Below are 72,089 nucleotides of genomic sequence, written 5' to 3' on the forward strand. Positions count from 1 at the left end.
AACGAAATGTTGTATCCAATAAAGTTTTGCTTCTGGGAGTACAAAGTTCCTGAGAGTGCCTACTTTTTTTGGATTTGCTAGTTGGACTGTTGACATGTAGTTGAAGTTTTTTTAAATTTTTAAATTTCTCCAAATTTTAGTTTAGGTTATTTTTGTTTTTTAAGTTTCCGAAGATTTTAGCTCTGGTTACTTTTGGATTTGGATTGGACACCCTCAACCTCTGAAGGGAACCATAGTCCACTAGTTAGTTTTTTTTTTGCTGTTAGGAATTTCCTCCTTAGTTCTAGGTTGGATCTCTCCTTGGTTAGTTTCCACCCATTGCTTCTTGTTCTGCCTTCGGGTCCTTTGGAGAATAAATTGACACCTTCTTCTTTGTGGCAGCCCCTGAGATACACTTCTAATGTGTCTCCCCTGGTCCTTTTCTCCTCTCAACGAGTCATACCCGATGAATAACCATGGGTGTCAACGCTGAGGCCATCTTGGAGCATCTTCAGGATCTAGTGACAGCATGGGGTAAAGTATAATCAAAGCATCTCCTCAGGGTGGCCATAAACCTATTATAGTCTCTCAGTAGGGGGGAGTCATCATTATGCTTGGCAACCATCCAAGTTGCTGCCTTGTTCTCCAGCGCCATGGTCCTCTCCGAACTGTTGCATGAAATTCCAGACTTGGACCAGGAAAAATCCTAGGTCCTTTGATTCCCCACCAAATTTCACACCAACTGGAGGAACTTTTGCCATCCGGTATCTGTGGGGGGCCCCTCCCCCTCTTGGAAGGGGTCTCACAGCCATTGCTGCTGGCACAAGGGCTTCTCCACCCTGATAAGCTCCACTGTCTGCCCCCAAGGCCCCCCTTGGGCAGAACAGGGTCTCTGCAGTTCTCTCCTCTGGTTCTGGGAGATCAGCTTCTCTTTCGGGACCGCTCTCACGTAAGCGTCGCCTCTCCCAAGCCTCTTCAAAGAGTTTGATAGCCTGGGACATCATAAGGTTCTCCTCAATATCCTGCTAAGCAGCTGCCGGCCGCCAATATCACCTTGTGGTAACTCCAGGCGGAATTTCCTCAGGGTCATACTTCTGTCTCACTCCCAACAACCACCTGGAGAGGATGGATCATTCCTCCAAATTCAGTTCAGCCATCCACTCCGTCTGCAAGGGACATGAAGATACAGCTACCCCCCATGTAATCCTTCTGGTCGCTGCCTGGGTAGGACATTCTTTTGAAGGTTTCGGTTTTATTTACACTCCCCTCGGAAGGTGTTAGCTCCGGGATGAGTGCGAAAGTGAGATCTTGCTTAATGTCAAGCCTGCCTCCCTCATCAACTAATTAACTCCATTTCGCAGAATTAAGAGTACTTTTACTGGTTATGAAAAGATAGCAGCTAAGCAAAGCAAGATCTGAGGCAAAAGTGTGCAAAATCATAGATATCAATATGTCACCCAACTCCCTCCCCCTGGTAACCCCATCCAGAGTCCAATCTGCAAAACCCTCAGGTGTCATGAGAGTTCCATCTTCAAAAAGCATCATCAGGATGGAATGCAGGACAGTTGGCCTTGGCCACCTCAATCGCTATCTCCAGTATGTGCAGTAGATGGTGAGAACAAAACTCCCTTTTCACAATCACTCCTGTACTTAAAACATCCCTTCCCAAATACCATGCCTCTCCCCCCTCCAGGTTCAATGGCAGCCGAAAGCAAGTAGTGAGACAGAGGCTGACAGCAAGATTGGTTGGAGCTGTGAGAATGGGAAGGGGAGTAGAGTCTCGCCTGGACTACTGTAACGCTCTCTACATGAGGCTGGCCTTGAAGAGCACTTGGAGGGTTTAACTGGTCCAGAATGCGACTGTGCAGGTTATCATGGGGGCACCCAGGTGCTGCCATGTTGCACCCCTTTTAAGCGGTCTGCACTGGTTGCCGGTTGTCTTCCGGGTGCAATTCAAGGTACTAATTATGACCTTTAAAGCGCTCCATGGCTTAGGCCCAGGATACCTGCGAGACCGCCTACTGCCACCAGTAACCTCCCACTGTCCAGTGCGATCCCACAGAGTTGGCCTCCTCAGGGTGCCATCGGCCAGACAGTGACGGCTAGTGACCCCCCAGGGGGAGAGCCTTCTCTGTGGGACCGCCTTCCCTCTGGAATGAGCTGCCCCCGGAGCTTCGTATAATCCCCGACTTCCAGTCCTTCCGACGCGCCCTAAAAAGTTGGCTTTTCCAGCAAACCGGCTTGGCGTGAACAAAACAAAATAAATTATTGATCATTGTTAATTTTAATTCGAATTTTTTAAAAAATGTTATTGTTAATTCTAATTGGGTTTGTTTGGGATATTCTATTTAAATTTTTTAACTTTTGTATTATGTGTTTCTTTTAATGTTGTATGCTGCCCTGAGTCCTTGGGAGACAGGCGGCATATAAATCCAATAAACCTAAACCTAAACCATAGCGGGGGACCTGTAGCCAAAATAAAAATAATTTCTCCTAGGAACCAAGGACATTCCCACCAGGTGCTGGGAGGGGGTGCTGAACCCAACTGGAATGGGGGTTGTGACCTGGTTGGACCATGTGATGGACATGTGGACTGAGGGGAAGGGCCTGTGAACTTAATTTGGGTGGGGACCTTCCCAAATTAAGGACCTTCAGACTCGGATTTTCACCAGATGTGCCAATATGACGTGCCTAATAAATGTGGACTTTGAGGAACATCTTGGCCTCGGAGTGTTGATTGCATTGAGGCTGTTACTTGGAATCCTGACAATTGGTCTAAAATGGTATAGATTCTCTGACTTGAGCAGGGAGTTGGAGTACTAGAAGATCACCAAGGTCCCTTCGTGATCTCTTGTTCTGTTATTCATACTATCTGAACAACCTGTGGCACAGGCCAAAGGCCACCTGTCTGCCTCATGAGGTTCCATGTCCAACTCCACCATGATTCTCAAGTCCATCTGCTCTGTGGATGAACAGAAGGAGACAGAAACCTGTTTTTCCCTCCCTGACATATGAAGAAAAGCTACTGCTAAGTAGATAAGACAATTGCTTCTTCTTTCAATTATCAGGAGAAGAGTAATTCTTAATGTATCCCCTGTGGATTTCCTCCTCCTCCTCCTCCTCCTCCTCCTCCTCCTCCTCCTCCTCCTCCTCCTCTTCCTCCTGGTGTTTTCCCCACATGTGCAGGGCCTGCTATTCCAGGATAAAACATGTTATAAAGATGTGCTCTTAGTTCTCCCAGTGGAGTCAGGACATCTCACCTTCCCCTGTCTTGCGAATAGCAAACTCCTGGCTTTGGTGAGCCTCAGCTGGTCTTAGATTTCTCTCTGGTCACAGCCCAGACACAACTAAGAGCAAGCACAGTTGATTCCAGGCAGCACAGCCTATTTCTATTGGGCTAAAGTTCTGGTGAGATTTCAAGGGCTGCCTGCCATTCTACCTCTGCAGGAACCTTGATTTCTGATCTAGGAGGGGAGGTGAGAAGAAGAAGAATGGCTGGGCTGCCTCTCCTCCTCCTGCTCTTCTGCCCCCTGCCTCCAACTCCTGCTAAGAGGATGCAAACTGTGTGTGTGTTGACAAACCCTTTCCAGACTCCAGAACAATGGGACTATTACAGGTCTGGTGACTTCATCATTGGTGGGAATTTTAACCTGGAAACCTTTAAGGCCATCAATATTGAAGACAGTCCAATAAACCTGATCTCACATATTTTCCTAAAAGAGTAAGTTTCACCTGGAGGGAAAATATGTAGATGATTATTTAACCTTGTTTTGGATTCAGGTATACTTTTAGGAAATCTTTCTTCTGGGGAGGTTTGCAATGTCCAAGCATATTTCAAATCTTTCTGCTATGCATAGAAGAGGCTAAAATCCTCAGTGTTTTAGAGCTCATCATCAGGAAGATGATAAATATAAAAAGTGAAAAGAGGGAGAACAGAATCTGTGCTTAACCAGGGGAGAAGTTGAGTTAAAAGATTAATTTGGGCAGGGGGTCATGGTGGGACACTGAAATAAAAGCTCAAGTGTTTTCCTGTATGGGACACTGGAAAAAAAACAAGATTCAGCTTTTGGGGCCAAAACTAGGCCCCTTGGGGCCCCTTTGGGGGTCGAATGACCCTTTCACAGGGGTTGCCTAAGACCATCGGAAAACACATATTTTTGAAACAATAGAGAAAACATAAAACAATTTTATGGTTGGGGGTCACCACAACATGAGGAACTGTATTAAAGGGTCGCGGCATTAGGAAGATTGAGAACGACTGGGCTAGAGAAAGGGAACTAGAAAAGAAAGTAAGGAGAAGATATATAACTCAGCCAATGCACGGATAAATGGAAAGGGAGGGGAAGAAGGGAAAAACAGAAAAGAAAATATCAAATATACAAGTATATATCCAAGAGCGAGACATAAAGGGGGAGAGGGAAATATAGTTAGGATAGATTAGTGAAGGTAAGGGAATAAGAAATGATATCAAATTATATTTGGGTTTGTGGAAATACCATTCCAAGGAAACATAAACTGAGATTTGAAAGAGACACCAACAACAATAGAAAAAGAAAGGGAGAGAGGAGGAGAGAATGAAAGGAAGATGGGGAAAAGAAGAAAGAGGCAAGGAGAGGATGGAGGGGAGAGGAAGGGAAGGAGAGGGGGTAGGAAGAGGAAGAGTAGGAGGAGGAGAAAAGGAAGGGAAGAAGGAAGGGAAAGGAGAAGAGGAAGGAAGGAAGGAAGTAAAGAAGAGAAGGAGGGAGAAAAAGGGAAAATAAAGTAGTGTTACAACAGGAGGAAGGGATGGTAAACAAAGCAACCCAAACTGCATGTTATAAACTATTAAATGAAATAATAAATATATAAGAACGATAATTGTAAAGAAGAATAACAATTATGTGAATGTATACTTAAAATGGCATGTAAGAGAATAAAAAATGAAAACATTTTCTGATAAAAAAATATTCAGCTTTGGGATCAGCAGGGCTTATTATTAATGGTCATCAGTTAATCTGTGCTGTGACACCCCCCCCCATAGTCCGGTTCTCTGCAATGGTCACCAGACCTGAAGTAGCTGCTCAACCAAATTGAGGCTGCTAGAGGAGCAATTTGGAAGCAAAGTGGAGCAAAGTGAAGAAGGAAGGGATGAGACCAAATGGTCTGTGATATGGACAGAGTAGCTTTTCTCCTCTCTTACTACTAAGCCCTCAAAGATTAACCAAGGAACATCCTTAGAAACCTAATGAAACCAGGGTCTTTCTGCTCCACAGGATGCCAGGAAGGCAAGTCAAGCTTCAAACTTTCTTCTAATGTTCCCCAATGTTTTTCTCACTATAGACTCCTATCCAAGAACTACCAGCAGTTCCTGGCCTTGATGTTTGCAGTCAGGGAGATCAATAAGAATCTGGTTCTTCTCCCTAACATCACCCTTGGCTTCCACATCTATGACAATCACAAGTTGGAGAGGAGGATTTTCTTATTCAGCCTCTTCCTGCTCTCCACACGAGGCCGAATGGTTCCAGGCTACAAATGTGACAGGCAGGACCCTCTGCTCTCCGTCATTGGGGGTCTCAACTCCAAATCCTCAAGGCAGATGGCCTCCATCTTCAGCCTCTTCAAGGTGCCACAGGTAAGGAGGCTCCCTCAACTAAGAAACAGAGATGATCACCTCCCCCTAGAGTTGGACACAATTGGACAGCTATAAGTTCCGGTGGGAATTCCATCCTAACTTTCCTAATTCTGCATATTTTACACAGAAGTGTAGCTACCTTTTCAGTGCAGTCTATTCCCTGTATGTCACCATTAAAATGTACTTTGTCTCTTAATGAGGATTCTTACTTTCTCCAGCTAGGTGTTGGCTTTGAGTTCTCTCAGGGAGACAGAAGCGGTTATCCCTCCTTCTTCCAGAATAATCCCAAGGAATTTCCTCAGTACGAAGGTCTAGTCCAGCTGCTCCTGTGTTTCCAGTGGAACTGGGTTGGCCTTGTGGCCCCTAAAGATGACAATGGAGAACGTTTCATCTCAGCTCTGCTGCCAATGCTGAAGGAGAAGGAGATCTGCCTGGCCTTCAGTAACCTGTTCATTTCTAATAATATTGCAAAGTTGGATTTCAACTCCATTCGCCAAACTTTATTTAAAAAAGATGTGGTTATTCTCTTTGGAGACTTTGAAAATGTTTCATTATTCTTGTTCCGTTTGTATGATGACACTAGAAAGCCACCAGTTTGGAAAGTTTGGATAATAACGTCCCATTGGACATTTGGTGCGATAGGATATCCATACACTTTGAGAAAGTTAAAGTTCTTGCATGGATCTCTGCATTTCAGGGACCACGCTGGGGATGTCCCTGGATTCAGCCGTTTCCTTCTGTCTTTAGACCCTTTGTACCCACAAGGAGACGTTTTCCTCCCTCTATGGTGGGAAAGGGTCTTTAACTGCAGGTTCCAAGAACCAGATAGGTATGAAAGACAATGTACAGGAAAGGAGAATTTACACAACGTGCCAACTTATGTGTTTGAAACAAGCATGACGGGTGAAAGTTACAACATCTACAATGCCATTTATGCCGTGGCACACGCATTGCATGAACTGCATGGATCAACCACAACGAAGCTTGGAAAGAGGATCTCCAATGTCCAGTCATGGCAGGTAATCTCTGGGAGTTTCCATGGAATCCAATGGAGAGGAAGGTTCCTTTATGCATTTGCTGTATCACTGATTAAATAACCCCATGCTAATATACCAGGAGTTTTTTTTAATACAAATTAAGCTTAATCTTTTGTCGAACGTGGCCTTTGGGGGCGGTGGGGGGAGAAGAGAAGTCAACCAAGACAGTTGTCCAAATGATCCTGATAGAAAAGACCTTTCTATAAAGTTCTGGGGGGCCTCCAGTGCTCCATGGAGTTTCCTGCAGTGGCCATTCCACGCAGGTGGTGCCAACTCAGAGCTAGATGACAATCTGGGTGATTTTGTGAGCAAGAAGCTTCAAGGGGTTAGTTACAGCCCTAGCACGGACATGCAGTCACTAGAGGCAAGGGAGGCGGGGTCTCACCAGTCTCCTCAGAGAAAAGAAAGGATATTAAATAATTTTCTTAAAATAATTAAAGCCAGGGTAGTTGCTACCTGATTTCAAGTCACAGTGGCTTGGTGTCTGCTCTCAGTGTTAACTAGTAGGAGGCCAGAGAACTAGGGGCCTCTTTTGCATAAGGAATTTTTCGCCTTTTAAGAGTTAAGCAAGGGTTAACAAGCAAAGAATTCCTTATGCAAATGAGGCACGTATTCTCTCGCCTCCTGTAGAGGGCATTTTTAGAGGCTCTAGAGTTCTCTGGGAGCAACTAGCTCAGTCTGACAGAGCTCTGGCTTTTCAAGAGGGGAGGGCAGGGCAGGGCAGGGAGAAGCAGTCTCGAAATCATCTCTGAAACAGCTGGAAAAGGTTCATGTGGGGCGTGGGGAGGAATTCAAAAAGTTTGATCGGAAGGCAGCAGGGGAAGGCGGGGTATTGCAGAGGAGCTGCTTTCAAGCCTTTGGAAAATATATCCAATCCAACTTCTGTGTTTGCGTTTGAGAGTGAGTGAATGAGAGAGGGATCGAAGTTCTCTGTGTGCGTGTGTCTGTTTGAGAGAGGGGGGAGAGAGAGACATTCATTCAGAGACATGGAGGAGGGAGGTTCTTTTGGTAGCTCAGGTATGGGAACGAACTCCATGCCACTGGTAATCTGGAACAGAGTTAAATCGGTACTGCTGTGGACCGCATTGTTGTATGCCACTTCAGCGAAGGGTAGTAAGTCTGACCAGTTGTCTTGCTGATAATCCACATAACACCGGAGGTATTGTTCCACCATTGCATTGGCCCTCTCTGCTGTGCCATTGGTGCTGGGATGAAATGCTGAGCTGAGCACCTGCATGGACCCAATTGATTTGAGGAACTCTCTCCAGAACTTAGCGGTGAACTGAACTCCGCGATCTGAAATGACCTTTTTTGGCACCCCATGCAGGCGATAAATGTTTTTCACAAACATTTTTGATAATTTCTTTGCAGATGGCAACCCCGAGCAAGCGATGAAATGCGCTTGCTTGGAAAACAAATCAATAACTGTCCAGATTACTCTATTATCGCCACTGTTTGGAAGCTCGACAATGAAATCCATGGTGATCTCTTCCCACCGTCTGCTGGGGCTGGCCACTCGTAGTAGTCCAGGGGGTTTTCCCAGCCGGGTTTTCATTGTGGCACAAGTAGCGCAGCTTTTGACATAATCTTCCACTTCTGATTTCATCTTTGGCCACCAAAATTGACGTCTGGTGAGGTGGAGCGTTTTTAGGAATCCGAAGTGGCCTCCTAGTTTCGCATCATGACTCCACTGTAGCACTTGCAGCCTCATCCCTGCAGGAACATATAGCTTGGACCCCTTCCAGGCTAAGCCCTCACTCACCGTTAGGATGTCCTTGTTGTTGTTGAACCACGGGTCTGTCTGGAGAGCTGCCTTCAGCTCAGTCGTCAACTTATCTTGGATCCGAGTGGTGACTTGAGCTGCTTTTTGGTGAGAGGGAGATATGATGGGGTGGACAACTTCTTCCTTCTTACTGTCATATAGCGGTTTTCCCGACAGAGCATCTGCTAACAAGTTCTTTCCTGCTGGGATGTGTTTAATTTCGAATTTGAACCTTTGGAAGTATTGTGCCCAGCGAACTTGCTTAGGGGATAACCTCCGATGAGCTAAAAGTGCTTCGAGGTTTTTAGGATCAGTCCAGACCTCGAATGGTATGTCACCCCCTTCTAGGAGATGTCTCCAGGTGAGCATGTTCCACCTGATTGCGAATGTCTTTTCTCCCAAATGGGCCACCTTCTTTCAGTAGGGGTGAGTTTCTTGGAGATATAAGCACAAGGCAAGAGGTGGCCTTCTTTGCTTTTTTATAGTAGTACTGCGGCTATTGCTACATCACTGGCATGCGTCTGGATTATAAAAGGTTGTTCTGGGTCGGGATGTTGCAAGATGGGCTCTTGGGCAAAGAGCCGTTTTAATTTCTCAAAGGCTTTTTGACAGTCCATCCTCCACCTTAGTGGTTGGTTAGCCTTTGGCTTTGTTGGGGAAGGACCCGTCTTTAATAACTCAGTTAATGGTAGGGCAATTTCAGTGAAAGTCGGGATGAACTGCCTATACAAATTCGCAAATCCAAGAAAGCTTTGCAGTTGTTTGCGAGTACTGGGAGGTTTCCAATCCAACACCGCTTTTACTTTTCCTGGATCCATTTCTACTCCTTCGTTGGAGATGCGATACCCCAGGTAATCTAGCGAGGTCTTGTGGAACTCACACTTTGACAACTTGGCGTACAGCTTGGCATCTAGAAGTTTTTTCAGAACTTGACGCACTAGTTTTACATGTTCTTCTAAGGTCTCAGAGAAAATCAAGATGTCATCCAAATAAATGAGTACTCCGCAGTACGGGTGGTCATGTAACACCTCATTTATGTACTGCATGAAGACTGCGGGTGCTCCTTGTAGTCCAAAAGGCATGACTTTGTACTGGAAGCTTCCCAGGGGAGTGTTAAATGCAGTTTTCCACTCATCCCCTTCCCGGATTTGTATGCAGTAATATGCCTCTCTCAAGTCCAGCTTGGTGAAGATTTTGCCTTTAGCCAAGTGGTTCAACGTATCCTTCATGAGGGGTTGGGGATAGGTGTTCTTTTCGCATACCGCATTCAAAGCTCGCAGATCTACACAGAGGCGAACTCCGCCATCTTTCTTTTCTCTGAAGAGCACTGGGGCCGCTACCTTCGACTTTGCTGGTTGTAGTAGTTGTAGTTGTAGTTGAGTTTATTTATAGGCCGCCCTTTTCCCTGAGGGGACTCAGGGCGGCTAACAACTTGTATGGGAGGGGGAAACATACGATGACATATAAACACAATATATAATTAAAATCGAGCAACATTCATTCAACATTCGGGTGGGGGCGGATTATACTCTTTACCCCCAGACCTGACAGGATAGCCAGATCCTGAGGGCTGTGCGGAAGGTCTGAAGAGTGGTGAGGGTATGAATCTCCATGGGGAGATCGTTCCAGAGGGTCGGAGCTGCTACTGAAAAGGCTCTCCTCCGCGTAGTTGCCAGCCGGCACTGGCTGGCAGATGGCACTCAGAGGAGGCCTAATCTGTGAGATCTAATGGGTCGAGAGGAGGTGATTGGCAGGAGGCGGTCTCTCAAGTACGCAGATCCACTACCATGAAGTTCAATAAAACCCCTTTTTAAATTGGTGTCGATGTACTTCCTCAATTCAGTCATCTCCTTAGGAGTCATAGAGTACATTTTTGGCTTTGGTAAGGTTACCCCTGGTTTGAAGTCTATCGCACAGTCTGTGGGGCGGTGAGGTGGAAGGTAGTCTCCGTCTTCCTCACTGAACACCCCCTCCAAGTCCCAGTAGACCTTTGGCACGCGTTGGATCCCCGGAGGTTTGGTGTCTGCTGCAGGGGCTGCAGGTTCTGGATGGTTTCGGCTGTTGGTTCTAATTGTTCCTGGGTGGCCTTTAGGCTCCACGGGTGGTAACGGCCCAAATTCAATGATCACTTTTCTAACACCGTCCTACCACTTGATAGTAGGTGCCCACTTGTCCAACCATGCAAGTCCCAATATAATTGCCTCCTGCATCTTTGGGGCTACAATGAATCTGATGAACTCATAGTGTCGGCCTATCTTCAGCTTCACTAATTCAGTGATCTTTGTGGCTGGGGCGCCCCCAATTAGGGTTCCATCTACTTGCTCGAACCGAATAGGGTGGCTTAGGGGTCTTGTGCGTATACCTAGCTGCTCCACTATTGACATGCTGATTAAGCATCTGGTGCAGCCGGTGTCTATGATCGCCACAACTTCCCCTTCTACCCCCGTTCTGGGCACTTGGAGTTGGGATTTTACGGTAAAGGAGGGAATAGGTGCACTCACCATTGGGTCGTCTTCAGCATTTTCATCCTCCTCCTCCGAGGCCCCAGGGGCTTCTTCAATAACAGGGTTCTCTACCTCCATTGGCTGCTGTAGTAAATGGCTGTTTTCGGGTGGCTTTGGGGTTTTTTACTTCATTGCGCTGGCAGATGGTTGGCGCTGTTGTGGAACAGGAGCTGGAGCCAGGCATTCTGTTGCTCTGTGGCCCATTTGACCGCATCGGTAGCACTTTATGAAGGCCCCACGGGGGGGGTTGGTAGAGGCCTCTCAGCTCTCTGCCTCTGCGTACGTTGGCCCAAAGGCTTTTTGGTAGGGGTTCCGGTACCAGGCTTTCGATAGCTGTTAATCTTGGGGGTCTAGTATGATTGCAGTGGTATACCAATCTTGGAGACGTTCCGGGATCCCCCTTACAGCACAAGCTTCTTTAAGTTTGGGATCTAAGGCTTTTTTGAATGTGTAGACCAAGAGTCTTTCTGGCCAATAGCGTAATCTCCCAGCTATTCTCCGGAATTCCTAAACTAATTCCTTCACGGGATGACCAGCTTGTTGCAATTCGTGGATCTGGTCTTCAGCATCCACATTTTGGGCCACATCACTAAACCTGGCGCGCATCGGTTGGATGAACCCATTTATATCATCCAGCTCAGGAGCCGCTTCCTTGTGGAGCTCCGCTATCCACTGCGCAGCCTCCTTTTCATTCATCCCCTCAGCTAAATCTTGGATCAACTCTCAATCAGACGGGTATTGTGGGCCTACTTGATCAACATACGCCCATACTCGATTCAGGAAATAAGCCAGCTTATCTGGGCACCCATCAAATGTTGCACAGAAGTGTGGGGGTGTGGGAGGAGGGGCCGCTGGTGGTTGAACAGGGGCAGCTTGTTGGTCTGCTGCTGGGGGTGGTAAGCCCCTCTGTTGACCCACACCCATCGGTTGGGCAAAAGCCTGGGGAGGCATTGCTGGGGGGGGGGCTGGACCTGGTGGTGGTCCCATTCTCTGGGTTTGCCCAGGAGCAGTTATCTGGGAAGGCGCCATCTGCTGGAAGAGGGCAGGCGTCCATTGACATTGATCCCATCCATGACCCGGGATGAATGCCCACCCTTGGTTTGCTCGATTCATGGGTTCGGAGTCACCCCTTTGCCGCTGTGGGGAGGTGCATGTGTTCCAGGCCTCTTTCTGCTGGCTGGATTGACCTCCCCTAATTGGAGGGGGTCTGGTTGCACTCCAGTAGGAGGGAGGGGTGCTGATGTGACTGCTCTAGAGTCGAAATGATGTAAGCGTTCCAAATACCATGTAAAATTAAATCAGAGTTGAAGCTATTACTATGCTTAAAGTTCCAATTTAATAAAGCAGGCATGTTGGCATAGTGCTATGCGATTTCGACTCTGGAAGTTACATCAGAATCCCACCCAGTTAAAAGTTCATGATCTTGCCCCCACACCCACAGTCCATCACATGGTCCAATCTTCTTCTTCCACACTGGCGTCCACGCCTAACTGCTTCCGTCCAGGTGTTCAGGTTTGGAAGACAAAAGATGACCTTGAGCTTCTAGGAGAGAATTTCTTATTTTGAAAGCAACACATTCTACCCTTTGCTAAATCCCCCCCCCCCCGCAATAAGAGTGTGACAGGCCAAAGATTCTTAAAGGAACCACTGCAGGCCTGACATCAACATCTTTTTCGTGGCTTGATTGGATCTGAAAATACGGCCACCAAGATAAGTCCATCCCCTGACTCTGCAATTGTTGTCTGGATTTAAGATCACCCCTTTAATCTAAAATATCTTTGTAACATACAATTTCCCCTCAATTTGGATATATTACTGCCTCCATTGGAGAGAGCCAGACGTACTTCCCTATAATGTTGCAGTTTAATTTTTTCCCAAATATTAAGTAACACGCCCCTCACATAATGCCTCTGGAAATATTGGTGCGCCATATTTCTGCCATACCAAAGGAAGGCATGCCAGCCTAGTTGCAATTCAAGCCCTTCTAGTAATAATAGTCTTCTGTTATTCAAATTTGCCCACTCGTTTAGCCAGGTGAGAGCTGTGGCCTGATACTATAATTCCCAGTCTGGGAGCCCAAAACCACCGTTATTCCTAGAGTCCTGTAATAATTTCAATTTTATTCTAAATTTTTTACCTTGTGAAATATACTTCAGAGACATTTTATTTAGTTCATCAAAAATTTCTTTTCTAATTTTACTGATATGGTTTGGAATAAAAAAAGTAGTTTTGGTAATATATTCATTTTCACCACCGCAATTCTCCCTATCATCGATAACTGTATATTCTTCCACCTTTCCAGATCTATTTTAATTTCTTGTATCAGCTTTGTATAATTATAATATTTGATTGTACCACACCTCGCTGTTAAGAAAATACCAAGGTATTTAACATTATTTTCTATCTGTAGGTCAATTTTCTCTGTCAATTCCTTTTTCTGTTTATTAGTGAGATTTTTGACTAATGCCTTAGTTTTACCTTTATTCATTTTCATCCCTGCCACTTCTCCATATTCTTCTATTTTCTTTATCCATTTAGGGCCAATTTCTATGGGTTCTTCTAATGTAAATATGAAATCATCAGCAAAACCTTGGAGCTTATATTTTTCATTTACTCCTGATTGTTCAGATTTCGATGGAGGGAACCCTTATCATCATGGTTCTGAGACATAGACCACCCTCTCCTAAGATGATGGCCATCCCAGAATGATAGAAGCCAGGATGTCTCACTTGTGGCTTTGGGCCGAGTAGTCCAATCCTGAATGTTTCTTTTCTTTCAGATTCTTCCCTATTTGAGGAAGGTCCACTTCAACAACAGTGCTGGAGAGGAAGTCTCCTTCTCAGAAAATGGACCAGGATCAACTCGATATGATCTTATCAACTGGGTTTTGTGCCCTAATCTATCTTTTGTGCCCATGAAGGTTGGGGAAATCAATCCCAGGTCTACCTCAAGAAAGGATTTAACCCTTACCCCCCGTGCAATCACCTGGGCCACAAAGGTGAGCTGGAAGGAAATGTAACTTCATGGATTCATTCAATCTTGAGGATACAGAATTCCCTTCTAACTCAACATAGGATGACTCAATCAGAAACTGTGGCAGCCATTGGTGGAAAGCCTGCCTTGCATGTAAGACAGTTGGTGATGATAGGTGCAAGAAGGGGTGGGATTGAAATCAGGCTTAATAGCAGTGACTATGAGAGAGACCTTGGAGTCTTAGTTGGACAACCAGCTAAATATGAACCAGCCAGTGTGTGGCAGCAGCCAAAAGGGCCAATGCAATCCTAAATTGCATGAACAGAGGTATGCAATAATCAAGATAGCAATAGCAATAGCAATAGCAGTAGACTTATATACCACTTCATAGGTCTTTCAGGCCTCTCTAAGCGGTTTACAGAGAGTCAGCATATTGCCCCCAACAATCTGGGTCCTCATTTTACCCACCTCGGAAGGATGGAAGGCTGAGTCAACCCTGAGCCGGTGAGATTTGAACCGCTGACCTGCTGATCTAGCAGTAGCCTGCAGTGCTGCATTTAACCACTGTGCCACCTTGGCTCCTCCAAGATCAAGTGAGGTCCTAATACCACTCTATAAAGCCTAAGTAAGACCTAGGGGTGGGTTCCTGCCAGTTCTAACCTCTTCTATAGAAGAGGTTCTTCAAATCAGCCATGCCGTTTAGCACCTGTTTCAGCTCCCTCCCCCCGTCCGTCCACACATCATCAATATGAAGAGTGAGAGGAGGAATTCTGGGAGTTGAAGTCCACAAGTCTTAAAGCTGTCAGGTTTGAACACCCCTGGGTTTTTTTTTCTAAAGGGCTAGGGGTGCAAGAGTCTTGCAACTTGACAACTTTAAGACTTGTGTGCTTCAAATGTCAGAGTTTCTGAGCCAACATTTTGGTTGTTAAGCAAATGAGTTGTTAAGTGAGTTTCACCGCATTTTACAAGTTGCCCACGCCTACCCAGTCACATGATCGGCAAGCCACTCCCACCCGGTCACATGACCAGCAAGACACTCCCACAAAACAGGCCACACCTCCAGAAGAGGTTCTAAAAAATTTTGAAACCCACCACTGGTAAGACCACACCTGGAATACTGCATCCAGTTTTGTTCACCACACTATAAGAAAAGATGTGGAGACTCTAGAAAGAGTGCAGAGAAGATCAACCAAGATGATTAGAGGACTGCAGGCTAAAGCACACGAAGAACGGTTGCAAGAACTCGGCTAGTCTAGTGAAGAGGAATATCAGGGGAGACATAATATAATGCTTCCAGTATTTGAGAGGCTGCCACAGAGAGGGGTGGTTGAAACTGTATTCCAAGGCATCAGAAAGCCAGATGAGGAATGATGGAATGGGAACAGAATAAGGAGAGATTCAGCCTGGAAATAAGGAGGAATTCTCTGACAGTGAGAACCATCAAATAATGGAACAGAAGTTCCCCTCAGAAGTTGTGGGAACTTCATCCCTGGAAGCTACACCAGAAATGGTGTAGGATCTCCTGCTTGGTTGGGGGATTGGACTATATAATGTAAAATGCCCATTCCAACTCTCTTAATCTGTTTGAGAAAAGGTGTAGCTCAATGTTCGAAGACAATGAAGTATGATTTCTAATCTCCAATACACATTGTGGGTGAAGAGTGGCCTGGACTGAATCCAACAGGAATTTTCTTGGCTTTTCTGATAGATGACAGTGAATCATTCCTTTGGGAGACATTCTGGAGGGAGAAACAGGAATACGGAAAAAGATAAATTAAGCACGTTATGTGCTTAGGTCATCTCAGCCATTTCTCTCTTCTCTGTTCAGAAGGTGCCCTTTGCCAGGTGTGGCAAGAAGAGGTGCCAGGCAGGAGAGAGGAGAAGAGTTCCAGAGGGCCAGCAGGTTTGCTGCTACCAATGTGCCCCTTGCCCAGAAGGAACCCTTTCTAATCAGACAGGTAAATCACACTTCAAATGCAGATCTTTGAGGATCAGGGGAGCCATTCAGTAGATCAAAATATAGATTTTTTTAAAAATACTTATGATTGGCATGTCTCACAGTTTTTCAACAAAACATCTTGAGTTTCAGGACGTTGCCTCTGGGGATGTGGACAAGGCCATACGAGCTGTGAGTGCCTCCACCTGTATACTGGACCCGTGTCCCTCCTGGCTGGTTGCCAACAGCAGTGAGGTGACACGAGGCTGGATCCAGGCGGTTGTAACCGCCTCCCTTCAGGAGGGGCACTTCCCCGCCGCACTTAAAGGGGCAGTGGTGAGACCCCTCCTGAAGAAACCATCTTTGGATCCAGCCGTTCTTAACAACTACCGTCCAGTCTCCAACCTCCCCTTTCTTGGGAAGGTTGTTGAGAAGGTGGTGGCCTTCCAGCTCCAATGGACCTTGGAGGAAGCAAGTTACCTTGACCCCTTCCAGTCCGGCTTCAGACCTGGTTACAGCACAGAAACCGCTTTGGTCGCATTGACCGATGATCTCTGGAGAGCCAGGGATGGAGGCCATGCATCCATCCTGGCTCTCCTTGACCTCTCGGCGGCTTTCGATACCATCGACCATGGTATCCTTCTGCGACGACTGCGGGAGGTGGGAGTGGGAGGCACTGTTCTGCGGTGGTTCTCCTCCTACCTCTCGGACAGGTCGCAGTCGGTGTTGGTTGGGGGGCAGAGATCGTCCCTGAGGCCCCTAACTTGTGGGGTGCTGCAGGGTTCGATCTTATCCCCCCTACTATTCAACATATACATGAAACCGCTGGGCGAGATCATTCGGAGTCACGGGATAAAATACCATCAATACGCGGACGATACGCAGTTGTATCTGTCCGCCCCGTGCCAACTCAATGAAGCGGTGGACGTGATGAACCAGGGTCTTGAGGCCGTTAAGGACTGGATGAGAGCTAACAAACTGGTACTCAACCCAGACAAGACCGAATGGCTGTTGTGTTTCCCTCCCAATAATTTGGCCAGTGTTCCATCGCTCAGGCTGGGGGGTCAAATTCTACACCCCTCAGACAGGGCTCGCAACTTGGGAGTCCTCCTGGACCCACAGCTGACCTTTGACCACCATCTGTCGGCTGTGACCAGGGGGGCATTTGCCCAGGTTCGCCTGGTACGCCAGTTGCGACCCTACCTGAACCGGGAGGCTCTCACAACAGTCACTCGAGCCCTTGTGATCTCCAGGCTGGAATACTGCAATGTGCTCTACATGGGGCTGCCCTTGAAGAGCATCCGGCGACTTCAGCTAGTCCAGAATGCGGCCACGCGAGTGATAGTGGGCGCACCGCGGTACGCCCACATAACACCCATCCTCCGCGAGCTGCGCTGGCTACCTGTTGATCTCCGGGTGCGCTTCAAGGTGTTACTTACCACCCATAAAGCCCTTCATGGTAGTGGATCTGAGTACTTGAGAGACCGCCTTCTGCCGATTACCTCCCTCCGTCCCATCAGATCGCACAGAGTGGGCCTCCTCCGAGTTCCATCTGCCAGTCAGTGCCGACTGGCGACTACGCAGAGGAGAGCCTTCTCAGTAGCAGCTCCGACCCTTTGGAACGATCTCCCCGTAGAGATTCACACCCTCACCACAGTCCAGAGCTTCCGCACAGCCCTTAAGATCTGGCTATCCCATCAGGCCTGGGGATAAGATTCGTACACACCCCACCCGAATGTTGAATGAATGTTGTGTTTTATTGCTATTATTATTTGTATTCACATATTATTTTACGTTTTGTCTTGCACCCCCTTCCCATGAGTTGTAAGCCGCCCTGAGTCCCCTCAGGGAAAAGGGCGGCCTATTAGTGACAATAAAATACTAAATACTAAATACTAAAAAATACTAAACATCTCAGTTTATGTGTCTAAAGTGGTCCTATCCCCCAGGCCCCCTTTCCCACTCCCGAGCAATGAAGGGGAGTTTCAGGGTACAGTTTACATATGAACTACCGTCCTTTCTGTTCTTGTATTCCTTTGGCAAAACTTTAACTTTAACTTTTAATAAATTTATATGCTGCCCAATCCCATAGGACTCTGGGGGGCTTACAGAAACAAGATTAAAATAAGGAGTTAAAAATAAAAAAAGAGAAACAATTTAAAAAGAGAAAAAGAGAAACAATTTAAAACAACGCACTATACACTCAATCTGAGTGGGGCTGGACCTCATTCATGAGGTCAACAGCCCCAGGCCTGCCAGAATAGCCAGGTTTTAGTGGCTTTTCGGAAGGCCAAGAGAGTGAGAAGGGTCCGGATCTCTACTGGTAGATCGTTCCACAGGGTCAGAGCAGCTACAGAGAAGGCCCTCCCCCGAGGGGCCGCCAGCCGGCATTGTCCGGCCAACGGGACCCGGAGGAGGCCCAGCCTGTGAGTTCTTATTGGCCGTTGGGAGGTATGTGGCAGGAGGCGGTCTCTCAGATATCCAGGTCCTAAGCCACGTAGGGCTTTAAAGGTAATGACCAACACCTTGAAGCGCATTCGGAGACCGAGTCTCCGAACACTTTTCAGGGGCAGCCCCATGTAAAGCGCATTACAGTAATCAAGCCTAGAGGTGACAAGGACATGAGTGACCATTCGAAGTGCCTCCCGGTCCAGATAGGGCCACAACTGGTGCACCAGGCGAACCTGGGCAAAAGCCCCCCTGGTCACAGCCGACAGATGGTGTTCTAACATCAGCTGCGAATCCAGAAGGACACCCAAGTTGGGGACCCTCTCTGAGGGGTGTAAGATTTCACCCCCCAGGCTAAGGGGTGGGATATCTGGACTATCTTTGGGAGGCAACATCAATAGCCACTCAGTCTTGTCTGGAGTGAGTGCAAGCTTGTTCGCTCCCATCCAGACCCTGACAGCCTCCAGGCACTGGCACATCACTTCCACCGCTTCGCTGAGTTGGCACGGGGCAGACAGATACAATTGAGTATCTGTCCAGCAATGTTTTCCTGAAGTTGTGGATATCCCACAACTTCAGGAAAACAAGGTTCAAGGTTCTGTTATTTGCAGTGTGTCCTGCTTCTTTCAGAACAATCAGTCTCCCTGGAAATTATTAGATCTGTGAGAGAGATGCACCTACAGATGTATGCTAGCTCTTTCCTGCAAAAGGAATGAACTGTTCTGTTCTGTTGCGTTTCATTCCATTCTCTCTCTGTTTCTCTCTCTCTCCCCCCCCCCTCTCTCTCTTTCAGGTGTGTATCAGAAAGAAAGTAGGAAAAACATTGGCAATCTGTTTGACAATGAAAGCCACAGTAGCCATGGAAGTGACCGGTGATTGGAGCATATCTCGTTTTTGTCAAAAGCAAACCGATACTTGTTTCTGACTGACCTATTCTCAGGGTCATCATAAATGAAAGTGATTTGCTGTTTTTAATGCACCCTAAAGTGCTGAGAAAGACTTTCATCTTCTCATTTTATCTTGATTCCAGATGCAGCTCGCTGTGATCCTTGCCCAGAAGACCAATATCCCAACAAGGACAAAGACCATTGCATTGTGAAGAAGATCCACTTCCTGTCCTATCAAGAGACCCTGGGATACACTTTGGCTTCTCTAGCGCTTTCTCTCTGTATGATGACATTGGCGATCCTGGTGATATTTCATATACATCATGACACACCAATTGTCAAGGCAAACAACCGAGATCTCACCTACATCCTCCTGGTCTCCCTCCTGCTCTGCTTCCTCTGCTCTTTCCTCTTCATTGGTCGACCTGGGAAGCTCACCTGTCTCTTCCGACAATCAGCCTTTGCCATTCACTTTTCCCTGGCAGTTTCCTCTGTCTTGGCAAAAACTGTCATGGTGGTTCTGGCCTTCATGGCCACCAAACCTGGGAACAGGGCAAGGAAATTCTTAGGAAAACCTCTGACCAACTCTATTGTCATAGCCTGTCCCCTGGTCCAAGCTGTTCTTTGTGTCACCTGGCTGGTAACTTCTCCTCCATTTCCCAACATGGACTTCCACTCCTTGGTAGGAGAAGCCATCTTGGAATGTAATGAAGGCTCAGATTTGATGTTTTATGCTGCCCTCGCCTACCTGGGAATTTTGGCCTTTGTCAGTTTCACAGTGGCCTTCCTGGCTAGGAAATTGCCTGACAGCTTTAACGAAGCCAAGTTCATTACTTTCAGCATGCTGGTCTTTTGCAGTGTTTGGATCAGCTTCTTCCCCACCTACCTGAGCACCAAAGGGAAGTCCATGGTGGCCGTGGAGATCTTCTCCATCTTGGTCTCTGGGGCTGGTCTCTTGGCTTGTATCTTTCTCCCCAAATGCTTCATTATCCTATTCAGACCTCATCTTAATTGTAAAGAAAATATGATTAGAAACAAGAATCTCTAACTAACACAGGGATATAAAACATTTATATTTATCTTTGAGACAAATTTAGAAGGGGATAACATTTCTAAAAAAATAGTGACATAACGCCTTATCAAGTACTTTGATTGGTCACAATGTATTTGTTGTCTGAAACAATCATTGTGTTTGTCATTGTGTTTGATTTTATATGTTTGCTTCCACAACTTCCTGAATCTTCGTAGATTTCCCTATTCAATTTCTTTTGATATGGTAGCGTTCAAATCCCCCAACCCACCCACTTCTGCTATGCTGCTTCTTCACCTTTGGGGGGATTTCCTGGGAGTTATGAACAAAAAATGTCAGTAGAGAATGCAATATTATAATCATTGTGTCCTATCATCTCTCAGACCGTTGGTAATCCATGGTGCTCCATGGTATCAGTCTGCATGGAGGTTTTCATGTGGTTTGATCTGGCCCCACATTGGAATTGTTGTAATATAACTCCTTGTGTAGGTGTGGGTCACCCATGGCCCAGTGCATAACAGGGCATGCGCAGCCACGCTGAACCACATAGGAAAAAACAAACTCCTAAAGAACATAACATCCTGATAGTTCGTAACATAACATCCTGATAGTTCACTCTAGATGTGCCTTACGCAACGACGCCCAGGATTTGACCATATATAGACAGAACTTCCCTGAGCAGTATATTAGCAATTGTATTTTGACAGGCTGTCTTAAATCACATGCTGATTGCTCCTCCTGCCTTTGTCCTATCTCAATAAAAGGGGCTCCCAGACCCCCAATCTGAGTCTCTCCATCCCGAAAAAGCTCGTGTCCGTGTCTTTTTCAAATTTTTCTTGGTGATTATATGTCCCCATCAAGGTCCTGCAAGGCATCGTGGGCATCCTAATGGGACACTTGCCAATGAAAAAGTCCAAACGGTGTCCTAAAATAACCACATTTGTTAGGTGGTAGATAGTTTATTGATTGATTTGTCTTCCAATCACATCACAAAAATGTAAGTCCAAGATAAAATAGATAAAAGCAAAATATATTTATAAAATGTATATGTGGTAAATACAAACAATCTGTCAGGTTTCTAATAAATGCCCTAATTGATTCATGAGTCCTGAGCCAAGTTTCAAAAGAAAACTAGTCATTTATTAGGAGCGTTTATTTTGGCAAGAGCCAAGGTGGCGCAGTGGTTAAATGCAGCACTGCAGGCTACTGCTAGATCAGCAGGTCAGCGGTTCAAATCTCACCGGCTCAGGGTTGACTCAGCCTTCCATCCTTCCGAGGTGGGTAAAATGAGGACCCAGATTGTTGGGGGCAATATGCTGACTCTCTGTAAACCGCTTAGAGAGGCCTGAAAGGCCTATGAAGCGGTATATAAGTCTACTGCTATTGCTATTACTGCTATTGCTATTTTGCAGCCAGATCTGAGCCTTATTTGAATTATAGCTGAACTTTACCCCTCTTCCTTCCCTCCCCTCAGTCTATGTCATAAATCACATTCCCCAATGAGGTGCACCCCTCCCAAGTCTGCTGCGGTAATCTGAGATCCGACTCTAGTGAAAGTATATGTGGAATGCACTCCCCCCACTTTCCTCATGATGGCAACTTTAGGAGTCGACACAATCAGCATTCAAGTATGTAGGTAGCCCTTACAGGATACCCCAATAGGATCAATATTATGGTTTCTAGGATCAATTGCTTAGCTATAAAGTTAACAGTTCTGCTCACTATTGATTAGAGTCCAGGAGGAAATAGAACAATCTGCAATTTGGATTCAAGTGAGCTGTTACTTCAAGTAGGTACACTATATTGCCAAAAGTATTCGCTCACAACTGAGTCTGATTATGTGGTATGTACCAAAACCTAAGAATGCATAGTTGGCCATCAAACAGAACATGAGCAACATATATGATACACATCCTCTCTTGGTGTGGCAGGTGGTAAAAGCACCCACTCTAGAATGGGCCCTTCTTGAGATATGGCTCAGACTCACTCACTGATGTGTAATTTTGAAATTGGAAAATAGTTTTGCTTTTAGTCAAACAAATAAAGTTATATTTGTTGACAATAGCAATAGCAATAGCAGTTAGACTTATATACTGCTTCATAGGGCTTTCAGCCCTCTCTAAGCGGTTTACAGAGTCAGCATATTGCCCCCAACAATCCGGGTCCTCATTTTACCCACCTCGGAAGGGTGGAAGGCTGAGTCAACCCTGAGCCGGTGAGATTTGAACCGCCGAACTGCCGAACTAGCAGTCAGCTGAAATGGCCTGCAGTACTGCACTCTACCCACTGTGCCACCTCGGCTCTTCCAGGACAATAACTCTGCATCTATCTGAGCACTGAGGGATGACAACGTCACTTCATTTGTTATTCTTTTTTTAACTTTTTTTTTGTTTTTAACATGTTGGAAGAAGTTTTTTTTTGTTATTTTTTACTTTTGTGGTAAGCCTTTCTTCATTGTGAGCCTTAGCTTTCCTCACTTCGTCTTTACATGCTCGGGCTATTTGCTGATATTCTGCCTTAGTTATGTCCCCCCCTTTCCACTTTTTATACATATCTTTTTTGTCTTTCAATTTGTCAGAGAGTTCTTTATGCAGCCATGCTGGTTTCTTTTGGGAGCTGTTACTTTTCTTCTTCATTGGTATTGTGCTAGACTGGGCTTTTGTAATCACATTTTTCAAAATTTCCTAAGCTTCTTGAGTTGTTTTCCCCTTGAGGATTCTCATCCATGGAATTTTTCCCAAGCTTTCTCTAAATTTATTGAAATTAGCTCTCTTAAGGTCCAAGACTCTAGTTTGACTTTGTTCTACTACTTGTGTTTGCATAATGTTGAATTCCAATATTGCATGGTCACTTGCCCCCAGGGTTCCTGTGGCTTCAACCCCTTCTATCATTTCCTCTCTGTTAGTGAGAATTAAGTTCAATATGGCCGATCCCCTTGTTCCCTTCTCTACTTTTTAGGAAACAAAGTTGTCTGCTAGGTTTGTTAGGAACCTTTTAATCAAACAAATAAAGGTATATTTGTTGACAATAACTCTGCATCTGTCTGAGCCCTGAGGGAAGACAACGTCGCTTCATTTGTTGTTCTTCTCTTCTTTGTCTGTTATGAAAGAACACCTACTCAGTTTCTTTTTTTTATTGGATGAGGGCCCAGTTGGGGTAGCCACAGGTTCTGAAGGCTTCCAGGACAGGTTTTATTCTTGTTCTTTTCCATCTTTGCTGGTAGGCATACTTTCAGCCCAGTGGTATAGGCTTCTGATCTCTCTTTTGAAAAAGCACCTTTTCCTGTATCAGATGAGATGTGGGTGGAGTGTAATGCAGCTTCAACAATCATCCTGGCCATACCGCAGAAAGAATGTGAGAATGACATTTTTGGCATGTGGGGAGGCTGAAGTTTTCCTTACAAAAAAAGCAAAAGTTATTCGGAACCACAACGTAAATAAAAGAGAAAGAAAAGAAGAAGAAGAAGAGCAGGGCATTAAAATAAAGCAGCTGGAAGAAGGAAGATTTGCCTACTATTCAAGAATGGACATTAAAAGTAACAAACCTAGCAGAGATGGCTAAAATATCAGCATATCTCAAGGACCACTCAAACGAGAGATATAAACTGGAGTGGAGAAGATGGATTGACTATATTCAAAATAAATATGGGACTAAGAAATTCCAGATAGTTTATGACTGAAGAAACAAGGAACGATATAATCCGTTTAGAGTTAGCCTAACAACAGAGGAGTTAAAGCTCAAATGAAAGATGATACTAACTTTTTTTTAAGTTTATCTTAGAATATCTTTGTTAAAGATTTACACCCTGCATTGGTTCTGGGAAGTTGCGGGGAGGAGGTTGGCGGGGGGTTGGGGGGGAAGGGTAGGGGGAGGAAGGTAAATATTTGTAAAAGTTTTTTTTTCGAAATTTTAAATAAAAAAAAGTAAAAAAAATAATAATAAAGCAGCACTCAACCATAAAACATGAATGCTTTAGAATATGAGCTGCCAAGGGGAACCATGGATAACCAGTGACTTTCCAACAGATGGTACCACTCAGCCGCCATCTTGGGGAGGAGTCCCCAAACACCTCGATTTTGATCATGTGACCATGGGAACGCTGCAATGGTCGTAAGGGTGAAAAATTGCTGCTGTAACTTTGAGCAGTCACTAAAAGGTTAGGTTAGGTTTATTAGATTTATAAAAGAATGCTTGTAAGTCTAGGACTAGCAAAATAAAAGAATTGACTTATTCAATAAGCTGCCCATTTATCTGCCAATTATACTGGGTGCCCCAGCTTACACCCAGACCTCTTCTGCACCGTGGCATGACATAACCGCGAACGTCAAAAGCACGCCGACAACACCGCGGCGCTAAAACCGCGATGTCAAAAGCGCGCCGACAACAGCGCGCCGACAGAAGCGCGATTTAACTTAAGGTAAGGTTTAGGGTTAGGTTTAGGGTTAGGTTTAGGGTTAGGTTTAGGGTTAGGTTTAGGGTTAGGGTTAGGGTTAGGGTTAGGGTTAGGGTTAGGGTTAGGGTTAGGGTTAGGGTTAGGGTTAGGGTTAGGGTTAGGGTTAGGGTTAGGGTTAGGGCTAGGGTTATTTTTAGGGTTATGTTACAGCGCGCTTTTGACGGTGCGGTTTTGTCACCACGCTTTAGTCACACGCACTTTTGTCGTACGCGCATTTGTGGTGGAACCCTTCTGCACAGTACAGCCCCGCCCAGTGAAGATGGTGAAATCCCAGATCCAGAGTAGCCTAAAACCCTTTCGTATTTCCAGAGTTGAGTTGTAGCCTGCTTTTCCCCATTTCCCTTCGTACTGAGATGGATGTCAACACCACGCTTAGTTTTCCAGGCCAGAGATGGAGAGCTGAGTGTGACCCATGGGCTGATGGCTCCTCACCCCATAGCAATCGATGATATTACCAAGTGGCTTCATGGGTAGCAGAATAACAGAGTCGGAGGGGACCTTGGAGGGTGTTATAATCTATGCCTCTGCTCAGGGAAGGAATCCTAGGCCATTTCAGACAAATGAAGTCCCCTTCGGGGAAAAGGGCGGCATATAAATGTAATAAATCCAATCCAATCTAAATCCAAATGGTTGTCCAATCTCTTCTTAAAAACCTCCGCCTCTGGAGGCATGCCTTCCCAGATAACACAGAATATTACAGATAATATTCTTTCCAGAGGTTTATCCTTAATTCCAACTTGCTTCTCTCCTTGATTAGTCTCCACCCATTGTTTCTTGTTCTGCCCTCAGCTGCCCTTTTGAGAATAGGTTTTTGTTGAAGAGGACTGGAGCAAATATTGAATCCTGTGCCCCCTGGCTAATTAGGAGCAAAGGGTGGGGGCTCTCATTTCCAGTCAGCCCAGACTGGTATCCACCCCATAGAAAGGAATCTGGATAATATAGTGCCACCCATTCCAACACCAGGCAGCTGCCCTTCAAAATATGGAGTTTGGGAAGCTGAGTGATGAAAATGGCTTAAGTCAGAAAGGTCACGCTGGTTCGAAATGTGGCATTGTAAGCCGTAACAGGAGGGTCTTCCTGTGTCCATCTGTCCTTGCTGCTAATTAGGGCATCCGGCGGAACCTGTTGTAATATAGTTCCTTGTGTAGGTCACCCATGGCCCAGTGGATAACGGGGCATGCAGAGCCACACTGAACCACACAGGAGAAAACAAACTCCTAAAACTCCATAACATCCTGATAGTGCATAACATAACATCCTGAGATGTGCCCTACCAATGACGCCCAGGATTTGACCATATATAGACAGAACTTCCCTGAGCAGATTAGAAATTGTACTTTTACAGGCTGTTTTTAACCACATGCTGATTGCTCCTCCTGCCTTTGTCCTAACTCAATAAAAGGGGCTCTCAGACCCCCAATCTGGGTCGTCGCTCCATCCCAAGAAAGATCGTGCCCTGTCTTTTCTCAACATTGGCCTCATGGACGAACCACGGGAACATCACAGGAACCCTGACAGCTGCCCTGAAAATTGCATTGACTACCTGTCCATTTCCTAGGAGAGAAAAATCCTCAGCTCCATAAATTTAGGCACAGGGACTTTTACTAGGAACGAATCGAAAGCAAGGAATTCCAGGCAAGCTCTGAGGCGAAGCTCACGAAAACAGCAACTTGAAACAAACTGTACAGCCCAAACCCCTTGTAGCCAGGTAACCAGATGGCTATAGAGCCGAGGTGGCGCAGTGGTTAGAGTGCAGCACTGCAGGCCACTTCAGCTGACTGTTATCTGCAGTTCAGCGGTTCTAATCTCACCGGCTCAAGGTTGACTCAGCCTTCCATCCTTCCGAGGTGGGTGAAATGAGGACCCAGACTGTGGGGGTGATATGCTGACTCTGTAAACCGCTTAGAGAGGGCTGAAAGCCCTATGAAGCGGTATATAAGTCTAACTGCTATTGCTATTGCTTTGCTACTGCATACCAAAGCTAGAAGAACTGACCTCAGAGAGATAAACAAAGTCCAGGCTGTAGTTGCAAAGCTGCAATGAAAAATTATCTACTGATCCTCCCCGCTTTCCTATGGCAGCAAGGCTTCCAGGCGCAATTGAAGGTGCTGATTGTTATCTACACAGCCCTTCATAGGGCCTGATGATTATTTGAGGGATCACTTGTCTCCAGATGTTTCTGCCCATTCAGTGCCTTTGGACAGAGAAGATGAGCCTCAATGCAATGAGTGGTCCCTTTAGTAAAATGCTGCCCTTTAGGGGAGGGATGACTTTCAGCCCTAAAAAGCAGGCTAGGAACCCAAAGCCACATGAGTCGGAGGCTACTTTTAATAGAGCACTTTGCAAAGTCTGAACGTGTTTCCCTCTTTCCTCAGTTTACCTTCCTGGGAATTAGGAAGGAGCCTGTTTGAAGCTTTCTCTCAAGTTAGCTTCCTGAACAAACTATAAATATCAAGTCAATAGAATATTTATTGCAAATCATTTGAGATCATAGACAACATATTCGTCATCTGTATATAAAAGTAACCTTAACCCAGTGGTGGGTTTCAAATTTGTTTTAGAACCTATTCTGTGGGGGTGGCCTATTTTGTGGGTGTGGCTTGGCAGTCATGTGACCGGGCGGGTATGGACAACTTGACATCACTCGTGCACACTCAGTCATATAACCACCACCTCCCAAGCCATGTGGCCAAAAAATTTGGGACTCCTATGAAGGGGGGGAAGAGAGGGGAAAACCTTCCAAAAATAGACAACTGGAGGATTAAGGGCCAAAATTAGGGAGATCGGAGAAGGCAGGACAGAGGGGAATCCAGTAGAAAGCTATTGCACACTGGGAAAAGAACTTTGGGAGATCAGAGGAGGCAGGACAGAGGGGAATCCAGTAGAAAGCTTTCACACGTTGGGGAAAGAACTTTGGGAGATCAGAGAAGGCAGGACAGAGGGGAATCCAGTAGAAAGCTATTGCACACTGGTGGGAAAAACTTTGGGAGATCGGAGGAGGCAGGACAGAGGGGAATCCAGTAGAAAGCTATCACATGTTGGGGAAAGAACTTTGGGAGATCGGAGGCTTCAAGACAGAGGGGAATCCAGTAGAAAGCTTTCACATGTTGGGGAAAGAACTTTGGAAGATCTGAAAAGGCAGGACAGAGGGGAATCCAGTAGAAAGCTATCACACTCTGGGGAAAGAACTTTGGGAGATCGGAGGCTTCAAGACAGAGGGGAATCCAGGAAAAAGCTATCTCATGCTGAGGAAAGAACTTTGGGAGATCAGAGCAATAGCAATAGCAGTAGACTTATATACCGCTTCATAGGCCTTTCAGGCCTCTCTAAGCGGTTTACAGAGAGTCAGCATATTGCCCCCAACAATCTGGGTCCTCATTTTACCCACCTCGGAAGGATGGAAGGCTGAGTCAACCCTGAGCCGGTGAGATTTGAACCGCTGACCTGCTGATCTAGCAGTAGCCTGCAGTGCTGCTTTTAACCACTGCGCCACCTTGGCTCATAGAGGAGGCAGGACAGAGAGGAATCCAGTAGAAAGTTATCACACGCTGGGGAAAGAACTTTGGGAGATCGGACGAGGCAGGACAGAGAGGAATCCAGGAGAACACTCCTGAGCTTGCCGCTGCTGTCTGTGGATTGTGCCGCTGGACCTCTCCATGCTTCTCTGTTCATCACCTCCCCTCCCAGATATGGTACTTGATACCGAATTCGGCTAGGATAATGCGGACAGGCGGGGGGAGCGAGCGATGGAGCTGCTTCCAGACAGACATGGGTGAGGGAGCGAGAGACAGGGCTGGGGCAGACATTCTGGAATGTCTTCCAGGTCCACCGGTCAAACCTCCTCTCACCGAATCGGTAAATTTCACCATCCGGTTCTCCCGAGCTGGTACGAACCGGCAGAAACCCACCACTGCCTTAACCCAACCCTTCCCAAATAACCAGTATTTAAACATTTCCTAGTACTCTTCTGCATAGGATCATAAAAGAAGCAAGAGTATATCATACAACCTCATCTGCCTCCAATAATGAATGACTCATTTATCAATCACTGATTTCTCACCCATCTGCCTTTGTTCCATCCAACCTTCTTCATAACAAATGAAAAAGGATAATAAAGTAGGAAGCATAATAACAGTAGGAAACTATGATTAATGTCTACTTTATATATTCTTGTTCATTAATAAAGTATATCTCACAATTAATTAATAGAGAGTAAAATAATGAGCCTCGTGTAAATCGTAGAAATTAGTTATGAAAAAAAATCCTCTAATACTTGATTGAAAGTAAAAGTTAGTAGGAATTCAACAAAGCTTCAGAGATCTATGGAAATGAGCATGCTTTAAAAAATTGACCTATTTTAAAATTTAAAAAAACTCAACATATTTTTAAAGCTTCATTTCATGATAATGAAGTGGGAAACTGCCGTGGTGGAAACAAATACCCACATTCTTTAAAAGTCTATGTTTATTTCCAAATTGATCACTGGGGCCTCAGGGAGGACAAAGGAATTAATTAAAAGTGTGAGGGAAGGTTGCCGATAAGAGATAGCTTGTGATTTGTAACTTCACTTGGTTTCCAATTATTTAATGGGCAAGCCCATCCTCCATTTCGTCAGTTTTTAGAAATAAGATCAAATACAAAAAAAATCAAAATCAAAGCTTCCAATTCCCATATAAATCACAGATTCTTGTTTCTTATCATATTCTCTCTACAATTCAGATTAGGCTTAAGTAGGATAATGTAGCATTTGGGGGAAAAGATGCAAGCCAAGAGACCAGCCCCAGAGGCCAAGATGGAGAAGATCTCCACGGCCACCATGGACTTCCCTTTGGTGCTCAGGTAGGTGGGGAGGAATGAGATCCAAACACTGCAAAAGACTAGCATGCTAAAAGTAATGAACTTGGCTTCGTTAAAGCTGTCAGGCAATTTCCTAGCCAGAAAGGCCACCGTGAAACTGACAAGGGCCAGGAAACCCAGGTAGGCAAGGACAGCATAAAACATCAAAGCCGAGCCTTCATTACATTCCAAGATGGCTTCTCCTACCAAGGAGTGGAAGTCCATGTTGGGAAATGGGGGAGAAGTTACCAGCCAGATGGCACAAAGAACTGCTTGGACTAGGGGACAGGTTACAATAATGGAGTTGGTGAGGGGTTTCCCCAAGAGTTTCCTTGTGTTGTTCCCTGGTTTTGTGGCCATGAAGGCCAGAACCACCATGACAGTTTTTGCCAACACAGAGGAAACTGCAAGGGAAAAGAGAATGGCAAAGGAAGTTTGTCGGAAGAGACAGGTGAGCTTCCCAGGTCGACCAATGAAGAGGAAGGAGCAGAGGAAGCAGAGCAGGAGGGAGACCAGGAGGATGTAGGTGAGATCTCGGTTGTTGGCCTTGACGATCGGTGTGTTGTGATGTTTATGGAAAATCACCAGAACTGAAGATGTGATGAGAGAAAGGAAAAATGATAGAGAAGCCAACGTGTATCCCAGGGTCTCTTGATAGGCGAGGAAGTGAATCTTCTTGGGAATGCAGTGGTCCTTGTCCTCATTGGGATATTGGTCTTCTGGGCAGGGGTCACAGCGAGCTGCATCTGAAATCAAGAGTCAAAGGATTAGACAAAGGATTTCAGGGGCATCTGCCATGAATATTATCATTCCCTGATGGGTAACCCGATTCTTCCCTTTCTATAGTGGACATCGCGCAAAGCTCTGGATGGAATTACTCACTGTGCACTTTATGGTGCATCCAGAAAATGGGAAATCATCCTTCATTTGCAAGGACCCTGGGGCTACCTAACCCAGAGATCAGGACCTGTTCAGCTCCAGCTGACCAGGTCAGTTTGCTGAGGAAAAAAGGCCTCTTACAACTGAATGGGACATTTAGGTTCTGACCCTTGGCTGCACCCCCTTCACCCCCGGCCACCAGCCCTTCATGGCACTGGACCTGGATATCTGAGAGACCATCTCCTGCTACACACCTCCCAACGTCCGATAAGAACCCACAGGCTAGGCCTCCTCTGGGTGCCGTCGACCGGACAATGCCGACTGGCGACCACTCGGGGGAGAGCCTTTTCTGTAGCTGCTCCGGCTCTGTGGAATGAACTACCAGCAGAGATCCGGACGCTTCCCACCCTCGTGGCCTTCCAAAAAGCCACCAAAACCTGGCTGTTCCGACAGGCCTGGGGTTGCTGATTTTTGTATCAGGTTCAACCCCCAATTAAATCGAATGTATGTTGTGTTTTTTTTAATTGTTTGTATTGTCCCCCTGTGTGTATTTTATTTTCATTTCGTATTTGTAAGCTGCCTGGAGTCCCCCAGGATTGGGCGGCATAGAAACCCATTAAATTGAGAATTGCCTCAGCCAATTTACAGTCAGCTTTCCTCCTCCACTGGCCCTCCCCTGCCATTCTCCACAGCCAATGGATCCATGGCCCTCCACCCCTTGTCCTTAATCCCTGTCGATTCCCCAGACCCAGTTTGACCTGGGCCTTTGGCTGTGTGGAACAAATAACCATCACCTTCCCCCCACACCCCACAATGCCAGCAGCTGTGTGACACCACAACTCTTGCCTTCTCCCCTGGCCTGCCATTGATTGTGGTACATGCTGGCTCCCCACAGCCCTCTCAGCCCTCCCCAGCACCCAATTGGCTGGGGGCTATTTATCCCGGGCAGCCAAAGACCCAGATCAAAGGGTGTCTGGGTGAATAGTTTATCTGTCCCCTCAGAGTCAGCTGAATCAGGGTGCAAATAGGTGCAGAATTTTCTTGGAACTGAAATAATAAATCCTTCTATTCTCCAACATTCAGAACTGAAGACAATGTCAGTGGTTTCACTCACTGATTGAATCAGGAAAGGAAACTCTCAGGGCATCTTCCTGCCAAGAGCATAGCTTTACTGAAAAAATAACATGGCTAGTGGAAAATCCAGGAGGAAGAGCCAACGTCGCAATGGTACGGACGTGCGGTCTCGATGCTCCGACTCTGCCGCCGCCGGGTGGTCCAATCGGACCTAAGAGACGGTGAACAGGAAGACTATATCTTGCTGATCTCAGGGACCCCGCAAAGTCCCTGATTGATCCAAGAGAAGGTTTTCAAGCTGGCGGCAAAAGGCAGCCTAGGCTGATGAAGTTGGGACAGCTCCGGAACAGAAGGAAACGGAAGGAAACGGAAAGAGAAACTGTGTCCATCTGGTGAGGAATCCTTTCTGTTTTGAAAAAGACTGCCCAAAAAAACCTTTTTATGCTAAATTAAATCCTCAGGCAGAAGAAGTAAGTGGCGAAATTGGTCTGCATTGGATGGTTTTGGTTAGTATGCTTTTTTTCCTTTTGTAATTACACTTTGTGGATTGAAGTGCTCGCAACTTTTTTTTCTCTCATCTTTTTAAAGTGAACGGATGAAGAAAGGGGAAAAAATGATGGTTTTAAGGAGAGAAACCTTACCAGAAGCACGATTGACAATCAAAGATAAATCAATTTATAAAGCAAATGGTGGGTGCCGAGATTACCTGACAAATACAGCAAGCAACAAGGTGCGGAGAGATGTCCATAAAAACTTTACCAAGGAAATAAACAGAAGATTAACTCCACAAATGGCAAAAGAAATAAGACTATATGCCTTCTGGAAGGATACAGGTTGATCTATGAAAGTTGATAATAAAAAACTAGCTAGGTTTGGTGATTAGTAAGTAGGAATTTAGTAATTTTTAGATTGCTTTGTTAAATAAATAGTTGATAATGGTAACAAGGTACATATTTATGTTGGCTGGAGGTGAGGAAGTTGGATATAAGTAGTAAATGATTTTGTTAACAAATATTAATGATAACAATAATAATGAAATGATAAGAGATATAGTTAACGACATATATATGTACTGGTTTAATATAAGGAATTTGGATATAAATTGCAACAATGATTTGGGAAAAAAGGTTTAGAAATTTTGTTAATTCTTATTTTGAATATGTTATAAAGGTGTAATGTTCTTGGATATATGAAAGTTGATAACAAAAAAATAACTAAATCTTATAATTAGTAAGTAGTAATTTAGTAACTTTTAGATTGTTATGTTAAATAAATAATTGATAATGGCAATAAGGTACACATATGTGTTGGTTTGATGAGAAGAAAATGGATATAAACAGTAAAGGATCTTCTGTTAACTAATATTAATTATAACAACTAATAATGGAATGATAATGATAAGGGATACAGTTAAAGATAGATAGATGATAGATAGATAGATAGATAGATAGATAGATAGATAGATAGATAGATAGATAGATAGATATAGAGATACAGATACAGATAGAGATACAGATAGAGATACAGATAGAGATACAGATAGAGATACAGATAGAGATACAGATATACAGATATACAGATATACAGATATACAGATATACAGATATACAGATATACAGATATACAGATATACAGATATACAGATATACAGATATACAGATATACAGATATACAGATATACAGATATACAGATATACAGATATACAGATATACAGATATTCAGATATAGATATAGATAGATACACCACCATAACAAAAGGAACTTGGACACAAATTGTAAACAGTGACTTGGGAAAAAAAGGATTTAGAAACTTTGTCAATTTATCTTTATTTAGAATATGTTATAAAGGTTTAAGGTTATTGGATGATTTTTGTAATAATTAATGAAATGCCATTAAGCGGTTGTGTTTTTTAACTATGGTTTATTTTAGGCAAAAGGACAGTAAAACAATTTCAGTCAAATGAGAACTATGATATGTTGAGAGTAAGACTCATCAAGAACTTTGACATTTGATATGAATGTGAGTAATGACTGTGGAAGAGATGCACGAAAGCTAATTGTAACCAATGGACACACTTTCTACAGGATGTAATGTAAGATGATGGGGTTTTTTTGGTGTTGTTTGTTTAATAAAAATTAAATTTTCTTGCAAAAAAAAAAGAAGTGGAAAATCCAACTGTAATGATTTCACGCACAAACAGCATAAGAAAACTTCCCCTTTCCCCCTGGTCCTCCCCCTGTCCATTGGTCTGGCCAATCGGTTATACTTGCATTGTTTTGGGAATGATCTCGGGCTTTTCCTGCAGAAGACCTTGGGCCACTGATTATCTCAGGCTTCAAGAGGGCTCACACCCTTTCCTTTTCACTCCCAATTTCCCACCCACCCCCTTTGCATCCCAATGCCTCCCCCTCCCCGCTTCCATTGCTGTTGTGAGGTTGCAAGTGGGGTCTGGACAGCAAAACTATCAATGCACTTGGATGAGAAGCAGAGGTGGGGGGTTCCTACCAGTTCACACCTATTCGGTAGAACCGGTTCGTCAAATCTACCGAACCGGTTAGAAGAGGTTCCACCAGTGGACCCGGAAAGCAGGCCACACCTACAGAAGAGCTTCCAAAAACTTTTGAAACCCACCACTGACACACATACACACACAGACTCACACAGAGAAAGAGAAAGAGAAAGAAAGAAAGAAAGAAAGAAAGAAAGAAAGAAAGAAAGAAAGAAAGAAAGAGTGAGAGAGAGATGAAAGAAAAAAAGGAAAAAGGGACAGAGAGACAAAAGGAAGGAAAGAGAGAGAGAGAGAGAACACATGGCTGGCAAGCTACTCCCACCAGGTCACATGGCCGGCAAGCCACTCCCACAAAGGAGGACACACCCACAGAGTAGGTTCGAAAAAATTTTGAAACCCACCACTGATGAGAAGTGAAAAGTCTTCAAGGAAAAACAAGGAGAGTCCAGTTGACTTTTGAAAAAGGAACTTTGGGGCAACCATGACCTGAAAATCTCCACAGACTTCTATAAAAATGTCACTGTTGAAGGACTGGGAATGCCACCCCCACCCACCCACCCCCCGTGTCCTTTCTTCTGCACAGAGTAAAGCTTTCTTCAACGGTTCCACCACAAAACCACGTTCAACTAAACCGCGCTCGACGAAACCGCGTAGCTGACGTCATCAACAGCGTGACAACACCGCGGAGACAGAAGCACGCTGTAAACGCTAAACCTAAAATTAACCCCTAAACCTAAACCTAACCTCCCTAAACCTAACCCCCCTAAACCTAACCCTAAACCTAACCCTTAACCTAACCCTAAACCTAAACCTAACCCTAAACCTAACCCTTAACCTAACCCTAAACCTAATCCTAACCCTAAACCTAACCCTAACCCTAAACCTAAACCTAACCCTAACCCTAAACCTAACCCTAAACCTAACCCCTAACCTAACCCTAAACCTAACCCTAAAGCTAACCCTAAACCTAACCCTTACCTTAAGTTGAATTGGCTTGCTTTCAAAGCGCTATTTAAAGCGCCCTTCTTTCTCCGCGCTCGCTGTTGTTGCCCTGCTGAGGACGTCAGCGACGCGGTTTAATCGGGCGCGGCTTAGTCGAGCACGGTTTTGTCGTGCCACGTTCTTCAACTCCCTGGTGTGGTTTATTGGGAGTTGCACACAGGACACACCCAGTTTTCTGGGACAATCCTGGCTCAGCTTCTCTGATTTCTACTTCAGATCCACCCACTCAGGTTTCTTTTGCAGGGAAGGATTGTTATTATTATTTATTGATTTGATTTGCCTCCTCTCTCACCTATAAGGAGGCTCCTGGGAGCTAACAGACATAGATACGTAGATGGACCTCCACTTTCTCTGACAGAACGATCAATTTTCTTGAATAGTGCTGGCAAAAGAAGGACACCCTAAATAATAAAAAGCTTGATTTTTTTTTCAGAAACAAGATTGGCAACTAGCTTTCCCCCTCTGATGTGACAGTAGGAGGGGAAAGGCTAGTGGGAGACCCATAGATTGTTCTACTTTACATGAAGTTGTTGAAGAGCAGAGGGGTTCTCTGGGGGGGCGGGGGCAGGGCAGCTTAGATCCATAAACTGAGAGGTTCTGTTGAAAAGTATGAAGAACGTCAATCCTATCAATAATGACAAAATCAACATTTAGATCTAATGAATGGCTTCCTAAATCACAGGAGATTTGAATGGTGCTCTACCTGTTTCATTAGAAACGGTCCCTTCTGGACAAGGACCACATTGGTAGCAGCAAACCTCCTTGCCCTCCGGAACTCTTCTCCTCTCTCCTGCCTGGCACCTCTTCGTGCCACACCTGGCAAAGGGCACCTTCTAAGAGAGAAAAGGGAGATGTTTGCGGTGGCTGCAGCAATGAACGTGCTTCACGTATCCATTCCCACATTCCCATTTCCCTGTTCAGAATGTCTTCATCAGAAACAGCTGACTTGGGTCTAAGAGAATCCAGGAGAAAGCTCACATGGGGACTCAGACTTCTCACACTCCTGACCCATCAGTGGATGCTGAACAAGCCTGCAGAGGAAGGCTTGTGACGTTGAGCTGCCACTCTTCTAAAACAAAGAGTGATGAAGATCCAACTGACCAGGAATGGTCCATGGGAACCTCTGCCTGATCTAACTGCACCCTGGAGTTCGAGCAGAAGTTCTTCCACCCATTGTCGGATCTTTCACAAATAAGATCTCAAATTTATTAACCTCAAAAACAGGTTTCTCACCAAATTCTGAAAACATTTTATGGTCCTGTAGACCTGTTTTCAGGTTAGAAGGACATCCTGGAGATAGTGATTCTTTCCCCAGATTTACAACACAACAGCTCACCTCGTTCACCCAGACAATTGAATTGGAGTTAACGGTGAAAGCCTGTCTTGGGGGAGCCCTGGGATCTATTCTTCCAACTTTCACAAAGACAAAAGATTGATTGGGGAGGAGGACCCAGTTGAGAAGTTCATAACGAGCAGATCCCAGTCCATCTTCTGAGAAGGAGACTTCCTCTCCAGCACTGTTGTTGAAGTGGACATTCCTCAAATAGGGAAGAATCTGAAAGAGAAGAGAGCTTCATAAATTGGAATCCTTGGCACAAGGGCAGAAACAGACACGATGGCTTCTCTCATTCTGTGATGTAAACCATCTTCTATGTCTTAGAACAGTGTTTCTCAACCTTGGCAACTTGAAGATGTCCGGACTTCAACTCCCAGAATTCCCCAGCCAGCTGGCTGGGGAATTCTGGGAGTTGAAGTCCGGACATCTTCAAGTTGCCAAGGTTGAGAAACACTGTCTTAGAAGCTGTGTCACCTGGGAATATTTGGATGCTAAGTTCTCTTTGGTTGAGATATGAACAATCAGGGGGTTGAATGGCTAAGGAATGTGTAACAGAATAGACTCCCATTCTGCTAACTCTCCCCACCCGATTCACAATAATGCAGGAACCAGGTCTGGCCGAGTGGGGTCATGTGGAAGGAAGGGCCTGGCCGGAGTTCCCTCTTCACTGGCCAGGCAGGTCCAGGGCTGAAGCTTTGAGGCAGGAAGTTTTGAGGAGTTTCAAATCAGGAACCCTTTAGGAACAACTGGGTCCCTGCTCTGTCTGCTGAGGCTGATGAAGGCTGCTGTGCCCAAGAAGATGAACAGTAGAAGACATGGCAGACTAAATCAACGGGGTGGGGTCACACGGGATGCTAATTCACAGAACCATCAACCAATCTTAAAGTGAATTGAACTGAAGGTCAATTTATAGCTACACAAAGAGGGGAAATGAGCAGCTTGTAGAAAAAATGCCACTAGGACTTCAACTGGCCTGTAGAAACTCTCTGCATAAATGCACCCAGATTATCATTCTGCTCAGGGCTGACCCCTCCCTCCCTCCCTGGTCACCCCCTGAAACTCTGGGAACTGTTGAAGACCCTCAGGACCTTATGTGAATAGATCTCCTGTAAGGATATCATGCTTTAGGTTACTTCTCCTTTGCCTCAACAAAACAAAATATTCAATTCATACTTCTTTAAAATAATTGCTACTTTAATCTGTTCTGAGACGCAATGAATGATATGGTGGCATCAGTAACTGAAGAAATGCCTATGGGAAGCTTCCTCTCTAAGGATCTGTGGATTGGATAAAATGGTTCCACCACAAATGCACGTACGACAAAAGCGCGTGTGACTAAACCGCGGTGACAAAACTGCACCGTCAAAACCGCGGAGACAAATGAGCGCTGAAGCGCGCCGACAACAGCGCGCCGACAGAAGCACGCTGTAACATAACCCTAAACCTAACCCTAAACCTAACCCTAAACCTAACCCTAACCCTAACCCTAACCCTAACCCTAACCCTAACCCTAACCCTAACCCTAACCCTAACCCTAACCCTAACCCTAACCTAACCCTAAACCTAACCCTAAACCTAACCCTAAACCTAAACCTAACCCTAAACCTAACCCTAAACCTAACCCTAAACCTAAACCTAACCCTAAACTTAACCCTAAACCTAAACCTAACCCTAAACCTAACCCTAAACCTAATCCTAAACCTAACCCTAAACCTAACCCTAAACCTAACCCTAAACCTAACCCTAAACCTAATCCTAAACCTAACCCTAAACCTAACCCTAAACCTAACCCTAAACCTAACCCTAAACCTTACCTTAACTTAAATCGCGCTTCTGTCGGCGCGCTGTTGTCGGCGCGCTGTTGTCGGCGCGCTTTTGACAGCGCGGTTTTAGCGCCGCAGGTTTGTCGGCGCGCTTTTGACGTTCGCGGTTATGTCGTGCCACGGGATAAAATATCATGGAGATTACCTGAAGAGCCAAGGTGGCGCAGTGGTTAAATGCAGCACTGCAGGCTACTGCTAGATCAGCAGGTCAGCGGTTCAAATCTCACCGGCTCAGGGTTGACTCAGCCTTCCATCCTTCCGAGGTGGGTAAAATGAGGACCCAGATTGTTGGGGGCAATATGCTGACTCTCTGTAAACCGCTCAGAGAGGGCTGAAAGCCCTATGAAGCGGTATATAAGTCTACTGCTATTGCTATTGCTATTACCTGCCATGCCTGGACATTTGAGGGCCTCTTTCCAAGCCTCATCATGGCTGGCCGGGTTCCTGATCCAAACGTCGCATGCAATGCATGTGCCACAGCATAAACGGCATTGTAGATGTTGTAACTTTCCCCTGTCATGGTCATTTCAAAGATATAGGATGGCAGGTTCTGTAAATCCTCCTTTCCTGTACATGATTTTTTCCAGTTTAGAGGGATGATGCTTGGGCTGAGGATCTTGCAGCCAAAGGCTATTTCCCACCATAACAAGAGAAATAAATTCACTTGTGGCTTCAAGGGGCCCAAAGACAGGAGGAAACGTCTGAATCCTGAGACATCCCCACTTTGGTGGTTAAACTGCAAAGCCCCATGGAAGGGCCTTAAAGCTTCAAACAAATTTCCCACCGTAGTAAACTCCCACTGAGAAGTTAGGATCCAGACATTCCAATAGGAGATGTCTTCGATGTTTCCGTACTCAGAGAGAGCCGACATTAAACTTGCTATAGTAGGGGAATCTCCAAACAAAATAATCACTTCTGCTTTCACGCACATTTTGAAAAAGAGGTTCATCATCATAACATAAAGATCCTCGTCTTCCAGCATTTCCATGAAGGCCAGGCAGATCTCCTTCTCCTTCAGCATCGGCACCAGAGTTGAGATGAAACGATGCCCACTGTCGTCTTCTGAGGCCGCAAGGCCAACCCAGTTCCAGTGGAAATGCAGGAGCAGCTGGACTAGACCCTCACACTCAGGAAATTCACTGGGATTAATACGGAAGAAGGAAGGATGAAATGGCTCCTCTTCCTGAGGGAACTCAAAGCCAATCCCGAGCTACAGAAAGGGAGATTCCTCTTTCAAAGACAAAATAAAGGTTGATGGTGACTTTAAGGGGTCCCTGTTGTCTTTGTTGCCCGCCAGTCATGAAATGATCAGAATTATCTCATCATCTTATCTCTTCGGCATTGTACAAAAATGTATCATGAAACATAACATATAAAAATGAATTCAACTATAGCATGGATTCCAGCATGGGTCAATTTAATATGAGCCGAGGTGGCGCAGTGGGTAGAGTGCAGCACTGCAGGCCACTTCAGCTGACTGCTAGTTCAGCAGTTCAGCGGTTCAAATCTCACCGGCTCAAGGTTGACTCAGCCTTCTTCCTTCCGAGGTGGGTGAAATGAGGACCCGGATTGTTGTTGGGGGCGATATGCTGACTCTGTAAACCGCTTAGAGAGGGCTGAAAGCCCTATGAAGCGGTAGATAAGTCTACTGCTATTGCTATTGCTATTGCTATTCTACCGGTTTGCTCCAAACCGGTAGCATAGGTGGCAGGAGGCTCCACCCACCCACCCAGAGGTCATCACGGACGCTCTGCGCATGCACAGAAGCGCCGTGTGTGAGTGAAGCGTGCGTACATGTCTACTCCCACATCCGAAACGATAGCGAAGGTAAGAGAAAACCACCATTGATGGCTTCTCTGGGTCTTCTACTCCTGATGTTCCCCCAAAACAGTTTTTCTCTATCAAAAGTTTTATTTCTTTTAAAAAACAAATATTTCATCATTCGTCAATCATTAAAACATTGAAGTACAATTTTTTTTTGTCTTTGTGCCCCTCCCTCCACCCCCCCTACCCCCCACCTTCCCCCCCCCCCCCGGCTTCCCAGAACCCGTACACGGTATGGATTTTTAACAAACACAGTCTAAAATCTATTGGAAAAAAAAGAAAAAGAAATAAAGAAATTAATGACATTCTGCATTGAGCTTAGCTTCTTCTTGCTGAACTAACTTTAAACAATTTAAATCATTTCTGATCTTAAGCATAGGCTAACTGGAGTTTCTTAGTCCCGTATTTATTTTGTATATAGTCAATCCATTTTTTCCAGTCTCGTTTTTATATCTCTCATTTGAGTGATCTTTAAGATATGCCGATATTTTAGCCCTCTCGCCTAAGTTTGTGACTTTCAATGTCCATTCTTGGATTGTAGGCAAGTCTTCCTTCTTCCAGTATTGCGCCACCAACAGTCTTGCTGTTGTTATTAGGTGCAGAATCAAGTTAGTCTCTACCGCTGTAAAATCAGTACATATACCTAGTAAGAATAACTGAGGACTAAACTTTATCCTTCTTTTAAAAACATTTTGCATGACCCACCATATTTTTATCCAGAATGCCTTAACCTTTTGGCAGGTCCACCATATATGATAATATGTAGCATCGAGAGAACCACACCTCCAACATTTAGGCTGTACATTCGGATACATAGAAGCCAACTTTTTAGGATCTAAATGCCATCTATAGAACATCTTGTAAAAATTTTCTCTCAGATTTTCAGCTTGTGTAAATTTCACATTTCTTACCCAGATTCTTTCCCATGTATCCAACATTATTGGTTCCTCAATATTTTGAGCCCATTTTATCATACAATCTTTAACTAATTCTGTTTCCGAATCCATCTGTATTAATACATTATATATCCTCTTTATATGCATTAAGCTTTGATCTCTTATTTGTTTAAACAGATTATCCTCAACTTGAATAAAGCCAATTTTTTGATCTATTTTCCACCTAGCCTGTAATTGCCCATACTGGAACCATGTTTGAACTACCTTCTCCTCTTTTAATACCTCTAAAGATTTTAATTGTAATACCCCCCTTTCCGAAGTAAGAAGCTGTCTGTAAGTAATTCTATCCTGTTTTTGTGCTATATTCATATTTTCAATTGCGTGTCTAGGAATTGCCCACATGGGTATCTCTTGTCATTTAATTTATATTGGTATTTTTTCCAGACCCGCAGTAAAGCATTTCTTAAAATATGACTTTTAAAATTCTTATCCAATTTTTTGTTGAATAACAGGTAAGCATGCCAACCATATACCAGATCGTGTCCCTCAATATTCAATATTCTATCATTGGTTAAATGAGTCCAATCACTAATTACAGATAATGCCACTGCATCATAATATAGTTTTAAATTAGGTAGTTTCAATCCTCCCCTCTCACGTACATCTTGCATTATTTTCATCTTTACCCTCGGCTTCTTTCCTGCCCATACAAATTTGTTGATACCCTTCTGCCATTCTAAAAGATTCACATCTTTTTTAAGTATAGGTAACATTTGGAAAAGAAATAAAAATTTTGGTAAAATGTTCATTTTCACTGCCGCTATCCTACCCAGCAAAGATAAGTGCAATTTCTCCCAATTTTTCATCTCAGTCTGTATACTATGCCAAAGTGGTTCATAATTATGCTTATATAATTTCCCATTTGAAGTTAAAATGTTAACTCCAAGATATTTGACTTTTTTAACTACCTCACATCCTAGCATCCCTCCTAATTCTTCCTTTTGTTTAGTATTTATATTTATAGCTAATATTTTTGTTTTTCCTAAATTTATTTTAAAGCCAGACACTTGACCATATTGATTAATCGTATTCATTAAGACCATACTGGATTCCTGCGGTTGTTCCAATATTATGACCAAATCATCCGCAAAAGCGCGGACTCTATATTCTTGCTGCCTAATCTTGATCCCTTTTAAACCATCCAAGCCCCGTATTTTATTCAACAGTACTTCCAAAGTTATAATAAACAATAATGGGGACAAAGGACAGCCCTGTCTTGTACCTTTCCCAATTTGAAAAGAGTCTGTTAAACTTCCATTGACTATGATTTGTGCTGTTTGCTGTTGGTATATTGCTTTAATTGACTGTAAAAAATTATCTCCTATCTGCATTTTTTGCAATATTTTCAACAGAAATTACCAGGTAACTCGATCAAAGGCCTTCTCAGCATCCAAGAATATAAACGCAGCAGGGATCTGGTTGTTCTTTCCCAGATATTCTAATGCATTAATAATTAATCTGACATTACTTTTCATCTGTCTCCCCTGTATAAAACCTGTTTGGTCCGTGTGTATCAATTGTTGAATAACCAACATTAACCTATTTGCTAATATTTTAGTAAAAATTTTATAATCTACATTCAGTAATGAAATAGGTCTATAATTTTTAGGTTGAGTAGTATCTTGATCCCCCAAAACAGTTTTTGAGTCAATTGTTTTTATACTGTTCTGCCTGTGTTTCGGTTCTCTATTCCATACTCCATCCGGTGCAGCCCCCCCCCACCCTTCCCTTACCTGTGGGACCTTGTAGAGGCTGAAGATGGAGGCCATCAGCATTGAGGATTTGGGGTTGTCACCCCCAATGACAGAGAGCAGGGGGTCCTGCCTGCCACATTTGTAACCTGGGACCATTTTGTTTCCAGTGGAGAGCAGGGAGAGGCTGTTTATTGAAATCTGCTGCTCAATTTGATGTCTGTTGAGAATCTGGAAGCCCAGGGTGATGTTGGGGAGGAGAACCAAATCCTTGTTGATATCTGTGACTGCAAACATCAAGGCCAGGATCTGCTGGTACTTCTTCAATACGCAGCTGTAGTAAGAAAAAAGAAACATTGGGAGCGTCATTGGGAAGCCTGGTCTTGGCTGCTGCTGTTTCTCTTGATGTATGTGTGATAGTAATAGTAGTAGTTAGACTTATATACCGCTTCATAGGGCTTTCAGCCCTCTCTAAGCGGTTTACAGAGTCAGCATATCGCCCCCAACAACAGTCTGGGTCCTCATTTCACCCACCTCGGAAGGATGGAAGGCTGAGTCAACCTTGAGCCGGTGAGATTAGAACCGCTGAACTGCAGATAACAGTCAGCTGAAGTGGCCTGCAGTACTGCACCCTAACCACTGCGCCACCTCGGCTCTGTGATGTTGTTTGGAACAGCAAATCTCGGGCTTCATTGAGTTGTTTAAAAGTTTGTTCTTTGCTTAAACTTGTATGATTTAGTGAGAAATCACAGAGGGCGTCTCTCTATATATTCAGGATTGTCTTTTTTAAAAAAATATACTTTTTTATTTTCCACTTTCATAACATTTATCACATAATCACTATTACATAGCCAATATCCTATTGTTTTAAGTAGTAATTACATCAGTTCCTCTTATCATCAATGCCCAGAAAGATAAAGACCCATTATTGGCTCTTCTGCTCTCCATACACCTCTTTCTTCTACCTCTCTCCTACCTCCTTTCTTCCCTCCATCATCCTTTCCTACTCTACTTCCCCTTCCTTTCTCCTTCTCCTCTCTCTCCATTCCACTCCTCCTTATCCTCCTCATCTTCCCCCCTTACCCTCTCTCCTATCCCTCTCTTCCCATCTTTCTTCTCTCCTCTGTTTCCCATTCTTCCTCTCATTGGTGTATTTCAGCTTCCATACTACTCTACTTCCCCTTCCTTTCTCCTTCTCCTCTCTCTTCATTCCACTCCTCCTTAACCTCCTCATCTTCCCCCCTTACCCTCTCCTCTCCCTCTCTTCCCATCTCCCTTCTGTTTCCCACTCTTCCTGTCATTGGTGTATTTCCGCTTCTGAGCAAACTCCATTCTATGTTGATGGTATTTATGCTTCCATATCAATATACTTAACATACCTTAGTTTTAAAGAAGAAATAAGAGAAGACAGTATACATGTGCAATCATATTACATTAAAATCTAACACCCCTCGTCAAGCCTAATATACATCCCTCCCTCCCCCCCCTCCCCCCCAACCCCCCCCCCAGCCTTCCCTCCCCCGACTTCCCAGAACCCATACGCGGTATAAATCTTTAACAAAAACAGTCTAGAATATATTGGAAAAAAGAATAGAAAATTGATAACATCTTTACATTGAACTTAGCTCCTCCTTGCTAGGCTAATTTTAAACAATTTATATCATTCCTGATCTTAATCATAAGCTATCTGGAATTTCTTAGTCCCATATTTATTTTGTATATAATCGATCCATTTTTTCCAGTCTCGTTTGTATCTCTCGTTTGAGTGGTCCTTAAGATATGCAGATATTTTAGCCATCTCGGCTAAATTTATGACTTTCAATGTCCGTTCTTGAATCGTAGGATTGTCTTATATGACTCTATCACCCCTCCCTTCCTCTCCTTGCTCCAGTGGCTGTGATCCTTCCCAAATGTGGCTCTAGCACCCTAATCAACTTGGTCCTCTCTTGGAGCATTTTCTTGAGCTCTGGTAAGTATCGCTGGGCACAAGACTCCAGAGGGTGTGTGTGTGTTTGTGTGTCACAGCACAGATTTACTGAAAGTCGTTATCCATCAGCACTGCTGGTGCCAAAACTGAGTTTTTAAAAGTACCCTACATTGGAAAACAATTGAGCATTTCCCTCCATTTTCTACCATGGCTTTCTCTCCAAATTAATATTATAAGTCATATTTTTCATTAGGCTAGCGTTGTTTCATTTTTTTTATTATTTCCTCCCTCGGTTTTGATGTGATTTACAGAATATAGAATAACAGAGTTGGAAGGGGACCTTGGAGGTCTTCTAGTCCAACCCCCTGCTCAGGCAGGAAACTCTACACCATTTCAGACAAGTGGCTGTCCAATCTCTTCTTTAAAATTTCCAGTGTTGGGGCACCCACAAAGTCTGGAGGGAAGTTGTCCTGTAGCATAAAATGAGACCAGACCAGCTCTTTGTCAGAGGGAGAGGTTTATTTGCGCAAAGGTTCAGGAGAGATTGATCAAGCAAAACCTGAACCCCGAAGGGCGGTTGTTTACAGTCTTTTATACTCTTAGACAACTTATCGATCATCCCAAAGTACCTGGCCTTCCTCTGTCACATAGACCCCTTTCCTGTGTCATGTAGGCCTCGTACACAATCTCCCAAAACAGAGACATGACATTCATTAGTCATTTACCTCCTCACAGGGGGTATTGGTACCAATATCCTGTTTCATTTGTTTTAGGTGAAGCAAACAGAACAACTAATCTTAAGGGTAATCATTCCTTTTTCCCATTCCACGTGGTAAAGAAACTTTACTACCCAAATAATCTGTCTAGTTATCAAATTCTCTTTTAGTTCCACAGGTTAATTGTCCTCACTGTCAGGAAGTTTCTCCTCAGTTCTAAGTTGCTTCTCTCCTTGATTCGTTTCCACCCATTGCTTCTTGTCCTGCCCTCAGGTGCCTTGGAGAATAGCTTGACTCCCTCTTCTTTGTGGCAACCCCTCAAATACTGGGATACAGTTATCATATCACCCCTAGTCCATCTTTTCACTAAAATAGACATACCATATTCCTGCAATAGAGCTTTTCTTTGTATTTTCTAGCAGGATTATCTGGAAATTAGTATTATAAATCATTTTTTTCCCCACTGGGCTATCACAGTTTCAAATTTGTTTTCTCTCCTCAGTTTTTAAGGTGGTTGATCATCTTCCCAATGTAGAGTTCTGGAAAGATGGAGAAACCTTAACCCAGTTTATGATCTCGGCTCTTTATTCAGACATCCACAAAGAGTAGAACTGGGACATTGCAAACATCTGGAGGACTAGTATTTCTGAAAGGAGGCCCTGGAATCCAAAACGCAGCAAACCCTTAATTGCAACTTTGGGCTCCAGGTGAAACTTACAAAACATAAACTTTAAACGTGAATGGGTTTTTCTGAAAATCTTGGACACCGGAGGAGAAATGAAGTCCCATGGCTAGATTCCCGCCGATAATGAGATCGCCGGGTCTGTAATAGCTCCAGAGATCCTGAAATGGGGAAGCGCTTCTCACATAGAGAGCTGAAATACTCTTTGCCGTAACTGGAGGCAGGCGCCAGAACAGCAGGAGGAGAAGAGGCAGCCCAGCCATCCTTTCCAGGTTCCCTCCTAGACGAGAAATCGAGGCTTGTGCAGAAGCTGAATTGTACACAGCACTTTCAATCTCAGTAGAGCTTTCGGTGTATAGAGACAGGCCAGGCCACCTGCGGAGCCTCTGGGCAAATTTATATCATCCCTGCTTTCTCTTACCTGCATTTCATCTGTGACCAAGGAGGAAACAAAGGCCAGCTGAGAAGTTTGCAAGCTCTTTGCAAGGCTAAGTAAACTGTTGTGTCCTTCCCCCCTCTGGGAACACTCAGAGCCTATAGTTCAAAGCAGGTTGTAACTTGGAAGATTTCTGTACGTTGAAATCCACAGGAGATACATTAAGAATGACTATTCTGATAATTGCAAGGAGAAGCATTTGTCCTACCCACTTAGCACTAGATTTTGCTTGCTCACCTGAAGGGCAAAAACATGTTTGTGTCTCTCTTTTTTATTATTGAAAATTTTTAGAAAAAAAAAACTTTTGCAAATATTTACCTCCCTCCTCCTGCCGTCCCCACCTGAACCCCCCCCCAATCTTCCCACCCCCCAACTTCCCAGAACAAATACAGGGTATAAATCTTTAACAAAGATGTTCTAAGATAAACTTAAAGAAAGTTAGTATCATCTTTCATTTGAGCTTTAACTCCTCTTTGCTAGGCTAACTCTAAACAGATTATATCATTCCTTGTTTCTTCAGTCATAAACTATATGGAATTTCTTAGTCCCGTATTTATTTTGAATATAGTCAATCCATCTTCTCCACTCCAGTTTATATCTCTCGTTGGAGTGGTCCTTGAGATATGCTGATATTTTAGCCATCTCTGCTAGGTTTGTTACTTTCAATGTCCATTCTTGAATAGTAGGCAAATCTTCCTTCTTCCAGTATTGCGCCACCAACAGTCTTGCTGCCGTTATTAAATACAAAATCAAGTTAGTCTCTATAATGACTCTATAGTCTCTATAAAAAGGAGCCGAGGTGGCGCAGTGGTTAGGGCGCAGTACTGCAGGCCACTTTAGCTGACTGTGATCTGCAGTTCAGCGGTTCAAATCTCACTGGCTCAAGGTCGACTCAGCCTTCCATCCTTCCGAGGTGAGTGAAATGAGGACCTGGACTGTGGGGGCAAGTTGCTGACTCAATTTGCTAAAAAATTTGTAAACTGCTTAGAGAGGGCTGAAAGCCCTATGAAGCGGTATATAAGTCTAATAAATAAATAAATAAATAAATAATAGTACAATTCTTGTTAGGTATAACAAAAATAACTGAGGGGTAAACTTTATTCTTTTTTTTAAGAACATTTTGCATAATCCACCATATTTTTATCCAAAATGCTTTGACCTTTTTACAAGTCCACCATATATGGTAATATGTAGCATCGAGACAATCACATCTCCAGCATTTAAAAATGTGGAACGCTTCACGGATTTGCCTGTCATCCTTGCGCCAGGGGCCATGCTAATCTTCTCTGTAACGTTCCAATTTTAGTATGTGTGGCTGCCGAAGAAAGCACAACATGTTTGTGTCTCTTGTTGCTCATCCACAGAGTTTAAGAACTGTGTTGGCTTTTTTGGCAGCTGCTGCACACGGCTGGCTCCTATTTAAATGGTTGTCCACTAGGACTCCAAGATCCCTCTCACAGTTACTACTATTGAGGAAGGTCCCACCTATACTGTACCTGTGCGTTTTGGGTTTTTTTTTATATATATTGATATTGAAAAATCGAAACTCTGAGATTGTTCTTGATTTTTTTTCCCTAACTACTCTTTTCAGTCACAACAGTGCCATCTAGTGGCAACAATAAAGAAAATACTTGAATGACCTTGAACAATGCACATGGTGATTAAAAACCGCCACATAAGACAGAACAACAGCTGTGGATTCTGTGACCCGACAAAAGCGCGAACGTCATAAGCGCGCCGACAAAACTGCGCCGCTAAAACCGCGATGTCAAAAGCACACCGACAACAGCGCGCCGACAACAGTGCGCCGACAGAAGCGCAATTTAAGTTAAGGTAAGGTTTAGGGTTAGGGTTAGGTTAAGGGTTAGGTTTAGGGTTAGGGTTACGTTACAGCGCGCTTCTGTCGGCGCGCTTTTGTTGTTCGCACATTTGTGGTGGAACCGTGGATTCATCTTTGCCACTTTCGTTTTTCTGATTATAACTTGGAGCGCTGGAATTGTTTTGGAACTGTTTGGGACTGTGGAGCTTTTGCTTATATTAAGAACGGAAGTCATTTTCTTTACATGGATCTGTACCTGGTTCCCTTTTTTAAATCAACGTTTTATTTTACCCTGTAACTTTCTACTTCGTGGGTATTTACTGGGGTTTTTTCTCTTTTTCTCTTTCCTTTTCTCTCCTATGGCAAGAGTTGGAGGGAATAAGGGGGATTAAAGGTGTTTTTTTTTACTTTACAACTGTGGTCAATTCTTTACTATTTTTTCTCTCTCTCTATGCCCCCTCTGTTGGAATTTGGTTTTTGTAAAAACTTTTATTTTGTTTTGTTTTTGTCTTTCAAACCCTCCACTGCAATTGGATTAGGGTAACAAGGACCTGAAGTTTGGCGGAAATAACAGAGACTAAAGAAAGATTTTTATTTTACAATTGTGGTCAACTTTTTACTTTTTTTTTTCCTTTGCCCTTTTTGTTTGAATTTTGGCCCATTTGTTTTCTTGTTTCTTTTTACTTTACTACTACAATTAGATTAAGGCAGTGGTTCCCAAACTTGGCAACTTTAAGACTTGTGGACTTCAACTCCCAGAATTCTCCAGCCAGCAGAGCTGGGCATCCATTTGTCTCAAGTCGTGTAAGGTTTACTGTCTAGGCAGGGGGCTGGACTAGAAGACCTCCAAGGTCCCTTCCCAACGCTGTTATTCTGAATCTATACCTTAAATTCCCTTGCTCTAAGCCAGTGGTTCCCAAACTTGGCAACTTTAATTCTCCAGCCAATTCTGGGAGTTGTAGTTCACAAGTCTTAAAGTCGCCAAGATTTCCGTCTGGGGGAATTCTGGGAGTTGAAGTCCACAAGTCTTAAAGTTGCCAAGTTTGGGAACCACTGGCTTAGAGCAAGGGAATTTAAGGTATAGATTCAGAATAACAGCGTTGGGAAGGGACCTTGGAGGTCTTCTAGTCCAGCCCCCTGCCTAGACAGTAAACCTTACACTACTTGAGACAAATGGATGCCCAGCTCTGCTGGCTGGAGAATTCTGGGAGTTGAAGTCCACAAGTCTTAAAGTTGCCAAGTTTAGGAACCACTGGATTAAGGTAACAAGAATCTGAAGCTTGACCACCAGACTTGGAGAGGCGACTTGCAAAACTTGGGTTTTTTTCTTCTTCTTTTTTTCTTTTCTCTTCTCCTTTTTTTTTTGATATTTGGATTATAAAAATAAATCAACAAGATGAAGAAGATAACAGCATATTCCTCGTCAACAGCAATAACCTCCAGCCCTACAGCACAAAAAAAACCCCATCAAATACAACAACACAACAAGATAAAGCTAGTGTGGAGTTAAAGAGTAAGCTACCGGCTATGCGTGAAGAACCTCAAAGAAAGAATGGACAAAGTGGATAAAGGCCTGAAAGAGGTTAAAGAGATAATGGGGAAAAAATGAGCAGAGATTGGAGAAAGTGGAAGGAAAGTTGGAAATAACAGAGAAGAAAATGGAGGAGATGGATTATAGACTGACAACAACGGGGAAAAAAAACAAGAAAAAAATAAATATTCCGTGGGAAACAGACAAGGCAGATTTCTATTTAAGATCCCAAAATATCAAAGAGGAAACGGAAGAGAATCGCTCGGATTCGGACGGACCTGGACTCCACTTGGACGGTACTAGCCGAGATGCCAGGGCGAAGGTCTTGATCGGATTTTGTGGAGCGAGTTTCAACTTGTCGCTCCTGAGGAAGTGGACAAGGCCATGGGAGCGGTGAGTGCCTCCACCTGTTTACTGGACCCGTGTCCCTCCTGGCTGGTCTCGACCAGCAGGGAGGTGACACATGGCTGGCTCCAGAGGATTGTTAACACCTCTCTCCAGGAGGGATCCTTCCCGTACCCTCTAAAGGATGGGGTGGTGAGACCCCTCCTGAAGAAACCTTCCCTGGATCCAGCCATCTTGAACAACTATCGTCCAGTCTCCAACCTCCCTTTCGTAGGGAAGGTTGTTGAGAAGGTGGTGGCCTTTCAACTCCGACGGACCTTGGATGAAACAGATTATCTGGATCCCTTTCAGTCGGGTTTCAGGCCTGGTTACGGCACCGAAACTGCTTTGGTCGCGCTGATCGATGATCTCTGGCGGGCCAGGGATAGGGGGTCAATCCTCTATCCTAGTGCTTCTTGACCTCTCAGCGGCCTCCCTTTAGGCTTCTCCTTAAGCCTAAAGGGAGGCCCTGCCATCTCTACGCACATGCGAATGCGCATGTGCAAGGCGGAAGATGGCTGCTCGAGCGTAACGCTCGAGTTTTGCGAAAAAGAGAGGAGCAGAATTGAGAGGGACGGAGCCCCTGGAAACCCAAAGGGAGAAGTCCTCCGTGGAGGTGATCGAACAGGCGGCCCAGGGGTGTAATTCGGCTGGAGGGGGGTTGTGTAAACGCTCCCCAGGCACCTGGAACGCGCCGAATCTTCCCTCCTTATGCTAGTTTGCGGCGCGACGGCTCTGAAGATCAGCTGTAGAGCGGTTTTTAGATCAGCTGTAGGGCGGCTTTTTTGAGCTTGGTAGTGGCGGCAGTGGCATCTAGCACCCAAGGAGCTAAGCCTGGGCGAGAAGAACTGGAGAGGATCCGGGAACGGTGGTCATCAAAGAAAGCCCCCCCACAGAGACGATAAGGATGGCTCGAGTAAGCTTTTTAAGCCGAAGAACTGCTGTGGGTTGCTTTGAGACCTGGGAGTCGGTGAGGAAGAAACATATGAGCAGCTCCCCCTCCCCCTCCCCTTCAACAGCACGGGTGGCATGAGCGTCTGGTAGCTATCGGGGACGGCCTTCCCCCCCCCAGGCGAACGGGGGCGGCATGAGGGCGGTTTGAGACCCCTTCTGCTTGGACTTTGCTTGGACTGTGCTTGGACTGAGTTTGGCCGCGAAGGGACACCGTGCTTGGGGGTAGTACTCTGAGGGCTGTGGGCAGGATTGGGAATTTACCACTCTGCACTATGGATCCATGTGACTGGCTTTTTCATCGTTGCCATGGATGATCCTGGTGCGCCCCCCCCTTCTCCATCACGGTTTCTGATTTTAATTACCATCTAACTATTGCTTTAATTACCACCTAACTATTGCTACCTCAGACCGGCTTTTACAATCTTGGCTTGTGATCCCTGTGGCCACTACTAGTACTGCAACCATCTATGACTGTTTCTCGGCTTGCCTTCCCAGACAACGCTGCCTCCCTGAACTGCTCCCACCACTCACACCCCCTGCCACTCTGGCTGTTGCTGCTCGGCCATGGAGCTCTTTGATCTGGCAGCTGTAGGGGCAAGGACTTGGTATCAAGAAAATCGGTGCTCTCTCCCCCTCCTTCTTGAGCAGCTGGGGCCAGCTTCAGACCTTGGCCCACCGGATTATGGACCTTATATAATTTCAGGAAAGAGACTTCCTTCCACGTGGTCCGCTGATCACCTTTGGGACTTTAAGGGGAGTAAGACTGAACGGCTTCTATCTATAAACATCAGGCATTTTTGCCTTGCCCCTCTCCACGTGCGACTGCCTTGTACATCATTGGCTTCTGGTCTTCCAGCCGTGGACTTTTCTCTGGGACATAGAAGAGGGAGAAGAGCGGAGCAGCTCTCTCTTCATTCTTACACCATTGTTCGATAGCGCACTATCGCAGTGCTCTGTAATTTTTAAGTTTTTAATGAGTATTTTATGAGCGAGGTGTGAATGATGTGACTGTTGTTGCTTGTGCCCACTTTTAATCCTTATCATTGCTGTATTCTCTTTGTGTTTTTTTTTATTGTTAGTGGGGAGTGAATGGTGCTGTGACTGTGTATGTTTGAGTAGGCTGGGGCCTTAGCCAGGCACCCTCTATACTGAGTGCTCTGCAGAAGTATTAGGGTGGGGCCTGGGTCAATCCCAGCCTCAGAATGTTTGTTTCGAAGGGCCTGCCGGAGCATGCGGGGGTTATGGGGATGGGTAGGGGGACCACGGACACGGGAGTGGGCCGGAGCATTACGGTCTTAACAGGGAGGGGCAGATATGGCGGGGACTTTAGGGCAGGCCATTACCGGGGAAGGAGGGCTCGCTACATCACAGAGATCCCTCCTTCCGGCCCTATGAGTCCCACTCCAAGGCCAGGTGGTGTGAGTAATCAGGACCCTGGCCTCAGGCTGCTGGCGCTAAATGCCAGGTCTGTAGTTCATAAAGCTCCTCTCGTTCGGGACTTAATTTTAGACGAGAGGGCAGACCTGGCATGTATTACTGAGACCTGGCTGGGCCCGGAGGGAGGAGTCCCCCTCGTTGAAATGTGCCCAGAGGGTTTTCAGGTGCTCCATCAGCCGAGAGCTCAGAGAAGGGGTGGGGGTGTGGCCATTGTTATCCGAGAGTCTCTAGCACCTCGTAGGATCCCTGCTCCGGAGCTTGTCGGGTGTGAGTCCCTGCTGGTGAAGTTGGACCTCAAGGGTCAAGTGGGTGTGCTGCTAACGTACCTGCCTCCTAACTGCGTTGCAGCAGCCCTCCCCTCGCTCCTCAAGTCGATAGCCAAGCTGGCAGTTGAGTTCCCCAGACTTATGGTTCTGGGGGATTTCAATCTGCCTTCGCTCGGTGATCACTCTGACGGAGCGCAGGAGTTCATGGCTTCCATGACAACCATGGGCTTGACCCAAGTAATCCGAGGACCGACCCACTCAGCGGGTCACACTCTTGACCTCGTATTCCTCTCAGAGCAGTGGAATTGTGACCTTGGTCTGAGGGGTAGTGAGATCTTGCCCCTGTCATGGTCAGACCACTACCTATTGAGGCTTGACTTTCGGAGACCAAACCCCCACTGTAGGGAGGAGGAGCCGACCAGGTGGTTCCGCCCCAGGCGACTTATGGACCCTTTGGGGTTCCAGACGGAGCTTGGGGTTATTCCTGATACTCTCGCCCGCAGTCCGGCGGAGACTTTGGTTGCTGCCTGGAATCTCTCAACCGGATTGCGCCACTACGGCCGCTCCGAGGCAGTGGATCCCGGAGGGCTCCTTGGTTTACTGAGGAACTCCGGGAGAGGAAGCGCCAAAGGAGACGCCTAGAGCACTTATGGAGGTCCAGTAAATCCGAACCGAACCGAGCACGTTTAACAACCTGCACCAGAGAGTACATTCGAGCAATTAAGACGGCTAAGAGAACACATATTGCCTCTCTGGTTGCGTCTGCTGAGTCGTGCCCAGCCGCCCTGTTTAGGATAACCCATTCCCTCCTAAATAGGAGGGACACGGGCGATCCGCTGCTGGGCAGGGCTGAGGATTACGTCCAATTCCTCGCAGACAAGGTTGCTCAGTTCCGGGCGGACCTGGACTCCAATTCTGCAGAACCAGCCGAGGCACTAAGGGATAATCTGGTAAGCCATCGCTGGGTTGAGTTTCAAGCTGTTACCCCTGAGGATGTGGACAAGGCAATGAGAGCTGTGGGAGCCTCCACATGTGTGCTGGACCCGTGCCCCTCCTGGCTGGTTGTAAACAGCAGAGAAGTGACACGAGGCTGGATCCAGGCGGTTGTTACCGCCTCTCTACGGGAGGGGGTCTTTCCCCCCGCTTTAAAGGCGGCGGTGGTGAGACCCCTCCTGAAGAAACCATCCTTGGATCCAGCTGTTTTAAATAACTATCGTCCGGTCTCCAACCTCCCCTTTGTGGGGAAGGTTGTTGAGAAGGTGGTGGCCTTTCAGCTCCAGCGATCCTTGGAGGAAGCCAGTTATCTCGATCCTTTCCAGTCAGGCTTCAGACCTGGCTGCAGCGCAGAAACCGCTTTGGTCGCGTTGACCGATGATCTCTGGAGAGCCAGGGATAGAGGCCATGCCTCCATCCTGGTGCTCCTTGACCTCTCGGTGGCTTTCGATACCATCGACCATGGTATCCTTCTGCGACGACTGCGGGAGGTGGGGGTGGGAGGCACTGTTTTACAGTGGTTCTCCTCTTACCTCTCGGACAGGTCGCAGTCGGTGTTAGTTGGGAGGCAGAGATCGACCCCTAGGCCCCTAACGTATGGGGTGCCGCAGGGTTCGGTCCTGTCCCCCCTTCTTTTCAACATCTACATGAAACCGCTGGGTGAGATCATTCGACGGCACGGGATAAAATACCACCAGTATGCGGACGATACTCAGTTGTATCTGTCCACCCCGTGCCAACTCAACGAAGCGATGGATGTGATGAGCCAGGGTCTTGAGGCTGTTAAAGACTGGATGGGGGTCAACAAGCTTGTGCTCAATCCAGAAAAGACCGAGTGGCTGTTGTGTTTCCCTCCCACGAATTGGCCAAGTGTTCCATCTCTCAGGCTGGGGGGTCAAACTGTATGCCCCTCAGACAGGGTTCACAACTTGGGAGTCCTCCTGGATCCACAGCTGACCTTCGAACATCATTTGTCAGCTGTGACCAGGGGGGCATTTGCCCAGGTTCGCCTGGTGTACCAGTTGCGTCCCTACCTGAACCGGGAGGCCCTCACAACAGTCACTCGTGCCCTTGTGACCTCTAGGCTGGAATACTGCAATGTGCTCTGCATGGGGCTGCCCTTGAAGAGCATTCGGCGACTTCAGCTAGTCCAGAATGCGGCCGCGCGAGCGATCGTGGGTGCACCTCGCTTCACCCACGTAACACCTATCCTCCGCGAGCTGCACTGGCTGCCTGTTGGTCTCCGGGTGCGCTTCAAGGTGCTACTTATCACCTACAAAGCCCTTCATGGTACTGGACCTGGGTACTTGAGAGATCGCCTACTGCCAATTACCTCCACTAGACCGATACGATCGCATAGATTAGGCCTCCTCTGAATTCCATCATCCAGCCAGTGTAGACTGGCAACTACCCGGAGGAGAGCCTTCTCGGTGGCTGCTCCGACCCTCTGGAACGAACTCCCCGTGGAGATCCGGACCCTCACCACCCTCCAGACCTTCCGCGCCGCTCTAAAGATCTGGCTGTCCCGGCTGGCCTGGGGTTAAGATTCTTACCCCACTGGAATTGTGTGACTGTTGTGTTTTCTTTTTAATATGTTGTATTGTCTTCATGTTGGAAAATTGTTTGTCCTTCACCCCCCCCCCCTTTTTTTGAACTGTGAGCCGCTCTGAGTCCCCCCAGGGAAAAGGGAGGCATACAAATAAAGGGAAATGAAATGAAATGAAAATACCTCTCGGACAGGTCGCAGTCGGTGTTGGTTGGGGGACAGAGATCGACCCCTAGGCCCCTCAAATATGGGGTGCCGCAGGGTTAGGTCCTGTCCCCCCTCCTATTTAATATCTACACGAAGCCAATGGGTGAGATCATATGCCGGCACGGGTTCAAATATCATCAATATGCGGACGATACTCAATTGTATCTGTCCGCCCCATGCCAACTCAGCGAAGCAGTTGAAGTGATGTGCCAGTGCCTGGACGCTGTCAGAGTCTGGATGGGAGTGAACAAGCTTGCACTCAATCCAGACAAGACCGAGTGGCTATTGATGCTGCCTCCCAAGGATGGTCCAGATATTCCACCTCTTAGCCTGGGGGGTGAAATTATACACCCCTCGGAGAGGGCCCGTAATTTGGGTGTCCTCCTGGATCCACAGCTGACGTTAGAACACCATCTGTCAGCTGTGACCAGGAGGGCCTTTGCCCAGGTTCACCTGGTGCACCAGTTGCGGCCCTACCTGGACCGGGAGGCACTTCGAATGGTCACTCATGCCCTCGTCACCTCAAGACTGGATTACTGTAACGCGCTCTACATGGGGCTGCCCCTGAAGAGTTTTCGAAGACTACAGTTGGTCCAGAATGTAGCCGCGTGAGCGATAAGGGGTGTACCTAGATACACCCATGTTACCCCTATCCTCCGCGAGCTGCACTGCCTCCCCATTGGTCTCCAGACGCGCTTCAAGGTGCTAGTCGTTACTTTTAAAGCCCTACATGGTATTGGACCTGGCTACCTGAGAGACCGCCTCCTGCCATTCACCTCCCAATGACCAATAAGATCGCACAGGTTGGGCCTCCTCCGGTTCCCGTCAACCAGACAATGCCGGCTGGCGGCCCCCCTGAGGGAGGGCCTTCTCTGTAGCTGCACCGGCCCTGTGGAATGATCTACCCATAGAGATCCGGACCCTTACCACTCTCCCGGCCTTCCATAAACTGACCAAGACCTGGCTGTTCCGGCAGGCCTGGGGCTGTTGATTATATCCAGACCCACTTAGACTGAATGGATGGTGTATTATTTTAATAATTGTATCTTTTCTTAAATTTTTTAAATGCTTTTATCTTGCTTGTGAGCCGCCCAGAGTCCCAATGGGAGTGGGCGGCATACAAATTTTATTAAACTGAAACTGAAAAAGAAATAAACAAAACAGACAAATACGAAAGAAGATAGAGGAGGAACACAGGGGACTGGAAATAGAACTACAAAGAAACCCACAAAATACTAAAATTTCCGTGGGAAATAGACAAGGCAGATTTTTATTTAGGATCCCAAAATATCGAAGAGGAAACGGAAGAGAATTTAGCAGAAAAAAATCACATATCGGCAGACGGACTGGGAGAATCTAAGGAAAAGATGTTAAGTGGGATTGACAGGGTCCATACAAGATATGCTATAATAAATAAATTACCCACAGAGGTACACGTAAGATTTACTAAGAAAACACTGAGAACAGAGATCCTGCAAAATCCTGGCACCTTGCTCAACAGTAGTAACTGTGAAGGGGATCTTGGAGTCCTAGTGGACAACCATTGAAATAGGAGCCAGCCATGTGCAGCAGCTGTCAAAAGAGCCAACACAGTTCTAGGCTGCATCAAGAGATCCTTCATGGAAACGGATGAAAAAATGATTAAAAATTGTATAGTTATTTACTTAGAATAAATTTGGAAGAAGAAGAGGTTAAAGAAACAATGATAAGATGGGCAAAAAACTTTGGATATACAATTGAACTAGAAAAATGGCAACAACTGTGGGAAAGGAACTATAAATTGACAATGGCGACAGCATACAAAGAGAATTTATATAAAACATTTTATAGATGGCACATGATTAGCAAAAATGTTTAAGGATAAATCAGCTAAATGTTGGAAATGTCACCAATTGCCAGGAACATGTTATCATATGTGGTGGACATGTAGGGTTGCAAAAAGCTATTGGGTTAAAATACAAACCTGGTTAGAGAAAATGATAGATGATAAATGAAAATGTAGAGTTTAAGCCAGAGATATTCTTATTGGATATTCTACCAGAGAAATATAGTAAAGAAGATTCATATTTGATTGTACAAATAATAACAGCAGCTAGAATTGTATTTGCACAGAATTGGAAAACAGACAAAATCCCATCGGAAGGGAAGGTAATAAAGGAGATATTAGACTGTGGAGAAATGAACAGGTTGACATCGAGAATAAAGGACAAAGAGGAATCAGTGTACTACAGGACATTGGGGTGATTTTATTATTGGCTTGAAAAAAGATACAAATAGAAAGAGAAAGGAACAGAGTATAGAACAAATAACTCAGATGACACATTATTAAATCAGGGGGAGAGGAAATAAGAAAATATGAAAATGTAAATATGCAGGTGGGGAAATGATATGAATTGACAAATGTTAAATTTAAAGCCGCGCCACTTGCGCAACCATGAAAATACGGCCAGGCAACCCTCCTGGATTACTGCAATGGGTGGCCAACCTGAGCTGACCATGGGAAGAGATCGCAATGGACTTCATCGTAGAGCCTAACCCTGACAGAGGCAGTAATAAAGTGATTAGGACAGTCATTCACTTATTTTCCAAGCAAGCCCATTTCATCGCTTGCTCAGGACTACCATCCGCAAATGTTTATCAAACACATTTACTGCCTGCACGGAGTACCCAGGAGGATCGTCTCAAACCGCGGAGTTCAGTTCACCACCAAGTTCTGGAGAGAGTTCCCGAGGTCCATTGGGTCTACAGAAGGACTTACCTCGGCGTTTCACCCGAGCACAAATGGAGCAGCAGAAAAAACCAATGTGATGTTGGAGCAATACACCCGTTATGTGGATTACCAACAAGACAACTGGTTGGATTTGGCACCATTTGCCAAAGTCGCATAAAACGACACTGCCCACAGCAGCACTGGATTAACTCCTTTTCAAGTTACCAGTGGCAGTGGAATTTGTTCCCATGCCTGGACTTCCCAGAGAACCCCCCCCCCTCTTCCATTGAATGGATGGACGCTCTTAAAAAGGGGTGGAAGAATACAATAAAAGCTCTGGCGGAAGCAGCAGAAGAGTGCGAGAAACAAGCTGACAAGTATCGCTTGCTCCAACCTCCCTCCGGTGTGGGGGATAATGTTTTTTTTATCTACCAAATATATACGGTTAAGAATGCCTAGCAAGAAATTAGGGCCAATGTTTTTAGAGGTTTAGTGGTTTAATGAATTTATAGGCCGCCCAATCCCGAAGGACTCCGGGCGGCTTACAACAATACATTTAAAAAATAAAAAGTTAAAAACATAGAAACATAGGTTTAAAAAGCCACAACATACACCCAGTCTAATCGGGGCTGGACCTCAGTCATGAGGTCAACAGCCCGGGGCCTGCTGGAATAGCCAGGTCTTAATAGCCTTTCGGAAGGCCATGAGTGTGGGTAGGGTCCGGATCTCTGGGGGCAGTTTATTCCAGAGGGTCAGAGCGGCTACAGAGAAGGCCCTCCCTCGGGTGGTCACCAGCCAACATTGTCTGGCTGATGGCACCCAGAGAAGGCCCACCCTGTGCGATTTTATTGGTCGTTGGGAGATATGTAGCAGAAGACGGTCTCGCAGATATCTGGGTCCTAGGCCATGTAGGGCTTTAAAGGTAATGACCAGCACCTTGAATTGTGCCCGGAGACCAATGGGAAGCCAGTGCAGCTCGTGGAGGATAGGTGTGATGTGGGTGTACCTTGGTACACCCAATATCGCTCGCGCGGCTGCATTCTGGACTAGTTGTAGTCTCCGAACACTTTTCAGGGGCAGCCCCATGTAGAGCGCGTTAGGTCCCTTCCCAATAGTAAAAATAATTAACCCACTGTGTAGAAATAGAGGTCATATAAAGGTCACGAAGAGGCTGTGTGCAGCACACTGCAGCCCCTCAATAACTATTTACCTCGAATATCTATGAACTCACCTAATTGTACCACCAGGCAGTATCAGGAACCATCCAGATATATGAGATTCCACCCTGGCTGGGATGTTCTTGCAGAGGAAGACAGACATTTTGGATACTCTGCTATGTGTCAGCGTTCCAAATATCATGCAGAATTAAATCAGAGTCCAAGGCAGAGCGATCCTTAAAGTTCCAATTTAATAAGACAAACATGTGACCTGGGGTTAAGACCCATCCTGGAGTTGCCTGATTCACAGGTTGCAGTTCAACCAACGATGGCTGGTTAGGGGGGGGGGCTATGGGCCAAGGCCCCCTCTGCTGGCTTGGAGGATTTTCCCATGTTGATGGCCAAGCAGGTGCCCACTGGCATCTTTTCCATCCATACTCTGGGAAGAAAGCCCAATTTGGTGGTGCTTGATTCACAAGCTGCAGCCCAATTCCCGGTGGCTGGCAAGTGAAAGATGCTGGCCAAATCCCTTCTTGCTGGCTGGGTTGGACTTCCCATTTTGATAGGGAATCTGCCTTCAACTCAGTTGCAGGTAATGGGTCATTTCATGTACCGCTGTTTGGAAGGAGTAATTATCTCCACTTCAGTCCTCCAGTCCATTGTAGCTTTCACTAGTGAAGAGGGGGAGCATCACTCACATTTAGCTGCTCAAGTCGATCTGGGACTTTCATTCTCCAGCCGTGTGGTGAATTAGTTTTCCCAGTCCCCTTCGGCTGCATCTTCCCAGACGCTATTTATCTGAAAATGTCCTCTCCCACAAATTCCTTTGCTGCTTGGGAGAGATGTAGAGAAGCGTCTCATCTCAGCTTCTTATCTCGAAAAGCTTTCTCTTAATTGTTTGCTGATATTTTACGCTGACCCGGTCAGCGTTGGGAAATCAGCACACACACCCTCACCAGCCCCCTTTCCGGGGTGCTGGTGATTTATTTTAAAAGGAGATTTGGGATAATGTAAAAGAGCCGAGGTGGCGCAGTGGTTAAATGCAGCACTGCAGGCTACTTCAGCTGACTGCAGTTCTGCAGTTCGGCTGTTCAAATCTCACCGGCTCAGGGTTGACTCAGCCTTCCATCCTTCCGAGGTGGGTAAAATGAGGACCCGGATTGTTGTTGGGGGCAATACGCTGACTCTGTAAACCGCTTAGAGAGGGCTGAAAGCCCTATGAAGCGGTATATAAGTCTAACTGCTATTGCTATTGCTATAATGTCAGCATTCCAAATATCATGCAGAATTAAATCAGAGTCCAAGGCAGAGCTATCCTTAAAGTTCCAATTTAATAAGACAGACATGTTGGCAACAAACTGTGGAATCCCAAATCTAAAAGCGTCCTGGGATTCCACCCAGTTGAAAGTTCATGATCTTATCCCCCACACCCATAAATCCATCACATGGGCCAATCTTCTTCGGCCACGCTGGCATCTCCACCCAGCTGATTCCGGTCAGGTGCAGACGTGCGGAGACAAAAGATGACCTTGGGCTTCTAGAAAGGAATGACAACAACACATTCCACAATCCTACTCCTTTCTATTCCCCCCTCCCAATTTCTACACTAATGAAACAGCATAGTGAAATAAGAGAGAGTGTGGCAGGCCAAAGATCCTAAGAAGGAATATGACTGCAGGCCTGACACTATGACAGTTTCTGAATCCATCACCACTTACAGTTCAGCTCAGTCTGCCTAGAATCCTAGGGAAAATTCACCCAGCCTTTCATTGTAGTTAACTGAAACCTGTGATTGGGTCTAATCTAAAACCACAGACTCCACCACTCCCTCCTCCTGTGGTGATACAGGGAGAAACACATGATGAAGTGAAAAAAATATATTATATTCCAGACTATATAGAGGTTATTTGCAATATTTAGTGCATTGGTAGGGTGTTCTGACCCACCCACCCCTCTTCGCTCCTTCACAAATGACAGTCAGACAGAACTTCAAAGGAAATATCTTTATCAGTCCTGGCTCAAGCTGGCTGCGAGCCCAAAAATAAACATAGATAAAGTCTCTGGCAAAAAGTAAATGCAAAAACTAAAAGCTCTTACAGCAAACCAGGTTTACAGAAAGCAAATCACTTATCCAAGTGCCTCTTTGAATCAGGTTTACAGAAAGCAAATCACTTATCCAAGTGCCTTTCACGAACAACAAACCACAACCGATGAACGACGAACCACGAATGTTGACTTCTGCAACTAAGGCGTGGCACCATCAGTCTTTTATCTGCAGAAGACGACCCTAACGAGCAACAGATGCTCATTATTCCTGCATCCCGACGCAACTCACAGCAAGCTTCTGCTGAGTCACAACAGTAGGGGTACCCTTTTCTTGAGGCTATGTGGGTGAAGAGTTAGAATGTGAAAGCTAATAAATTAGTGAAGCAATTTCATGATTTCAAGTTTTCAGATAAGCCAAAAGGTCCCCTCCAGGCGGGGGGCCAGGGTTTAGTTCGTAAATATTAACCCCCTGCATTATTCACGCTTAACTTCTGAGGGGAGGCTGCCTGTCAGGTCTGCAAGCCATCTTTCCTTTGGACTTCAGACCTGCCACACTTTCTCCTATTCATTTTCTATGGTGGGAAAACAGGAGGAGGGATTGTAAGGAGTTAGATGCTAGGTAGCCATAACAACATTCTTTCTAGAAAGCCAAGGTCATCATCCTTTGTCTCTGCACCTCTGCACCTGACCGGAATGGATGGGTGGAAGCTCCCAACATGGCAATGGGAGATGGGACCATGGGATGGATTTGTGGGTGGGTGGGGGCAAGATCTTGAATTTTCAATTGGGTGGGGAAAACCGGGAAGCTTTCAGATTCGGGTTTTCCCAGATGGGCCAACACGGCTCTCTTCATCAATGGGAACTTTGAGGAATCCTTTGCCTCAGACTCTGATTTACTTTTGGATGCTATTTGGAACCCTGACAATCATGCTATAAAGCCTTAGTAAGACCACACCTAGAACCCGGCATCCAGTTTTGGTCACCACGATGTAAAACAGATGTGGAGACTCTAGAAAGAGTGCAGAGAAGAGCAACCAGGATGATGAGGGGACTGGAGGCTAAAACATATGAAGAACGGTTGCAGGAACTGGGCATGGCTAGTCTAGGGAAGAGAAGGACCGGGGGAAACACGATAGCAGTCTTCCAATACTTGAGGGCCTGACACAGAGATGGAGGGGGGGCTGTCAATCTGTTTTCCAAGGCAGACAAAGGCCACAAAAGGAATAATGGATGGAAACTCAACAAGGAGAGATTCAACCTAGAAATAAGGAGGAATTTTCTGACAGGGAAAACAATCAACCAGTGGAACAGAAGTTGCTTTCGGAAATTGTGGGTGCTTCATCCCTGGAGGCTTTCAAGAAAAGACTGGACTGCCATTTGTCAGAAATGGTGTAGGGTCTCCTGCTTGGGGGTGGGGGGTTGGACTAGATGACCTACAAGGTCCCTTCCAACTCTGTTCGTCTGAAATATCTGAGCCGGAATGCCAGATTGTTTGAATAGCTGCGACTTAATTTTCTGAAGCACCAAAACTAAATGTCTGCAGAGATTCTCAGTCCAGGGAGCCCCACTCGGGTGACCCTGAGGACGCAGAGGAACCTCCAAGTGGCCTCAACGACCCTCAAGAAAGGATGCGAATGACCAGCTGTCTGCAAGGAACATCAGTCCTTTATAAGATATAAATCCCCACCATCCTGTGAGAGCTGAAGAAGCTTCTTGGGTGAGAAGTGAGAAGTCTTCAAAGAAAAATCAAAACAAGTTCAGTTGCCTCCTGGAAAAAAAGCACCTTTGGGGCGACCAAAACTGAATGTTCACAGACCAACCCCAGGCGCCAAACTCGAAGCCCCAAATCTGATTTTAAAAGGAAAGAGGTTTCTTTTTTTTTTCTTTTTTTTTAGGCTTCAAAATCATTTATTTTATTTTATTTTTAAAAAATTAATTTATTTTATTTTATCAATTTCATATATACATTCACAATTATATGATCTCATAACTGTTATTAATAATATGTATTTATAACAATTTTTCCCTACAGTTGACAATATACTTGAAGATTGCTTTTTTAACATCCCATAGATCCATCTTATCTTACAACGGTCCTACTTCTTCTTCCCTCCCTCCCTCTTTCCTTCCCTCCTTCCTTCCCTCCTTCCTTCCCTCCTTTCTTTTCTCCTTCTCTCCTTCCTTCCCCCCTTCCTTCTCTCCTACATTCCCTCCTTCCTTCCCTCCTTCCTTCCCTCCTTTCTTCTCTCCTTCCTTCCCTCCTTTCTTCTCTCCTTCTCTCCTTCCTTCCCTCCTTGCTTCCCTCCCTCCTTCCCTCCCTCCTTCCTACCCCCCCTTTCTTCTCTCTCTTCTCTCCTTCCTTCCTTCCTCCTCTCCTTTCCCTTCTCTCCTTCCCCTTCCTCCCCTTTACCCTTCCCCTCTTCTTCCCATTCCTCCCCTCTAGGAAAGAGGTTTCAATGGGAGAAAACGCAGGCCAAAAACTCCAAATAAAACCAACGGAGAGAAGAAACCGTGGCTTTTATTTCAGCCATTCAAGCCGTCTCCGCTTCAGCTGAGCAGGGAAGCGTTTTTTGGCAACGTGTTTAAGCGAAGCCACTTCACAGAAAGTGAGCAAAACGGGGGAGAGGGGGGGCCACGGGAAGGAAGGGGATGAAAGCTCTCGTCAATGAGGGGGCGGAAGGATGAATGCCAGGATTGTCATCCCCTGCAAAGAAAGGGCTTTTCACGAAGGTCGGAGTCTTTATTTCATTTATTTTCCATTCCTCAAATGCTGCTCTTTCCTGGCAGGACATCCCGGCTCGAAGAGAGAAAAGTGGTTTTATTGTGGTGCTCCTCGCCTGCAAAGGCCAAAGGGAATCTGTGGTCAGGATGAGCTCAGCTCGGCTTTTTCCCTTCCCGGGCATTCCTAGGCAGTTGGGCAATGCCAGGGAAAGGAGGCTGGGCATGGGTGCAATTCGCCTCTTTCAGGCCCTCGAGAGGAAAGGGGGAAAGTCTCCAAATGCTGGTGACAGCATGGATGCAGCCTTGACATTTTCTGACAATCCGGAGCTAGGTCCAGAGGTATTTCACGGGATGAGTCCTCCACTCCTCTGCTCGCAACAGAATCCCTTACGCCACCAGACCTGAAATTTTGAAATTTGGACCACTTAGAACTTTTTCACCATCTTCGATCCGACCTGAGCATAGTCCATAAAATTATCGGCTGCAACGTCCTACCGGAGAATGAATACTTCAGCCTCAAGCACAACAACACAGGAGGTCACAGTAGATACAAACTCAAGGTCAACCGCTCCAAACTCGATTGCGGAAAATGCGACTTCAGCAACAGAGGGCTCAACGCCTGGAATGCTGTACCAGCCAGGGGTCTCCAACCTTGGCAACTTTTAAGACTTGTGGACTTCAACTCCCAGAATTCCCCACACCCAGCTTCTTCCGGTCAGGTGTAAAAGTGCGGAGACAAAAGATGACCTTGGCTTCTAGTAAAGAATGACAACAATACATTCCACAATCCTACTCCTGTCTATTCCCCCCTCCCATCAACTATACTAATGAAACAGCATAATGAAATAAGAGAAAGTGTGGCAGGCCGAAATTCTAAAAGGAATATAATTGCAGGCCTGACACCTATTTTTTGTTATCGCCACCCTATTTTCCCTTTCTTTTTGCCCTCCCCCCCTTCTCTATTTCCTTCCTTCCTCCTCTCCTTTCCCTTTCCTTCTTCCCTTTCCTCTGCCGTGCTCCTCTCTTCCTCTTCCCCCTCCTGTCTTCCCTCCTTCTCTTTCTATCCCTTCCCTCCTTCCTCTCTTTTCCCCTTTCTTTCCTTTTCAGATTTTCTGACAAGAATACCAGAGGGGAGACCCTGCCATGGTGTCCCCCCCAATGTTTTCTTATTTTACTTCCCGGTCTAGCTACGATCCTAAGATTCCCTCGTGATTCTCCGTCCCACAACCTTCCAGACCGATCCCTTGCTTTGATTTTTGATCTCGGGCCGAGGTTGGGAGCGAATAAATGCTGTGTGCCGTGGTTCTCTCAGACTCGCTGGATACGAGAGAGGTGGCAAATTTTATGACTAAATAAATTTCTGGTTTGGCTTCTTTGGAGAAGCGGACGATGCTCCCAGGAGTTGTAATTTTGGCAGCTTGTCCAGATATTGCTGGTGATTATTTGATTATTGATTATTTGCTCCTGAGTACGGAGGAAGGCAGAAGAAAATCTTCCTTCTGGACCCGAGCCATTTAGACGATGGGGGGAGCTCCTACGTGAGTGGTTGGCATGATTTACTCCAAAGCTGATTTTCCACAGCTGGAGCTCTGCAGAGCTGGCAGGAAGAATCAGAATAGAACTGGAAGGGGCCTTGGAGGTCTTCTAGACCACCCCCCTGCTCGAGCAGGAGATGTTAGACCATTTCAGACAAGTGACTGTCAGGTCCCTTCTTAGCAACCTCCAGTGATGAAACACCCACATCTGAAGGCGAGCCACTCCATGGCTCAATTGTTCTCACTATTAGGAAGTTTCCCCTTAGCCCTAGGCTGCTCCTCTCCTTGATTAGTTTCCATCCATTGTTCCTTGTCCTTCCTACAGGTGCTTTGGAAAATAAACTGACCCCTTCCTCTTTGTGGCAGCCCCTTCAATAGTGGAATATTGTTCTCATTTTATTTTCTCTGACCAAACCCAATTCCTGTAACTTTTCTGCATGTGTTTTAGTCTCCCGGCCTTTTAATCGTCATTAGTTGCTCTTCTCTGCACTTTTCCCAAAGACTCAACATCTTTTTTGTAATGTGGCGACCAAAACTGGATGCCGGATTCCAGGTGTGGGAGGGCTTATAAAGCTGGGCTAATACTTCACACGCTTTTCACTCTATGCCTCTATTTATACAACAGGGGGAGGCCATTTTCCCACCGAGTAGATCCCTTGTCTGACTCTGTCCAAAAGTTTGAGTTTTCAGCCCCTCTACTAAGTGGGATGCAAGTTTGGCAGCTTTGCGACTTCTGTACAGTAGCTCAGTGGTTCCCAAACTTGGCAACTTTAAGACTTGTGGACTTCAACTCCCAGAATTCTCCAGCCAGCAGAATTCTGGGAGTTGAAGTCCACAAGTCTTAAAGTTGCCAAGTTTGGGCTGGCTGGAGAATTCTGGGAGTTGAAGTCCACAAGTCTTAAAGTTGCCAAGTTTGGGAACCACTGCAGTAGCTCAATAGAACAAGCACCGCAGTGTTTCCAACCGAAAAAAAATAAGCCCTCCTCGGAAATATTGCAACACAGCAGCAGCCATGAGGTGACCACACTCGATGCCTCCTGGACCTCAAAAATAATAAGATCTCTCCAAAAATAAGGCCAAGTGCTTATTTCGGGGGTCAAAAGAAAATAAGGTCCTGTCTTATTTTCAGGGAGACACGGTATTAATAAAACTATCTAGCAAGGAGGGAGAGAGGGGGAGGGAGAGAGGAAGGAAGGAAGAAAAGAGAAGAGAGAAAGAGAGAAAGAGAGAGAGAGAGAGAAAGAAAGAAAGAAAGAGAAAGAGAAAGAAAGAAAGAAAGAAAGAAAGAAAGAAAGAAAGAAAGAAAGAAAGAAAAAGAAAGAAAGAAAGAAAGAAAGAAAGAAAAAAAGAAAGAAAGAAAGAGAAAGAAAGGAAGGAAGGAAGGAAGAAAGAGAGAGAGAGAGAGAGAAAAGAAAGAAAGAAAGAAAGGAGGAAGGGAGAGAGGAAGGGAAGAGAAGAAAGGAAGGAAGGACAAATCCATCCTGGTCTCCAATAACAAAAAAGATGTGTTTGAAAAGAACTGTTTTAAAAAGAATATTTATTAAGATTCACAATGCAAATAGAAACGAAGATAATAGGGGAATAGATGAGAGGAAAGAAGGGAAGAAATATTACCAAGTAAAAGAGAGAAATAAATAAAGCAGTAACTTCCAACTGTTTTGGGTGCAGTAAAATACAAAATACAGTTACAATCTCAACTTTTTACTTTACGTATTTAGCAAATCCTAGCCGTTTCTAGAATCAACAATTAAGGTCATCGTCAAAATCAACCTTTCAGGGTTTTTTTTTTCTATTTTGAGATTTTTTTAAAAAAAAACTGCCTATTTTGAAACACCACCTAAGTTCACTTTCCTGCTTTCCTGCTTAAACCTGTTGGGTTGCGTTTTGATCTGTTCTTTGCAATACGGTTTTGCACCACAGGGGGGCGTGTGTTTCCAATTGTGGTGTTGGAATGGAATGGAATGGAATGGAATGGAATGGAATGGAATGGAATAGAATAGAATAGAATAGAATAGAATAGAATAGAATAGAATAGAATAGAATAGAATAGAATAGAATAGAATAGAATAGAATATGGAATAGAGAATAAAAAATAGAGAACAGAATTTAGAATAGAGAATAGAGAATAGAGAATAGAGAATACAGAATACAGAATACAGAATACAGAATACAGAATACAGAATACAGAATACAGAATACAGAATACAGAATACAGAATACAGAATACAGAATACAGAATAGAATAGAATAGAATAGAATTTAAAATAGAATAGAGAATAGAGAATAGAGAATAGAGAATAGAGAATAGAGAATAGAGAATAGAGAATAGAGAATAGAGAATAGAGAATAGAGAATAGAGAATAGAGAATAGAGAATAGAGAATAGAGTAGAATGAAGTAGAATAGAATAGAATAGAATAGAATAGAATAGAATAGAATAGAATAGAATAGAATAGAATAGAATAGAATAGAATAGAATAGAATAGAATAGAATGGACCTTGGGGGTCTTCAAGTCCAGCCCCCTGTTCAGGCAGGAGATCCTAAGTCTAAGTCTACTGCTATTTCCCCCTTTTAAAGCCATGAGGCTGAAGCCTTCCGGACTTCTGATCATTCTGGCTGCGTTTCTGTCCTTCCTAAAATCTTGAGGATTGTTTTAAATGGTTTTAATTGCTCTGGGATCACAAAAAGAAGATTGTGAACCAGATGTGAGTTGTCACCTCTGGCTGAACCAATGTAGCCTGCATTTCCAAATCAAGATGGCCTTGAGTTTTGCTGGGGGGGGAGGGGGGAGGATGTTCCACGTTTTATCCCAGCAGGACAGAGGATTTACTGGGTGGGGGGGCTGCAAAATTCAGACCTGCTCCTCCACAGAATAACCGAGTTGGAAGGGACCTTGGAGGTCTTCTAGACCGACCCCGTGCTCAGGCAGGAAACCCTCTACCATTCCAGACACGTGGCTGTCCAGTCTCTTCTTAAAAACCTCCAGCGATGAAGCACCTACAACTTCTCGTGGCAAGGAGTTCCATTGGTTCTCACTGTCAGAAAACCTCTCCTTGGGGGGAAAATAGTCCTCCGGGATTGGGCGGCCTATAAATCGATTTAATAAATCAATAAATTAATAAATTAATAAATCAATAAATTAATAAATTGATAAATTAATAAATTAATAAATTAATAAATTAATAAATTGATAAATTAATAAATTAATAAATTAATAAATTAATAAATTAATAAATTAATAAATTAATAAATTAATAAATTAATAAATTAATTGATAAATTGATAAATTGATAAATTGATAAATTGATAAATTAATTGATAAATTAATTGATAAATTAATTGAGAAATTAATTGAGAAATTAATTGAGAAATTGATAAATTGATAAATTGATAAATTAATAAATTAATAAATTAATAAATTAATAAATTAATAAATTAATAAATTAATAAATTAATAAATTAATAAATTAATAAATTAATAAATTAATAAATTAATAAATTAATAAATTAATAAATAATAGAAAGGAATTAATATGCAAATATATATTTAGAGGATGATGCATGTGTAACCATTAAAATGGAAAATAAAATGTGGAAGGAGGAATTTAAGATTGTTATGTAAATACAGAACCGGGTTTGCTGCAACGCCATCCTGAAAATGCACCAGCTGGAAGAGGAAAATATATAAACACAACAATGGAAAGAGGGGATGGGGAGAAGAGGAGAAAGGAAGGTAGGCAGAGGAGAAAGGAGAAGGAAAGAAGAAAGGGAAAAGGAGAGGAAGAAATGGAGGGGAAATAAGAGTGGGAGAGAGGGAAGGAAAGGGAAAAAGAGGGGAGGAGTGGAGGGGAGGAGAGGAAAGGGAAGGAGGGAAGGGAAAGGAAAGGAGGAAAGAAGAAAGTAGAGAAGAAGGAGGGAGAGAAGGAAGGAAGAAAAAGTAGGGTTGTTGTAAAATAAGATTGGTTTACGGGAGGGTAGAAAAACAATCTCAACTATATTTTTAACTTTAGGGGGAGAAAAACTGTTATAAATGCTAAAAGATAACACGTATTATTAATAACAGTTTTGAGACTGTGTATTTGTGAATGTATGTATGAGAAATAAAAATTAAAAAAAAACTTTTTTCAAAAGAAAACTTCTCCTTAATTCCAGGTTGACTTCTCTCCTCCATTAGTTTCCATCCGTTGCTTCCTGTCTGGCCTTCAGAGGTGGCAAATCGGTTGAACAAATAATAACAATGAGGCTGTTGAGTTTGAGTTACTTGGGAGTAAGTTTTGGTGGAGACTTTCTCTCCGGTGGGGGGGTGGAGTGAGCTGTGAGCTGTCACTGCAAGACTTGGGGATATTCCCCCTTTCTCAGCTTCTCCCACCTCACAGGGTTGTTGTTGGGGAGAAACCAACTTGTGGGGGGAAGCAGAGGCTTGGGGACTAAGTGAGGATCTGTCCAGGGGAATCCGGAGCGGTGCCTGGTGGGGCAGCGGGAATGGAAAAGGTGGGGGGGATTTGGGGTGTCCCCCACGATCCCCCCCCCCAGACATCCAAGGCTGCTCTTGGGTGACCCCTGGTGTCGCTCCAGCTGATTGCCTCATTTAATGGAAAGAAGGACCAGGGGATGATGATGTGATAGAATTAGAATATTTTTGGGGTAATAATTTTTATTTAATTTTTTTAAAAAAAATATTAAAATCACAGTTACACCTTTACAGCTTCCCGTTATCGATATTTTTCCCTAATTTTGAATTCTATTGTTTTATAAAGATACCTCCTTATTTCATCGTTACTCATTTTCATAACCTATACAACATTCACATCTCCGTTACTTTCTAAATATATATGCCATTTCCTTTTCTTACACTTTCTCTGCATTCATTGTGCATTAATTTTGCATCTCCTTTCTAGGCAATTATTGGCTAGAAGAGAATTAGAATTCCTTATTGGCCAAGTGTGATTGGACACACGAGGAATTTGTCTCCGGCGCAGAAACTCTCCGGGTACCTACAAGCAACAGGTGATCGATCGTGATCAGAGTCACCGTAAAAACACAATCATCCTTAATCACAAGATACAACATAGGATACTAAATAAGCAGCCAGGATAAATCCTAGCAGGATGCTAAATAAAACAATTATAAATCATCATAAGAGACAAGCAAAAAAGATTGTAGTCAGAAGAAGACAAGGAGCTGGGGAATAGGAAAGATTAGAAGAAGAAGAAGAAGAAGAAGAAGAAGGAGGAGGAGGAGGAGGAGGAGGAGGAGGAGGAGGAGGAGGAGGAGGAGGAGGAGAGAGGGAGAGGGAGAGGGAGAAGAGGGAGAGGGAGAGTAAGGAGAGGGAGAGGGAGGAGGAGGAGGAGGAGGAGGGGAGAGGGAGAGGGAGAAGAAGGAGAGGGAGAGGGAGAGGAAGGAGAGGGAGAGGGAGAAGGAGGAGGCGGAGGAGGAGAAGAAGAAGAAGAAGAAGAAGGAGAAGGAGAAGGAGAAGGAGAAGGAGAAGGAGAGGGAGAGGGGGAGGGAGAGGGAGAGGGAGAGGAAGGAGAGGGAGAGGGAGAAGAAGGAGAAGGAGAAGGAGAAGGAGAGGGAGAGGGAGAGGGAGAGGAAGGAGAGGGAGAGGGAGAGGGAGAAGAAGGAGTAGGAGGAGGGAGAGGAGAAGAGGGAGAGGGAGGAGGAGGAGGAGGAGGAGGAGGAGGAGAAGGAGAAGAAGAAGAAGAAGAAGAAGAAGAAAGAAGAAGAAGAAGAAGAAGAAGAAGAAGAAGAAGAAGAAGAAGAAGAAGAGAAGAAGAAGAATAGAAATGCAGCCTTACTGGATTGTTTGATAGTTTGATAACAGCCTTCCAGTATTTGAGGGCTGCCCCCCCCCAAAGGGGGGGGCAACCTATTTTCCAAAGCACCAGAAGGGAGGAGAGGAAGCAATGGATGGAAACTCATCAAGGAGAGAAGCAACCAGCCATTACAGAGAAGCTTCCTTACAGTGAGAACAATTCACCCGTGGGACTGCTTGCCACCAGAAGCTGTGGAGGCTCCATCTCTGGAGGCTTTTAAGAAGAGGAGACTGGACAGCCGTTTTGTCTGGAATGGTGTAGGACCGGTCTCCTGCTTGAGTAGAGGGTTGGACTAGAAGACCTCTGAGGCCCCTTCCAACTCCGTCATCACCGAGCTCCAGGTATTTTCCACTCAGGAATTCAGCTTCTTCTTGGCGCAGGGATCCAAAGTCAGTGGGGCATCGCTGGAGGGGAGGGGGGAGGGCCCAGGCCAGTCCCCGACCATCTGGGCTTGGGGGGGGGTCGCCCTCCCCTCCCCCCGGGGGGGCAGGCCTCATTACAAAAGACGCCCCTCTCTGGGTGGCCTTTGGCATGGCAGGTCTCCTGTTGTGCCTCCGAGATGCCACAAGGGGGCAGAGGCAGCCCAGCTCTCCCTTGCCGCATTCAGAGATAGGCTGCGCTAGAAGCTGGAGGCTTTCCTCAGCCTCCCGGCTCTGA

At 45.1% G+C, this 72,089-nt stretch overlaps 1 protein-coding gene and 1 non-coding gene across 2 annotated transcripts; both read right to left on the reverse strand.

Annotated features, from left to right (window-relative positions):
• Positions 1–11,400: 11,400 nt before the first annotated feature.
• On the reverse strand, positions 11,401–46,304 carry LOC148049987 (vomeronasal type-2 receptor 26-like). The gene is made up of 5 exons (XM_087706048.1): positions 46,299–46,304; positions 45,914–46,038; positions 42,709–42,886; positions 38,467–39,291; positions 11,401–11,613 (listed from the first exon to the last, which is right to left on the reverse strand). The coding sequence occupies exons 1-5, from the start codon at positions 46,302–46,304 to the stop codon at positions 11,401–11,403; spliced, it is 1,347 nt and encodes a 448-aa protein (XP_087562174.1).
• A 1,231-nt stretch (positions 46,305–47,535) lies between these two features.
• LOC148049988 (U6 spliceosomal RNA) lies at positions 47,536–47,644 on the reverse strand. The gene has a single exon (XR_015695318.1). It is a non-coding gene; the product is annotated as a U6 spliceosomal RNA (small nuclear RNA).
• Positions 47,645–72,089: the final 24,445 nt, after the last annotated feature.

The sequence above is a fragment of the Thamnophis sirtalis genome, unplaced genomic scaffold (genome assembly GCF_051295495.1).
Source record: "Thamnophis sirtalis isolate CommonGarterSnake01/CBP01778 unplaced genomic scaffold, rThaSir2_p1.2 scaffold_1, whole genome shotgun sequence".
Taxonomy (NCBI): Eukaryota; Metazoa; Chordata; class Lepidosauria; order Squamata; family Natricidae; genus Thamnophis; species Thamnophis sirtalis.

Coding starts and splice junctions, on each gene's coding strand:
- LOC148049987 (XM_087706048.1), bottom strand. Junction 39,292..42,708: donor TCTCCACTGGAAACAAAATG/GTCCCAGGTTAC, acceptor CCCTTTCTGTAG/CTCGGGATTGGCTTTGAGTT. Junction 11,614..38,466: donor CAAATGTCCAGGCATGGCAG/GTAATAGCAATA, acceptor TCTGATTGAGAG/TTGATCCAAGATTTAGCTGA.